General features: G+C 35.2%; 2 protein-coding genes across 2 annotated transcripts; one reads left to right on the top strand and one right to left on the bottom strand.

The window, feature by feature from the left end:
- Window positions 1–8,617: 8,617 nt before the first annotated feature.
- Window positions 8,618–14,543, bottom strand: LOC150102296 (disintegrin and metalloproteinase domain-containing protein 10 homolog). Its single transcript, XM_090399472.1, has 4 exons — window positions 14,122–14,543; window positions 11,169–11,851; window positions 9,889–10,462; window positions 8,618–8,868 (listed from the first exon to the last, which is right to left on the bottom strand). The coding sequence occupies exons 1-4, from the start codon at window positions 14,508–14,510 to the stop codon at window positions 8,772–8,774; spliced, it is 1,743 nt and encodes a 580-aa protein (XP_090255598.1). The 5' UTR covers window positions 14,511–14,543; the 3' UTR covers window positions 8,618–8,771.
- A 9,983-nt stretch (window positions 14,544–24,526) lies between these two features.
- On the top strand, window positions 24,527–36,803 carry LOC150102295 (acylphosphatase-2-like). The gene is made up of 4 exons (XM_090399323.1): window positions 24,527–24,715; window positions 30,137–30,153; window positions 31,260–31,369; window positions 36,357–36,803. The coding sequence occupies exons 1-4, from the start codon at window positions 24,646–24,648 to the stop codon at window positions 36,469–36,471; spliced, it is 312 nt and encodes a 103-aa protein (XP_090255449.1). The 5' UTR covers window positions 24,527–24,645; the 3' UTR covers window positions 36,472–36,803.
- The last annotated feature ends 24,145 nt before the right edge of the window (window positions 36,804–60,948 follow it).

Raw genomic sequence — 60,948 nt, 5'->3', positions numbered from 1 at the left:
TGAATCCAAATCATGACTCCTGCTTGTGCTCTTTGGTCTCTGTCGACTCCACTGTATAACAGATTAAAATTTTCAGTTCTTATAGTTCCTTTTAATTTCTTTTTTGTTTCAGTGATTACTGCTATTTTAAAATTTCTTTCATTTAATAACTGGTCTAATTCTATTTCTTTATATGCTATTCCTCTTACATTCCAGTTTGCTATGTGTATTATATTTTGTCGTTTCCATTTTCGTTTTCCCTTTTCCATTCCAGGGTCGTTTCCCATAGATTCAATCCGAATATCTTTTTCTGTCAGCTTACAAGTATGGTTATGTTCTCCATGTCAGGGGACTAGCCTGACGATGGAATAGTTCAGTGATAGGGCTGCTACCTTAAGGCTTCAGGAACTCGCCTTCATCCGAATTTAAACCTATAGGAGGAATAGTGTATATTGAAGGGGAAAGGGTAGATTATAGAAGAAATATAGTAAGGTTTATAGAGAGGACATAGTTGTAAGGCCAGAAATGAAAAGACCCCATGGCCCTCGAGTACTCTAATAGCACAAGGGTCATAAAGTAAGAAGAGTTGGCTGATAAGGCCTTATAGGAAAGATTAAAGTAAGTGGGTCTTCCTCAAAGTAGAAGAAGGAGAGGATAAATCCAGCTAGGGGTCCATGGGAGTGCCGCTTCCCTTACAATCAAGATGATTGCCCCTTATTTTAAAAAATGTTAAGCAATTTTAAAGTTATGTTAAAATTAGCCGATTAACACTTGAATAACAACCATACAATAACCATCATACAATTTTATCTCTCTGAGTTTATTTTAGATACACCCAGTTTAACCAATATGCGTTTTATAATGATACTAATAATCATAAAAAATAATCATCATATCGATAACTGTAAACTTATTATAATTGCTTTATTAAAACTGTGATGTGATTGTATGTGTGATACCAGGAGTTATGTGATCCCAGATATCAAAGTTATACACATCAAACTTATATTCCAGACTAGCCCTTTTTGCTTGTGTTTTTTTGCGAGAATATGCAAGGGATTGCAATGCCTCTGACTAGACTCTTTAATTTAAGTCTCAGCTCTAGTAGAGTTCCAAGGGAGTGAAAAGAAGACAAAATAAGTTCTCTTGCATAAGGAAGGTTCTAAGACTGCAATAGCAAATTATAGACCAATCGGTATTTCAGACTTGGTGGTAAAAGTACTGGAAAAATTTGGTCAAAATTTTTACAGAATGGGTGGATAAAAATATGATACTGTATGAGGAGAAACATGACTTCGTGAAGGGTCGGTCATGCCTTAGTAATTTATTAACTTTTTATATTTGCCTAACAGGGGTCCATGTAGTATTCTGTCGAAATGGGTTTTCCCTTTCAGTCGTTTCGGAACGTAGGTGACTTTGTAGGCATTGTCCACAAAGTATTCCTGGGTGAGATTTTTACAGGTTCACCACTGTTTCCCCAACCTCCCAGTTTTCTCCAGGCTCTGGACCGACATGTGACTGGGGTGTATTCATGACTGTTATCCGTGTGTGTTCACGGGGCCCGTTTTCCTGTTCTGGGGGACGAAAAACCCTAGTTTCTGGGTGAAAAACCCCGACCTCCGAATGAAACCTGCTAACTCACCTTTAGTCGAAAGAGACCAGATAAAGGTTCCTCACTTCACTGAAAGAAATCGAACCCAGGTCTTTCCGACCAAAGGGCTTCGTCTATACTGACTGAGCTACGGAAGCTCTTTCTGTCGAATACCTTTGCAAAATTCAGAAGAATCGTCGTGTAACTGATAAAGGAAATGGCTACATGATGATTCTGCTGGATTTTTCAAAGGCATTCGACAGAATATTACATGGAACTCTGTTACTCAAATTAGAACAAATGAGTATGGATGTGACACTAGTTAAGTGGATAAGAGGGTAGCTGCCGGGCAGATAGTTAACATTGCGATGTGGAGAATTTGCAGGATGATTTAAATAGGCTCTCAGTATGAGCAAAAGATAATGGGTATCAGTTTAATGTGGAGAAATATAAAGTTATGCATTTTCGGATAAATAGATTACAAGTTGTGTATACCACATTGATATCACTGTACTTCAAGAACCAGATAAAGCTAGAGATTTAAGGGTGATGGTAGAGATAGAGAGTTAAAGTTTAGAGGACATATTTTTAAGGTAGCCCATACGATTACTTGACTATTGAAGAACACATTAACAAGCAGAGATAAGGAAGTTGTCATTCCTCTTTATTGGGCCTTGATAGGTCCACATTTGGATTACTGTGCTCAGGTCTGGTCTCTTGGATTTCTTGGGGATAAGGAAATAGTGGAGAAGATTCATAGACGAGTAACCGAGATGGTAAGTGGCCTGTGGAATGCTTCCTATGAGGATACATTGAATGTGTGTGGGTTGCAGAAGATGGTTGATAGGAGAAAAAGAGGGGATATGCTAAAAACATTTCAGTTGCTTAAAGGATTTTATACGGTTCGATGCAGAGGAAGTGTTTCAGCACTTGGCTAGAGTGACCAGAACATGAGGTCATCCCTGGAAGTTGAATAAAGGTGTGAGGTCTAGAATTCTTCTTGGAGAGTTGTAAATGAGTGGAATGGGTTGCCAGTGCCAGTCGTGAGTGCTTTGTCTGGTAATGGGTTCAAGGAGAGGTATGATAGATTGTGTAGATAGTTTGGATCTCCTGCGATGAGTCTTCGGACTCCATGTAGGTGCCTATACACTAATAATAATAATAATAATAATAATAATAATAATAATAATGCAGATTATGCGATCAGAAAGATGAGACTGTAGAACATCTAATCAGTGCCTGCAGCAAAATAGCTCAAACTGATTATAAATACCGCCATGATCAAGTGGCCAAAATGGTTCATTGGCATGTATGCAAAAAATATGACTTTCCTACTTCTGATAACTGGTGGCACCATAAAATAGAGACTGTATTGGAAAACGAAACAGCAAAAATTCTCTCGGACTTTAGAATACAAACTGATCGGCATTTGGAACACAATAGACCTGACATCACAATTATCGAACATCGACAAGTTTGGATTATTGATATCGCAGTATCCAGTGATAATAACATCAACAACAAAGAACTGGAAAAAAATCACTAAATATCGAGATCTGGCAATCGAAGTTGTCCGACTGTGGCTTATAATACACACCAAAGTCATCCCAATAGTTATCGGTGCACTTGGTGCAACTTCAAAGAAGCTATCCAACTATTTACAGCAATTAAACATCAATGAAGTGAACCCATATGACCTACAAAAAACAGCATTGCTTGGAACAGTCCATATTTTACGACGCTACCTGACTGACTATTCTTAGATTCTTGGGTAGAATCTGAATTTTTCTCTATCACCAGTTCAAATTTTTATTTATATGATATCTTGTTTTGACTGTGTATCAATTATGTGAATGAAATTATTATAATAATAATCTATATATAATGATATGTGGACATGTTTTCATATACACGATACTACACATACCGGTCACTGAATTAGAAATCTTTATGATGTACGTAAACGTCACTTACGGAGAGTATATGCAAATTACTTGGAGACGCGTTCTACGCAACTATTTAAGAATTCTGCTGGTCAGTAATCGTAAATTGGATGTAAAACCTGGATTCTAGGCAGAGAAGATGTAAGAAGATTGGAGGCTTTTGAAATGTGGTGCTGGCGCCGCATGAACAAAATAAAATGGGCAGAAAAAAATCAAACGAACAGGTCCTGAGAGAGAGATAAACGAAACAAGAACTCTAATTAAATCGATCAAAATTAGAAGGGATAGGTGGTTTGGACATATACTTCGGCATGATGGACTTGTGAAAAGACTAACCGAAAGCAAAATAGAGGAGAAAAGAAGAAGAGGCACACCAAGGAAAAGCTTTCTTGACCAAGTCAAAGACAGCACAAGTCTGAGGAGTTACCAGGAGGTTAAGAAGAAAGCCAATGACAGAGCAGGATGGAGAAAATTGCTGCTGAGTTACCAGTCCCAGGACTGATGCAACTGATGATGAGTAATCGTTAATGGTGTTGATTACAATGGGAAAAGGAAGGGATTGTCAGGAGTTCGATAAAGGGCGTATTGTGGGTGGTGCCCGTATGTATGAAGTCACAATTTTGAAAATACCAGAACTGACCGGCTTCTTAAAAGGTGAGATCCCGTACATTGCTTGTCTAAGAAGCGTAACTGTGGTCCTGAGACAGTCTGACAGGAACGAGATTGCCGTTGAGAAGGCTTGTACTGACAAGCAGAACCTCCTCTGTGTAGTAATTGACCGAACACTTAATGAAGGCTGTTCCCGATCCATATCTCATCGAACTATAGGCAGGGAATTGAAGGGGATCGGTATTGGCAGTCGCATGCCTATACGTAAAATAAAAGTTTCTAATACAATGGCCGGTATATGTAGATGATATTTTTATATAACAGCCATTATTCTATTTCCAGTTTAAGCTGTTTATTATTATTATCATTATTACACGACATGATGTCTTCCGGGCTCATCGTGGGAGGCCCTTTATTATCTCGCAAAACAGGAACTTTTTGTGGGTTTTTTTTTTCCCGGCTCAATTTCCCAGTCAATCGATCATTGATGAGTTGATTATTTCAGATCATATAATGTTATATTATTCTTTATTCCATATAGAATACAGAATATCATATTACATGCAATCTTTTATATTTAATATAAGTCTTTATTTATATAAAAGATTAATGATGATTTTTTTTTTTAGAAAATATCTTGCTGCTCGCGAACTTCTGAAAAAAAAATATATATCCTATGTGACTCTTGGACCTAGAAAACTCGGTCACTCCGATGTATTATGTCTATTCACTAAGTCCGTTTGTTTGTTTGTTTTGCATCATGAAAAACCATTCCAATTCTGTACAAGACCGGCTAACTCGCTTTCATTTGAAAAAATCGTTGTAAAGATACTTCGCGTCGTATGCCAGATTCCAATTGAGATCTGGATGCCGAATGATCCTTGGAGACTACTCCTTGGCAGTAATATGTTTTTTTATTAAATGAAAAAATAAAAGTTATACTGTTAATTATGACCTATTGTGTTATTTCTTCTTGGTACATGAATAACATGCAGCCAGTAATGTAGTTTTTCTCTCTCACAAGACCCCCCCCCCCATTAGCTGCTTTCAAAGGGTCCCCTAATCTCTCTCTCTCTCTCGTATCGAGCGGGGGGAGGGGGATTCGCAGAATAGTAGATATGCCCACTGTATACAGCCTCACACTGCTGTCTCCTCACAGATCAATAATCTGAAGCAAAACAAGTTAGTGCTAAGTCTATCAGAGAGCAGCTGCAATAAAAATAAAGCCAGATCCTGCATAGAAGTTATTATGAGACGATAAGTCTGCAGAAGTAAGATGCTACAGATTCAATCCTAGTCAACTACTTTTTTTTTTCTAGAGCTCTTTTCAATCAATTCCAGAGTTCGTCGATCTTTGATGCAGGCAAAAAGAAACTCAGATTTTTAATCTCACAATTCAGGAAAATCGATCAGAGAGCATCACACGACTATATACAAATCAATACTAGTTATGATGAAGAACATCGCTTGTTTTCTAGCTTTAGAAAGCCACTCATCTTCGACAATGATGAGAGGTGGAGACTGCCTGCGAATTTTTCAAGGAAAAAAATAAAAACGTGTCGCTTATTTCCTTTGGAAGATGAAAAAGGGTTAGATTTCCATTCATCTTGTCATAACCGTGTCCTATATTATAGTATGCTTTGCTGTTCTGGATTCAAAGTTATATTGATCGAGTTATTTGTTTTACTATCCGTTCATCATTATTCTAGTTTTTCATCTTTAATACCATAATTCATAAAACCATCATGCTATAATATCATAAGACCTTTTAGATTCAGTTTCTCGTAGCAACAACAAAGTGCTTTATTAAAACAAGCTTCATTAATTTTTTTTTTTAATGTCACATTTCTATCTCGACAAATGATGCAGATTTCCAAAGCAAATTTCTCCCTTTCCAAAGTTTTTTTCCCCTCTCTTCTAAAATAAATTTGGGCTCTGGAACAGCTATCTATTTCTCTGCCTTGTCCCCAGTCATGGTATTTATTTCGAAAACTGAAATAATCATTCCAAGATAGCGTGTAATGAATTCTCAGTAATTTTTTCAGGCATAGTAAAGAACACTGAAATCTATTACACCTAGTGAGGGTGAGTTATAAAATATATTTGTTTAAGAACTAATCTCCATATTTTATTTTGCATTTGACAAAATTAAATATACTTAGCTGATATTTTAAATATCAGCTAAGTATATTACCGACTTTTCCATATTATACGGACGCTGATAGAGATGTGTAGTTAAGAGTTTATGTCTATACAGAGCGTTCATTTTGTCTTTATCCTTTCTGAAGGTATACTTCTGATTTTTCCAATATTACACCGATTTTAATCGCATTTTTTGTGTATGCATAATAGTCATTTTATACTTAACATACGTATTACTGAAAGCACAACAAGACAACCTTGTTAGGTTGCACTATTCGTATTCCCTAAATGTTAATTCAAGCCTCACGAATTTTTTTTATAGGCTACTGTTATCCAAAAGCTAGTATAAACCTATTGTACGTTTACTAGAGTGAGTCGGATGTAGTCAGATAATCCGAGAGAGAGTCCTCTTCTAGAAAACATTATCAAGTTTCTTGATGCATTTTTAATCAGCAAAATTTACGTCTCTCTCTCTCTCTTTAAAAAAAAATAAAAAATAAAAAATAAATAAATAAATTCTGAATAATTAAATTTAAAAAAAAAAAATGTCAGCTAAGAAACTAATAAACTGTCCTAAATTGCATCTTTCTTAAGTTCTTAATTTGTTTGGTTCTTAATTTTGCATCTGAGATTTTGTTTAGAAAATGAGGAAGTGTATATACAGGTCACTGAAGTAAAAAATTCGCAGAAATCAGCAGTTTCCGCATTGGCATGCAACTTCTAATACAATTCCCTGCGCATAGTTTGGTGAAATATAGGTCGGGAATAGACCTCATTAAATGCTTCGCTCAAATACTGCTGCACACAGAAGTTCTGTTTGTCCATACAAGCCTTCCCAGGCGACGGCGATCTCGTCTTAGACCACTGATTAAACACCCGGGATAGCTCATCTTTTGCCGAAACCATTCAGCTCTGTTGTTTTCAAAATCGTGGCTCCAGCCACATGGGCACCCACAATAAGTCCTTTATCGAACTCCCAAAGATCCTTTGTTTTTCCCATTGGATCAACACTACTGATTAAGAGCAGCATTTTGAAATAGTTGCCTAGAACACGTGGTGACGCACACGTGACCACGAATTCAGCATATACGCTACGTAATTAACGTTTACGTATATCTGCATAAATATTTCTAATTCAGTGGCCGGTATGTATAGCAGGGGCAAATGCTGGTCTTGAAATTCACGCTTGCTCTTGTTATCATTCAGGGAGTGAGAGGTGTGATTGAAGTCTGATTAGCGGAATAATGAATTACTGACCATTTAAAACTATATTTAGAAATTTATGTACATTTAATCATACAAATACAACATTTAGTTTACAAATGATATTCTATCTTTTTCAATTTAGCTACTTGAATACAAATTCTACCCTACGGTTCTTCTTTATGAACTGGTCAATAACATCGTCATAAAAAGTTGGTTGTAACTTAATTTTCCCAAGCAACACGCACACTTGTAAAGGTTGGCTGAAGCTCACTCGCTAGAGCTACGTTGACTGCGTATGGCCTGTGTTTAAACCACAGAGTGAGACATCTTCAAATGGCTATGCGCGCGCATGAAATCACAGTGCTGCAGGCGAGGAAGTTCCCACAACCGAGCAAGTCAAGGTAGCTTTGACTAGACGAGCAAGCATCCGCCTTCGATACACAACGCAAAGCTCAATTATTGCCAGCCAAGCTTAAGAAGTCTTCTGTCTACAAAAATAAAAGCCTAAATGGAATGCTTATAAATGCATGCATTTATTAACAAATAAATATTACTTCTTTCTCAAGTAATGAGCTTGCGCAGAAAGCATAGCAAGCATGGAGAATTCGCCCCTGAATACGTAGATACGCCAGTTGATGATTAAAAGATCGAAATTGGTCGACACTTTACTTTTTACCTCATCCTAACCCGCTCCATTTTGGTCAGATTGTGCCAAAACTGGTTTTAGCAGAGGTGTCTGAGAACAAAGTAACCTTTCAGGAATATTGAATGGAACATAAGAAACTTCCGCTATTTTGCTGTTTTCAAATGCTCTAATTTCTTTTATTAATTCGATCTGACATTTCAAATTTACGTTTCTGAATTTAATACCATTGTCGAAAAAAAAGGGCGACTGAATAATCATATTCCATTTGAAATTACAGCAAGTCTAATTTGAGTCTTAATCATTCTTGCAATGAATGAGTTTCAATAGGAATCGAAATATAATTATTTTTCTTCGATGTGTGTGTGTGATTGCCGGTGGTTTTTAAGACAGTGTTGAGCAGTAAAATGAAGAGAAACAGGTCTTTATATATAATAAATTTAGTTGATTCAAATGATATACAAATCCACAAAGGTCTAAAATTTTGTACAGTATTGCATAACAAAAAAATTCAGAGTCCAACAATATATTTCAAAATAGCTAAATAATAAATAATTCTTATAAATATGGAGATATATTATATTTTGATAATTATTATTATCGAGAAAATTATAGCTTATAACTTATATTATACATTTTTGACTTCGATTATTTTGCATCATTTAAACTCTTGGAATGTTAAAAGGAAAATAATCATCAGAAGATGCGGGCAATATCTTGCAATTCCAGTACTCGATGCTACGCATTTTCCTTTCCTAATAAAGAAATAAATAAAAAATATGTTACTAAGAAAACTAAGTTTTAAATGTTAATCTCAATGGATTAAAAAAAAAAAGTTGAAGAAAACGTTTGAAGAGATCAAGTCACAAATCACCCTCAAAGATTACAAATCACTATTATTTGGATTTTTAAAATATAGTTTATTCCTCATACTGCTGATGTATGCATTTGAAGAATATATCTTATGTACTATTCATTCAACATGATATTCCTTCTTCTAATCATCGAAGGAAGCAAAATGTATCATTTGGGATCGCCCTTAAATACTTCTTTCACTACGCGTTATTCTCGCTTCCTATGCAGGGTACCCATGTTACTTAGATGCGACATCTTGTTTATACTACTCCCAGCCGACTTGTCGCCTGGTCTGCCGCTGGAGGGGGGATATATTTTTGACTGTAGAGGCGTATGTTCACTGGGCCGGTTCGCCTGTTTGCGGGATGAAAAACGCCAGATAAACTAGCGGGAAAAAACCTTACTGCCCGCGCCCAAAACCGGCTAACTTGGCTATGCCTGAGGAAGATCCTCAAATTTCTCACGCCTCCGACGGGAATCGAGCCTGGGACACTCCTTCCCCAGACATATGGTTGCGAAGCGCAAAGCCATTAGGCTAACCGCGCGGGGATCACTCTTAAATACTACACTGTTAAAAAACATACTGTATTGCCTACGTCGCTAAGTTACGAAACTGGCCAAAGTTTGTTTCCTTTAAATGGTGTATAATTTTAATTATACACCATTAGAGACAAAACATGGAATTTTTCAAGGCACTTCAGGGCTGCGATAAGCGCAGAGTGATTTAAATAGAATCAACATATGCGTACAATGTAATATTATGGGGAGCTAACGTTATATTTTACGCATATGTTGAGTACACTACATCATTTGAAAGTTATCAGTCAGGCTGAACACTAAAGAAATCCGGAGAATACAATATCTCTAATATATATATATATATATCATTAATCTTGATTAAAAAATTGATTCTAACTTACCCATTACAGATTTTGGTAGCATTCACGCCACAACTAGTTCCAAAAGCACGAACAAAGAGGTATTTTTTATTAGCAAAATAGCCAAGCTTGTTTGCTGATTTGCACTGACCTGCAGATGTCACACAGCATACCACGCACTCAAACTTGGATCTAGAGCAAACACAATCATCTAGCCCGTTATCACTACAGACAGTACTATTGCAGTAACCATTAGAACATGTTGCCGAATTTTCATTACAAGGAGTGCCATCTTCTATTGGTTCTGGATCAGGACACTGTGACGATATCCCATCACAGAATGCCGTGCTACACATGCCATTGGTGTCGGCACAGAAGTAATTGCGTGCTTTTGGGATGATCGTACAATCATTATCACAACAACGATCATTAGGATGGCAATGGTAACCTTTCTCGCGGCGGAAAGTGCATTCTCTGTCGCTACCAAGTCCTCCGGGTGGTGTACAGCATTGATGTTGATAATTACACATGGTAATATTGCCACAGTCGCACTCTTCTCCTTCATCTACAATTCCATTGCCGCATTTTGAAGTTTTCAAGGGTTGCAGACAATCACCTAGAACAATAAAATTCTAAAATGTAATTAAAATTCAGAAATTAAAGTAACGACAGGATAAAATATACAGTTGTGAAGTGTAGACGGTAGATCGCGTAATGATGTATTATGTAGAGTTGCTTCCAGCAACAAAGATGGAAACGATACGAGTCAACCACAGACACATGTGCGTTTCGCAATAGTAATGTAAAAAAGCGCATTTTGTGAGCTGTAGAGAATTTATTTATTCTTATTTGTGACATATCTTATATCGCCTATCGTTTGTCGATTTCTATTACTAGAAAAAGGCACAAATGGAAACCGAAATTGAGACAACTCAATAAATTTTGAAGTTAACAGAAGTCATCCTCAGCTTAAAGAAATGAAAAACGGAATAGATAGCATTAATTTCGGATCATTTTTATCCATTTACAAATAAAATACTGATATAATATTCAACAAACTTGTAAACCTTTCTAATGATGAAATCAAGTTGTTCATTATTTCTAATAATAAAAAAACTCCTTTTTTTTATTTCTAAGAAACCTAAGACTTCTTACATTACATCCTTTGATATCTAGAAAATTACATTTTTGATTTTATACGTATGAAATCAAAAATAACACTTCACAGACACTTTCTCCTCTGCCTTCTAAAATGTAATACCATTTAATGACAACGCAAGATTAATGAATCTGATAAAAGTGGAAAAAAATATTCTACTTACCTCTTTTTTTCAGAATTAAACTAATATTTTGTCTACTGCATGGTGAAAAGGATTTATGATTGGATTTTGAGCCATCAACAGCCAATGGATACATAATATAATTGCCGATGTCTCCACCAGGGGCACAAACGGGATCTAAAATCGGATCGTCGTCGCTTCCAAAAGTGTGACCAATTTCATGAGAAGTTGTGCCATAGGTTACAGCAATAGGAAGCCTCTTTCCTCTGGATTTCACTGTGATAAGAATGATATTCATGGCCAAGCCTGCAGGACTGGGTGGCGAACATATACCGCCATACTCAGAAGAAATTGTCGTTACAGATACACCAAATGTATTTGGCAAATTTCGTGCCATAAAGACAATTGAAAGACAGTACGATTGGCTTCTGTTCTGTACTGCTAATAAAATGTCTTCGAATTCAACAACGTCACTTCCTAAGTGATAATCCTTTGCACGTTCATCTGTAACTATAGTAATTTTTGCTGGTACAATTCTAATATTATCTGGTGTTCCATCTTCGTCGAAATCACTTTCTCGAAAAACAGAATCTGCGTAATTTAGAAAGAGTAGCATTTCGGCTATAGTTGCATCAACATTGTTGTGCATTTCTTGGTAAAACGTGTGATCTGAATATGCTTCTACGAAACATGCCCTTGGTTCTTTAACAGGAAGAACATTCGTGCTAGATAAAAAAAAAAATAAATAAATGAAACCAGTAACATAAATTATAAAAGGTACAGTAAATACATATGATTTAATGTCAAAGTAGTGGCTCTCAGTCTCAATAAGTGCGTGTGTGTGTGTGTGTGTGTGTGTGTGTGTGTGTGTGTGTGTAGGATCTCAGTAGGACGTGTTTAATTTGAATAAACATATATAGTAATATAATTTTCTATCTGCATTTGAAAACAAAAAATTTAAAGTGACACATTGTATTATATCTTCTACACTGTGCAGAATCCAAATACATGATAAATTAGCAGCTTAACTGCGCCTATTTTTTTTTAAAAGTAAGCAAATAATGTTATGTTAAAAAAAATTTAAATCGAATAAATATATTTTCCCCTAAATTTATAATTATTGCACTTTGTTTTGTCAGCTTTTTGTTATTTTACTTATAAAATTATTATGGAAAAAAAAAACTTTTGAGGAAGGGGGGGGACATATCATTTTCGTGTTTATCAAAAGGTGGGGAAAGAGAGTTAAGGACTGAAAAGTACTCTCAAAACTAATTTTTTAAATAGAAATACAATAACATTAATTTTATTGTGTATGTATTTATTGATATACACTCAGTGGCGATATGACGTCACATCTTACATCTTGCTAAGTATTCAAAATCGATGAAATTTGCTTTGGCAATGACGCCACAAGATAATAAAAGGGTTTTTCAAGAACATCAGTCTTTCCTTTCAACTGAGTAATCAGGAATATGTTGCTCGGGCTATGCCGTCCCCAGCAGTGTTAAATGGGGTTCATATTAGACTGATGAAACATGGAGAAGGCACTCATGTATGAAAATTCTAAACATAATGACTCCAGAGGTCTATTGTACTTTTTTAATAGTAGCCTTTCAATCAGTATGTTTCAAACGCTTCTATCAGACAAGGATTTTTCCACTCTTCGAGTTTGTTTCTTTATCCACCAGGTACAACAGTGTATGAACATGGATCAAAAGCTACTTGCAATACTTGGAGTATTTTGACAATATCTAACATGCACAAAATGGCAAGAACCTTAATAGTACTTCATAAGCCACCAAACAAAGATCAAATAGCAGCTAGAACAGTGACGCAAACAGATTGAGGTGTAGTGATACAACAGGGAACTTTTTTTTTCTGCTGTATAATATTTTTCGAAAATCTACTGGTTGCCGATCCTTCTTGGTGGAAGCACCAAGAAGAATCTTTTATTCTCTCTCTCTCTCTCTCTCTCTTTTTATCTGTCGCTTCCTCGAATATAAAGAAATGATTTGCAGCCATTGAAACAATCATGTTTGTTAAGATCACTTGCAAACTATTGGTGCAGTTGTTGGAGAAGGCCTCACCAACTCTCTGTTTGCACAACAGTGGGGGTTTGCTCTGGTGCTCACAGTCATACCACGTTCGAAACCTGCGCAACTTTTTCTCATTCTTCGATTAACGACACCTCCTAAACTTAGCTCGATGGCTCTTCTAGTAAACCTTTATACATCGCGATAACTATGTATCAAAGTAATAGCCATTTTATTACATCTATTATATAATGGTAAAGTAAGAAAGAGTGTATACTTTCTAATTTCTTCTTTTCTCTCTCTCTCTTTCTCCAAATCTTCCCACTCGAGCTATGCTTATGAATAAAAATTTAACTTTAAAAAAAAAGACTCGCTTTTTTCCCCATAAATACGATTACTGTTTTAATCGCATTAAGTTTTAATCGCGTAATCTGGTTAGAATTATAAGAAGGCTATCATTAAAAATGGTAACAAGTGTCTCATAGACAAATTTTAGGGCCCGAAAAAGAGGTTTTTACTGTGTCAGCTGTGCTAAACGAAAATGCATTTTTATATTGACACTGTTGCCGATAGCCTGGGTGTGCTAAAATTCTAGATCTGCATTGTACTTTAGCGTACTGATTTAAAATAACAATAATAATTAAATAAAAATTAATTTTAAAAGTTGCTTCTCTTTCACTATACGTAATGAAACAACATTTCCTTTCTACACACGACTCCTTTTGCTGTAAAGAAATCTTATATATAACATATCATAATATTTCACACGAGATGATTTCGATAGAGCTTGGAATTATTCATGCTCTCATTCAAAATGAAAGCTAATCTTATCTAGTAGATGTGGAGAAATGAATGCTCTCATGAGCCAAAAAATATTGCGACTAATTCTATTAAATAACAGTGCATTATCTTCTTCTCAATATTTTGAACAAGAAGCATTACAGGGAAAGAAAATTACTTACCTTGCAAATATATTCTTTATACTCCTTAAGGGATGAGGCCATTTATTTTCCTCAGAAAGAATACGAGAATGTGTACTGTACATCTTAATGTCTGGATTTTCTAGATTAACAGGAAATTCATGAGTAACATCTGAAGGATCTGGTTCACCAAGATAAATTGTCTGTCCTTTGAATGGGCTGGCGTTCTTTACATTGTCTGGTGATTCTTGATTACCATAGATTTTAGGTCGTTCTGGATTTTCTGGCATAACAGGAAAGTCCTTGGTGCGATGTAACGGCTCTTGATCATCAATATAAACAGTCGGAAATGTGCTTCCGCTGGTGTCGTTTACAGTGTCTGATGATTCTTGATTACCATAGATTTTAGGTCGTTCTGGATTTTCTGGCATAACAGGAAAGTCCTTGGTGCGATGTAACGGCTCTTGATCATCAATATAAACTGTCGGAAATGTGCTTCCGCTGGTGTCGTTTACAGTGTCTGATAATTCTTGATTACCATAGATTTTAGGTCGTTCTGGATTTTCTGGCATAACAGGAAAGTCCTTGGTGCGATGTAACGGCTCATGATCATCAATATAAACTGTCGGAAATGTGCTTCCGCTGGTGTCATTTACACTGTCTGATGATTCTTGATTACCATAGATTTTAGGTCGTTCTGGATTTTCTGGCATAACAGGAAAATCCTGGGGAGGACATGGATCAGGATCAAGATAAATTGTCTGCCCTTTGCGTGCGCTAGTGTCGTTGATTTTAGGTTCTTCTGAATTTTCTAGCATAACAGTAAAGTTCTTGGTAGGACATGGTGGTGACTCATCAAGATAAATTATCAGCTCTTGGTGTGCGATATCCTCGTTTACATTGGTTGGTGATTCTTGATGAGTATATATCTTAGGTCGTTCTGGATTTTCTGGCATAACAGGGAAATCCTGAGTGCGATATGGCAACTCTGAGTTGCCTTTATTATTTTGACCACCAAGTTCTACAAGCGTTACATTCGAAGAATGCGCTCCTGGTAAATCTGGATCATCAATCATAATAATACATGCCCGATGTTCATCGATCATTGCATTTAATTTAGTTATATTATCGAAACTATCTAAATGTTGATACGAATTAGTTGACTGGTTATGGTGAGGTTCTTCAGAGCCATATTCTTTGCCACTGTTTTTTGTTGAATTAAATTCTTCTGTGTAATTATGAAAGTATCCACATATATAAAATTCATGTTTTTTTCTGCAGATAGGATATACGACATCATGACCTTTATATATAATGATAACTGGTTTATGATGTTGAAATTTTATTTCGTTTGCAAATCTATGAGCAGGTTCTATATAAAAGGATTCATGTTGTCCATGAATCATTCCGGTAAACAAATTATTTACAAAATAACCCATTACTAAAGATTTTGGCTCACCTTCCACATTTCCTTTATAGATCTTAGTTGTTAATGGATATTGTTTTGTATTATTTATTCCCGCTACTGTTACAGTCTCTGGTAAGAAACTACTATATTCTTTTAATACGATGGCGAAAGATTTCTCAAATGCACTAAAATGCAATTCTCTTGTCTTCTTATGAATTTTTGTTTCATGTTTTTCACCTTTTGTTTCATGTTCATCACTATCTTTTGGTTTTTGAAATTTAATAATTTCTAACTTGGAAATTAAGCTACTAGTTTGGTCACAATCATACGCCATACTTGCAAGAAGCCGAGAAGTTAAAAGAACGAAAACTAATGCATTCAGTTCTTGTAAACTAGTTAAAGCTTTTGAACACATAGTGTAATTATATGGATAAAATCTTAAAAACGTTACCACATTGACACCTTTCTTCGTATATCCAGGTATCGAAAATACAACTCGTAGCAACGATTTATGACTTGCAGTTATGAATAAACAAACAGTATTACACGTAAAGAAGAAGTGAGAGACCCCTATGCAAAAGTATAATAATAATAACAATAATATGAAATAAAATAAATACAAAATAGTAAATAACAAACACATAGATAGTTAAAGGTAGAACACGTGAATAGTAAAATAAACATTATTATTATTATTATTATTTTGAGGAAGTCACAAACTTCAAAACCGATACAAATTAAAAGCTCAGAAGACATAGAAAGGCTGCCCCAGTGAAAAAAAAAAAGTTTCCTAATTAGTTCAAAAAGAAGACCACAATAAAAATGAATGTGAATCACCAAGACAGATGCAATAACACCAGAACATATCGATAATTTCACTTTGATCAGACCTTTCAGATCATTCATTTGACCTCCCAAACATTAGCCCACGTCCAACAGAGCAATCAAATCAATGAAAAAAAAAATACATATATATAACTGGTGTCATCCTCAGATAAGCTCATTAAAAAGCTTCGAGGATGCAAGCAGAGACATTGCATCTCAACCAAGATCAACAAAAAAATATATATATATTTATTACATTGAAGTGTTGTAGTTACAGCGGTTAAAAACATTAAAAAGCAAAAATTGTAAAATATATATAACTTACTGTTATACTAAAAATGCTGTTAAAAAATGTAACCTTATCCAATGGCTAACTATAAATTACCATCCATAGTAACTATTATCAATGCATTTTAGAATTCAAAAACGGAAAAATTTGTATGAAATTCACTGTAATATATATATATATATATATATATATATATATATATAAAGATGTAAATCTGTGTATATATGTAAATGCTCTGTAAGATGCTAAATAAAATGTTATTACAGAAAAAAAAATTATTATTATTATAAAAACCTCCATGTAGTCAATGACTCATCGTGGGAGGTCACTGTTATAAACATAGTTTATCATACCGCGCCTTAAATATATTCACTGTCTCTGCGCTCACCACACTCACTGGTAATGCATTCCAATCACTCACCGCTCTCCATGCAAAAAAACCGGCTGTCACGCCCTTGCTCACACTCTCCATATACGCTTTCAGGGATGACCTGTTCTCCTGCTATCTTCACCCATTCTGTGCAAAACCTCCCCGACATTAATCTGGTAATAACCTCTTAACAGCTTCTTTGTCTCGATCATATCCCCCCCCTCCTTCTATCCACCAATTTCTGTAAATTGCATTTTGTCATCTGTCTTCATACTCTACATTCGAGAGACCAGAAACCACTTTAGTCAATCGCCTCTGAACTTTTTCCAACGCATTTTCATCTTTTGGAAAACCAGGTGACCAGATCTGTGCACAGTAATTCATATGTGGCCTGATCAAAGCCTTATACAAAGGAACCACAACATCCTTACTTCTACAAGTCAATGTCCTCCGCATCATTCCCATTATCCGCTGTTGTCTTCACAATTTTAGTAATAACATGTTCCCGAAATTTTAGGTCCTTGTCTACAATCACTCCGATATCTCTCATCTCTTCTACCTTTTCCAAGATATTTCCACCGATTGTGCACTTTGCATCCCATCTCTGCTTCCAAAATTTCAAAACCTTACACTTTGAAACATTGAATTGAAAATCCTCACTCATTTACCCATTCAACCAATGTATCCAAGTTCTCTTGCAAAGTTACAGCATCCCCTCTACTCCTGATAGCGCTCCCCAACTTTGCATCATCTGCAAACAACTGCATAATCACCATTCAGACCTCTCCAAATATCATTTACATACAAATTAAACAGCAATGGACCCAAACAAACCCTTGAGTTACAGCACTAGTAACTTTCCTCTTCTGGGATATCGCTCCTCCATAGACAACTCGCTGATACCTATCAGACAGCAATCTTCAATCCAGCGAACCAATCTACTGTTCAGCCCCTCCGTTTCAATTTAATTACCAGTTTGTCATGTGGCAATTTATCAAACGCCTTTGCAAAATCTAAATATACCACTGTATATGCAACACTCTTATTCAACGCATTTGTCAGTTTATTATAAAAAGTAAGCAGATTGCTAAAGCAATTGAAGATAGACAGATAAACATTAAAATTATAAAAATTATTTATGAAGGAGATTTATTTATGAAGGATTTCGTTTTAAAATAATTAAAATCAGAAAATATTAAAGTATATAAAAAAAAAACTTACTTTTCTTAAAGAGAATAGGCGACGTTACTTAGCCATAACTTTTAGAAATTGGTCAGAAACCGGGTTTTGCCTTCGTCATTTCTAACCAACATGCACAGATTAAGAATAATTAAGAACAGATTAATAATGAGAAAGATCGCTATCTCCTGTTCCTAATCCTATCTGATATTACAGTAGCGAACAAATTATCCCGAACACACATTTTAAAGAAAAATTTTAACTTCGCAAGAAAATAAGTAAAAAAATTAAACTCCCACTTTAATTAATAATTTAGAGTGCTCCTTTGTCCCTAATAAGTTCATTAATTCGCTTAGGCATGGACTCCACCAAAATAGAACACGTTTTTCTTATGTCTGCTCTCGAAACCATACTTTTATAATGGGTTTTATTAAGTTATCCTTGGTATCACAATGAAATTTCCAAAACTCTTTTTCACTATGGCTTACACATTTTCTATTGGGTTATATCAGGAGAGTTAACCGGCCACTGAAGCAATTAGGTGTTGTGATTTTTGAGGAACTCGTTCACTTTTTTTGAAGTGTGGCATGGAGCAAGATCCTGTTGGAAGATGCGTTCTTTGTCTTTCTAGATTTGTGGGACCACGCTTTTCTCCAATATTTTATATATTGTTACTTTTCATCATACCGTCAAGGCTCAAGTGATCCTGGACTGTCATGTGTAAAATAATCCCAGACATTTCTTTATCTGAGTGTTTAGGATCTTGTTGAAGGTTGGTGGGAGAAGTCTTCTCAGCCGTTGATTTGCGAACATAGGGTACTCGTTCTCCTTGGACAGAGAAATGGCTCTCATCTGAGAATATAACATTTTTTCCACTTCTCAACATTCCAATATTTGTACGCTTTTGCTTTGCCCACTGGAGCCTTTTTTTTCTGCATAGCCTTCGCCAACAGTTGTTTCTTTTTTTGGTGAATGGGCAACCCTCCCTGCTTCCATCAATCTTAGACCGACTGTTATTTCATAAACATTAATCCTACTAGCTGCCAAGTCTCTATTTAAGTCTGCACAGACAATCATGGATTTATTTTGCTTTTCCTAACTAGCAAACGAAAAGAAAAGGTACGTGTCTCCCCTAAACCTCTTTAAAATCGCATTAACAGTAATTAAACTAATACCACGCTCATTGGCAATTTGTCATTGAGTGATGGATGTGTGCTGAGAAAGATTACATATTTTTGAACACTTTCTTAAAGATGTATCCATTTTGTAGCTACACAAAATGAATAAAACACTACGAATATCAACTTGTTTACACTATTAAAAACGCACAACAATATTAATAAACATCTTAGAGACAGTTAAAACATGCAGCACTCAACCAAAATAGTGTACTAAAAACCAAAACCTAAAATAGTAAACAAGAACCAAAATTATTGTGAACTGAAACAAAAATCAAACCAAAACAAAAAACTTAAACTTCAGCTTGTTCGCTACTGTATCAAATGAGTTATATGGTCAATTTTTCAAACTGTAGGATTAAAATCTAGAATGTCTTCTTCTTGGAGGGACTCGAATGGCATTTCAAGATAAAGTGGACGGTAAGCTACCATATATACGAAATCAACATGGTAGTAATATATAAAAATCGATTAAAAACATGAATTATCGTATTTGGATGTGGAGAAGAACAGCTCTTACTATAATCGCATGATATCTAGTATTGCCAAGTAAATTAAAAAAAAAATCGAAATGTTCTTTAACTGTGCACATATTCTTATTTACCACGTAACTGAACCATTTCCATATTATCTTAATTACATTAATTATTTATATATTTAGTTTAATCCATATAACTATATTCTCGCGATAAACATCTTAGATGTGATTTTATCTATAGACTAATATTTTTGATCTTTCAACTTTGGTTTTATATATTTATTTGTATTTTTTATTTAGGTGTATATTTGGGGATAAAACGAAATAGTTCGTTTTATCCCCAAATTTTTCTTGTTTATCCATGAATCTTTAAATATTATCTACGTTATCCATGAAATAATCGGTATTGCTTCCTTCGTTGTAATCTACTATTGTTATCCACAGGAAGGACTTCGTTACAACTAAATACTTAGTTTGACCTCATGTTCCGTTTAAAAGTTGAATGCCTTTAAGTAAACAAAATATGTGCCATGAAACAGAGGTTAGTAATCCTTTAGTAGAGGTAGATAACCAATAAAGACCTACAGCCTTGGAGGATGTTCCAGCAACGTCTATTTATATGTACATCCACAGACTGACTATTTGGCATCCTCTAAGGGAAATAAGACAGTGGAATCCAGTAGATTTAAAATAGGCTTTACAGTATAGTAAACAAATAGTATTCCTATTCGAAGCAAAGGCTATTTGAGATCATTTCACTCAAGCTTATTAACAAAACTGTAAGTTTATCAAAGGCCTCAAACTTTGAAATTTAAGGAATATGGCAGGTTCCATTAATATGAAATGTTCACTATATAAAGAAGTATGGAAATTTTTTCAAATAACCGACGTTTGAAATGTATTCCAGGGTATAGATTCAAGCAGAAAGATCTTTATTGTTAAGAGATTCGTAGTTAGTGTCGATAAAATTACTTATATCTCCGAACAAAAGTAACTTAAAATATCTATTGTCATGGCAAATAAAACAAAACTATATACAGTTAGTTAAAGAAAAAGAAATCTGTGTTTTCATCAAGTACTAACAAAACTTTGCGTTATAAAGAATTATTTATGCATTAAGCAATATTCTTGAGATATTGCTTTGGCAATATCGCAAGAATGATATTAGTTTGGCAGTGAGTTTTGAAACTACAATAGATCCATATTAGCATGACCTGGTACATTCCTTTCTGTGCATCCATGTGTGCCATCCTATAAACGAATCGAGATTTGGTGAATTTTAACTTTGTTATTAAATTAAGTACAACTCTGAATGGATCAAAAAATAACAGTTCAGTTATAATGGATTGAACTGCCCACTCAGTCTCCAAAAGTTAGATAGGGCTATAACGACCTCGCCTACTCCATATAAGGAACTGAAAGGCATTAGCACATTTTGCGGATTTATTTATTTTTATTGGGCGTGATCACAGAAAGATTTATTTATATGATAAAATAGTTGTTTCTTGTCGATTTAGAAAATTATGGCATCATACCTCTGTTTCCATGTTGATAATAGATTCTGAGTAATCATTGCATTTTTCAGCTGTAATATGAATGATATCGTCAACAAATGGGGTTTATTTGAAATGAATTACCTTATCACTTCGACAGACGACGGGAATGCATTTCAGCGCAATGTGTCCTAAAAGACATTAAATGATATTGTGTATTAGCGCGCTAAGAGTGTCTAACGGTCTGGTTCAAAACCACATAACCATACCATTATTTTTACTAACACATATACTACATATACACATACAAACTTTTCAAACAACCAACAGGCACTGACGTCTGACCAGAATGAACAAGTTCCTATGCCAGAGGTTTCTATCTGTCCCGAGCTTCCAATGTTTCTTTATGTTACTGAATGCCAATTATATCAAGGTCTTGTTTGTTATAGTCTATCTATCTTATTCGACCCCCACTCTTTTCCTAATGCTTTTTGGATCGCTTAACATTTTTACACAGGATTGCTTAGAGATGACTGGCCACTCATCTGATGTATCTCATTATTATTCACGAAGTCAAACAAATCATGTTGCCCTTCAAATACTCCATAAATATAGTGCACGGCTCATCTCCATAACGTAAAGCAGAGAAAAGATTTTTGTAATTTTGTACTGATATTCCGCTGTTTTTTTTTTAACTTTCCATAAGATTTGGAACACTCCTAAAGCCATTCCCAATCTTCTACCACTTCATTCCTCATCTTACTAATATTAGTTACACAACTATCAAGATAACTGAAGTGAAATATTTGCTCTATATCACATCCTTTAAGAAAGACAGAGGACTCAAGTTTATTACTAGGTTTCATTATTTTGGTTTCTCAATATTGATAATCAAACCCAATTGACTTCCAGTATCAACACTTTCAGCAATAGAGGAATGCATTTCTCCACATTATGTGTGCATAAAGCCAAATTATCAGCATAATCCAGATTAAGATTCTTAGAGCAGTTTGATCTCAGTCGTTTCCTCTTCAAGGAAACGACTGAGATCTCTCTTACTCGTGTTGTTCTTTTAGACCATTAACTATATGCTTGATCAACTTTAACGCAAACCTTGCTGTTAACATATAAAACAATCATTATGCTGATATGTTTGTCAGGTTTTCCATGAGCTCTTAAATATTGATTATCAACTGAATCAAAAGCTTTTCGAAGTCAGCAAACATGTGATTACAGGTTCCTAAAATTCTGAATATTTCTGGAGGATCTAACTCGGCGAAAATCTTTGGTCTACGTAGAATTTCCTTTTGTGAATCCGTTTTGCTTATCTCTAGGTTGCTTCTCAACTAGGTCCTTTGTCATACAGAGCATAACAATGCAGATGACCTTAACCGTAAAACAGTAAGCTGATTCCCTTACACTAATATACTAACAATAACTAATTTTTTTAAATATCAAATGTAAACTACATGTATCGGCCACTGAATTAGAAACCTTCGTGCAGATGTACGTAAACGTCACTTACCCAGCGTATATGCAAAATACTTGATCATGTGTACCGACAACTGTTTAAAAATGATTTGGTCAGTAATCGTCAATTGTGTTGATCACAATGGTAAAAACAGGATCTTTCAGAGTTCGATAAAGGACATTATGGGTGTCGGTGTGGTTGGAGCCATGATTTTGAAAACAGCAGTGCTGACTTGTTTCTAAAAAGGTGAGACATCCAGGGTGATAATCAGTGGAAAAATTACCCACATTACTTGTCTGAGGGGCATAACTGTGGTAAAAAGGATATCGTTGTCGTTTGAGAAGGCTTGTACTGAAAAACAGAGCTTCCTGTGTGCAGCAATTGACCGAAGCATTGATGAAGTCTGTTCCTGACCCATATCTCACCGAACTATGCGCAGGGAATTGAAGAGGATCGGTATGTGTTATTACACAATACCGGCAAGAGATCCTATAAATTTAAGTACAATAGTGCACTGCCACAACACTAACTTTAACTTGAATCATCTTGGTAAGTGAATTTTTACAATTGTCGCATATCATAACTTATTAGTTCCAACTTCTGTGTTCCTATTTTTTCTGAAAAATGATTATAAAGAATCTCTGCAGTTTTATATATTGGTATGATTCAGTATAATCTTATCTCGTAGCATCTTACGTATTAGTCCCATTGGCTTTTACCGTGAAGCATTTTTTAATAAATTTAATTTTGATAATGATAGGACAGTTTTACATATTTCCATGTCAATGAGTCTACCTGATGTATCCCTTTTGCAGGAGGAAAACCTGAGCGTCCGGAAGGAAAAGTTTTTTCCTTCGGACCCTCAGCAACCTTTATAAAGGTTGCTGGAGCGTTAAACTACATTTGACTCGATTTTTCTGTATGGAGAAGTTGCATTGAAAAATTACGATTTCATATACAGAATTGCATCCACTTTATTATGATTGAAAAATTTCCTTTCCATAATTTCATTTCCTTCATTCCTTCAGGGAATTCTTCATCTACAATTTTCATAACGAAAGATTCAGCAAAAATACCTCATCAGATCCAAATTAATATCACCATTACTGTTTAAAACATTAATCTATACCAAATGAAAGTTAAGTTAATATCACCATCGTATTTTTAGCTTATGAAATCTACTTCATACAACATCAACTCACATGGTTTAGAAAAAATATCGATTTTTTTTTATTAAAATACTATATGATTGAGATATAAAGTAATACATTGAAAACGAATCTATTACTATAGTCAAGAGGCAAATGTTTCGGAGATTTAGACACATTTGCTGTAATAAAACAGAGGATTATGCTCTGTAACAAAATCTTGAACTTTTTTTAATTTCTTTAAATTAGCTGGTGCCAATTTAATGTTTCCACAACTTAATTTTAGAACTTTTACAAAACCAACTTCCTTCACCTCTACTTATAGTTGAATACATGGTATCGAATTAAAATGCAAAAACATTGAATTTCCAGGAAGCTATAATATTTTAACAACACTTGTCATTCCTTAATATAGAAACACATTACTTTGATTTCAGAAACTGCTCACCATCTGTTCGCCTCCTCAAGTTATCTAACAAACCAGCTGATTCTGGAAATTGTAAGGAAGAAGCACTACTAATTTTTTTCTGACCTCCACTTGCCTCAGATGTTCCCATTCCTTGCATCGCAAACGCTGAGGAAGCATTACAGCAAAGAGCCACAGAGAAATATTTTTAGCGTGTTAGTGAGTGTGTGTGTGTGTGTGTGTGGTTGGCGACGTAAGGAAGGTTGTGCCGTCACTAGAAAGCCAGTGTGATTGTGAAAAGAAAGGGGAAATACGGTGTTAATGATGTCTCCTAGCCATTCTGGTCCTTTATTAATACAGGTGGATTTTGAAGTATTTGGAAATATTCACGGTAAGTCATCCGACATTTAATTCAGTCTTAGAAATGTTTAAAGTTGGAATGCGATAATTTTAAGATAGATTTAGAATTTTCAAATTATTTACAGTCAGTCCTTTCGTCCCAGTTTGCAGCTCTAGTCGAAACTTAACATGTAAATGAGATTTTCTTTAAAAATTAACCTATAGAAAATAGAACTGAATAGTAAGTTAGAAATTCTTATATTATCAATATTATTATTATTATTTTCTCGATCTCCATGACGTCATAAGACTCATCGTTGGACGTAAACGCTAGTCAATACAGCATACATTTTAAAAAATAATAATAAAATACCTTAGCATGTTAGGCCTAACATTCACGCTAAAATTAGTTGTATCTAAAAATTCTTATAAAAACGATGGTAAAAAAACAACGTGCAATATACAGTTATATTCACAAAAAAAAAATAATAAAAAAATAAATAAAACCTCCGTTTGCCTGACGACTTTGTTTACTGTAATTAGCAAATCCCAAAATAGAGTACATTTAAGTCTTCTGGGTGACTTCTAAGATCAATTTTAGTTCTAATATCATGTAAATATAATATTCAGAAAATAAAATCAAATGTCTAATTTCAAATATACAGTATATTGAACGATGACCATATTTCCCAATTTTTATAATTTTCTAAAATTATATTTGCAGAAGAAATAGATTTAAAAAAATTCTGTTTCATTCAAATTAAGTAATTGTATTTTCCAAATATTTATAATTATTTGAATAATTAACATTTTGCATATCCGAATATTAGATTAACATCAAAAAAAAAAAATGCTTTAAAAACTAATTTTTATTTCTACAAAATAAAATAGTTTTAAGTTTATAAATGGCAATTCACAGCTTCATATTCTTAGAAGTTTACACCACTCAAGTGTAAAAGTTAGCACTGATCGTATTATACCAATAATCACTCAAAACACGGTCGCGCCTCTGTGACTTGAAATACATTATTCTAGAGGATGATCAATTATCATGTCCACGACTTATTTCAGCTTCCAGAGTTATCTGTTTGATGCTTTGCCAGTTCTAAACTAGTGTTTGACATGCTCTATTTACTGAACATCAAGTACTCTTATTAAGTTAATGGATTTAAGACCGATATATTTAGTGCATTTTCATTTGTTCACACACATAATATAACCCCTTTCTTGAATTTAGATTTTAAATATGACTTATTTCTAATTATGGCATCTAATATTTTTCTCTCTTAGCATACTTAAAATATGCGTTTGAATTAGATCAAGTCAATTGTGGAATGACAAGCTATCCGGTGATAAATATAGTTGTGGGTGGTTATTATATAACTGTTATCTAGCTTGTCTTTGGACTTGCATACTTCCACTGATGTGGTTCAAGAACATCTGGACTACGTCATGCCATTTAAAAATACCTTGGAGAAGTTGTAAAAATATTGGCACGTTACCAACACTTAAAAAGCATTTCGGAAAAAAATTACGTGAAAGAGTTGTTTCAGTGTTTAGTTCACGAAGCAAAATGAATCAATAATAAACCATTTAAGGTCTGTTGCTATTTAAAAGTCTATTACTTTCAATTCGTCATTCATTTTTTTCTACATTATTACTCTTACTATTTTCTTCGGTTGATTTTGCAGATATAGATTCTTATTAATAAGCATGTTAAATTAAAAAGTAAGTATTCTCTAGCATAAGTCTATGTCTTCTAGTAAATATACTAAAGAAATACCATATAGATTTAATGCACAATAGCCATGTTGAAATTCACATTTTGATCTTCTTGTTTTTTAAGTTCATTCAACGACATTTATCAACTTTTAAATAATAAATAAGTAAGTAATAAAGGATCATTTCGAGACTTTTCAAGTTTCACTTTATTTGGTTATAAAACTATTGTGGAATTTTAATATCTATACTATTAATAAATAACCATTGCATTAGCAGAAAGATCTGTAACACTTATGTTGTTTTTGTCATCAGTAATTTGAAAAGGATAGCATCCACCTTACCGGCCATTATGGATCAAATACGCATCCTCATACGCTTCGTATCCATCATATATTACAATGTAATATCAATGGTATCAATGGTATTACACTTCGCATCCATGATAGCCTTGACGTCTATAGATGCCTTGGCTGGTAGCGTGGGTATAATTGCATAATATGCATAATAACTTCTCCTTTGGGAAATTATACAAAATTTCTCTCTCTCTCTCTCTCTCTCTCTCTCTCTCTCTCTCTCTAGTTACAAATAGGCGGTTTACGTAGGATGGAATGCAGAATATTGCTTCCACTAATAGCGAAAGTAAGCCAAGAAATGAAATTTTTTGGCTAGCTCTGAATAAGAATTCCTTATCCTAACGACCAGCAAGTGGGTGTTGCTCAAATTCAACTTATTAATATTTCCTATCTAGGAGGCGATTTTAAACTACAATACCAATATTTACATAGATGTAGTTTCTATTTATTTATTTATGCACGCAATGCATGTTCCTGCAAGTGTTATGGGACGTACATTTTTATTTTTTTTTTATAGCATTCATTTTGAAATTACTATAAAAAAAAGTAAATATTCATTCTCTCATACCTGAGTATTTTTTTTTATTTTATTTATCTGAATAATTTTCTTTTCAAAACGCGAATGTTGTCTGCATGGCATCGCTGACTGAGAATTATCCAAGGATCATGAAGAGGATGGACGCTAGTGTAGTCTGAAAGAAATTCTCATGAAGTGTAAGTCTCATTCAATGATGCCATGGTTTATGAAATCATTAAAATAAAAAAAAATGATTTAAAAAAAGTAAATGAATTTAAATAAATTATATTTAATTTACTTCAGTTGCCGTTATTATTGTCAGTTCGTGACTTCGCCTTGTAAGGAGAGGCTTGCCAGTTCTTGTTTATTAAGTGGCAAGCTGTGCGTGTGCAGGGAGAGAGGATTGATTATTTCTTGCTATATGCAATTTAAATCCAACAAAGCTGTATTAACATCTAGCAACTGGCTAGCCACATATTATACTATACGTAATTATCGTGGAACATAGACACTATAGAGGCTCCATAGCTCAGCCAGTATAGACGAAGGTCAGAAATACCTGGGTTCGATTCCCATTAATGACGTCCTCGCCATCCATTTCAACATGAAGACTGTTCGTAAATCCTAGGATCAACTATTATGACTAACAGGTTACTCATTGAGAGAATTAATTTTAAACAGTGCTAAAACCACATATCCAATAATTAGCATATTTTAATAAAACTGCATGTCATTGTTTATATTATTCTTTCTTTTTTTTCAGTTATATATCATGCAGTTCATTCAACGATCGAAGTCCATCTGAGTTCGACATTCTTTGTACATGATTTCATATCAGATTTTTGAAAAGGAATAAATTTCGATAAATATGGTGTTTGCATGTGTAGGAGAGAATAATTATCAAAATTCGTTATGAAAGTATAAAAGCATAAGATTAGTTATTCTATGCGTGTTTTTTTTTTGTCTCTCTACGCCTGTCCATCTATTATGATCTATCTGTTGTAACGAAATTAATACTAAGGCAGCCTCACATTAATTTTTTTCGCTTCGTGGATGACCCCATTATATTAGTAATCTACACACTGTATTATGGCTGTTAATTGCATTTCTCAAAACTATTTAAATGGAAGCAAACCACTGTTTCTTGGCTGAAATAAAACCTTGCTGCTTCGTCTAAGATTGGCCAACTTAGATTCAGAAAATAAGAATGTGCTTTCTTCCGACTACGTCACTATAGTGTATACATATTCAACGGATTTTAATAAAATCTACAGCCAGGGTGCTAAATGACATTGCAACATACAGTTTTAAGTGTGTGTGTGTGTGTGTGTGTGTGTGTGTGTGTGCATTCGTACTTTTAACTGCATATTCCTTTTGAATATGGCACTTGAAGGGAAGAAGTTAGAAAATGTGTAATTTTGTGACCAAGAACATACAATAGCTATAATTATCCATATTAGCAAAAAAACGTTGTTACACACAAATCCAATTATTTATTTTTCTTCTAATTTCAAAAGTATGTTCGCATTGCCATATATAAGCATTGGTGTCTCCCATCATCTGTGAATTTAAATGATACGAGTATATGAAATACAAAGACAAGAAACTCCTAGTCAACTTCCATTGCTTTTTATGCCATTTCTTTCAGGAAGACCATAACAGTTTTGGTTGCTCATTAAAAAACACGAATAAACATTTTTTAATGGTTATTAAAGATTTATTTACAACACTCCGTAAATTAAACTCCCTCAATCTCATCTCATAACCTAGATGCTATAGTCATGGTTCATTTATGTTATTCGTATTTGAATTTCCCGAGATTTCTTGTCTCCAAAATTTCTGATACCAGATGCTGATCAGCCTGATCTGTGCACATTAGCCCTACAAGTAGTGGAACCATTCTGGGTTCCACTGGGACCTCTTCTAAATAAACCGGAAAGATACTTTTTAAAAGCCACTTCAAAACCTTTAATAAGCAGGATAGACGTCCGGCACTGGTCGGTGAAATTCTTCTCTCAACTATCCATAAACAGCCATACCATGCATGCGATTCAAATTCAACTCTCTGAAGGTTGAAAAGCAGCAACTCGATTCTCTTGGCCACCCAGATCTTATCAAAGTCTCATACAATGAAAAAATATCTCTACTTCTTTGTAGCGTACTTTTAACTGCATAAATTCAACAAGCTGTAACAATCCTTTCTAGTTTTTGCTGCTTATGCAATATATCTCCGGAATTTCTACTTTAGTAGTACTCTGAATTCATTATCAGGGATTGGAATCTTATAACACGGCTGTTTATGAAAAGTCTTAAGACGATCGATGAATTTCGTCAACTAGTGTGAGATAAGTATCATGCTTATTAGAGTTTGAAGATACTTGCTTCTTCAACTATCTGCAGCATAGCTCTACCAGAATATACAGGTTTTCAGAGTTCTAAAATGCAACATATTTAATTTATTTAATTTGAACGTATCTACTGTATTTCAATTTCTTCTTCTTCTCACATTAACAGTCTATACAAACTGAGATCTAAAGCCACCATATTACTTGCTTCTAACGATTACTTTCATTTTTGCATCATCTGTAAACCACTTAAATATTTCTTCCAAGCAGTAGGCCTTCATTTATTATCCTCGTTCTCTTAGACACAGCTATTCCGTGCAAAACCATTAATATCTCTCATCGTCAGCAGCCATTTTTGGAAAGCTATAATTCTTTGAGTGAATGAATGGATGGACGTTTATATTTATCTAATGTTACTTAAGTTTTCATTACAATCATACTATATTTAGTTGGCAGTAACAAAAGAAATATATAACTATATGTTTAAAACATACTCATATAGTATACTCTACCAATATATATTTTTTTCTTTTCAGGTGTTCATTTCACGAAGGTAGGTAATATTTTATTTCTCTACTTACGTTGAAGTATGCTGTTTGTATATGCGTTTCTTGTAATATATTGAGATTTAAATCTCATTAATATTTTCTCTTTAAAACAAAATAATTACTCTAGTAAATAATCTGATTTCTTTATGTTAAAATAGGCTTTTTTCTTATTTTAAATGTTCCTGCTAACACTAAACAAATACTCGTTGGTGATATATCTTCTAGTATCCTTGTTCTCTAGTGGTGGCAACCAGTATTTATTTACATTAAGAATCAAAATAGTTATTAATTAGGCTAGCCTCAAATATAGTATTTCTTTAAATTAAAACACTTTAACTTATTTCTTAAGACGATTTAAGTTTGTTCATACAGCAGCAAATCAATGCATAGAAAGCGCATAATTTAAAAAGAAAAAAGTGTGTTCCCCAGGTGGCGTCTGGAACTTCCGTTGCGCCCTCTTCGCTACGTCAACATCCTTTATCTAGTAACATGACTATGCTATAATTGCCAAAAGTATTTTAATTGTGAACTTCAGTTTAATTTAATAAATCTAGTTTTAATATGAGAATGTTTAGTTCCTGTCTTGTAGTTTTCTTTTTTAAGTCCCACTAATAGAGGACGCAGCTGTTCAAGGAATTACTTTGTAAGCGAAAGCAATGTTCTTCCGGCATATTTGTCGAGGGGAAAAAAGAAAAAAAAAAAAGCGTTGCCTTAGTCCTTCTAGAAGAACATTCCACATTCTTTTATCGATTTAACAAAAGCTGGCAACGCTAAGCGACACTTACACGTAGTAAATTTTAGTTCATATTTAAAGATTTTATTAATAAGTCATACTATCAATAAAATAGTGACATACTTCGATAACAACAAACATTGAAATAATTTGCAGCATTAATTATTATTATTGTTGTTGTTGTTGTTGTTACGGGCTACTCCCTGGAGTTCTTAGACTAATCTTTTAATAACAGTGAATAAATAAATAAACAAGTTATCGTCTTGTAATTCAAGATTTCAGTTTCATTGAAGAAAACTAAGATTTTCATATATTTTGAGAGTTAGTTGATAAGTGATAGTTTCTGTAATTGATTGCAGAAGTTATCTTTTCTTTCAGTATGCCCGTGACATGTGCAGTCACTTGGGATTACGGGGATGGATACGTCTTTCACGATGGGGAACGATTCTTGGACAGTTACAAGGGGAAAAGGAACGAGTTGACGAAATGTGAGTATCCACACGTGTCTTTAAACTTATTTTGGCAGCATGATAAATAGTCATATCCTCCCCGCACACCACTGGAGAACATGGTACCATCAATTCACAGATGTATTTAGCTTCCTTAAACGCTATACAGTCGTGCAGAGATAAGATAACCAGACTTCAGTAAACAAATTCTCTTCGCATCGACAAATACATTTAAAGGAAGCAAAGACTTGGAAATCCACTCTAGATCTGTCTCCAAAGTTTCTATATATATATATATTTCGTCAGTTTTGAAACGTATCTTTTTCGGTGATCACTTGGGTTTTATTTGTTGACTTTGGCAACTGAATCGTCAAAACGTAACCGGAAATTCTAATATGAGAATATCTTATACAAACAGGTCTTAAGATAGCATGGTTACATACGCTACTGAATGAGAAATATTTCATCTATGTAAATATTTGTTCATTTTTACGTGTAGCAGTATCCTTGTTTTTCTAATCCCAGAATGATTTCAGTTGATAATTATTCTTCAATGATTCAAATAGATATTGGAGATTTATTAAGAATTAATTGTTGCTTTGTGGTGATTTGTGGAAGCATTTTCGTAAAATCTTTGATCAAGTCTTAAATACTTAAAAGAACGACAGGACTACTCACAAAACTTCACGAAATTCAACAGCATTAATATATATATATATAGTTGTACATATATATAAAGTTGTACAACATCAGGATTAAATTATAATGACAGTATCTGACTGTCACTGGTATATTTGCACAGGGATGATGCAGAAAGTAATTAAAGATGTTATTTCCTCCTGCAAGAAATAATGAAACAAAGTAAATAAGTCTATCTAGTGATGATTGGAGACTTGCATTCTAAATTGGCAACAGTAACATTAATTCTCGTCAGTATTCATGACGAGTAGACATTTAATTGACTTGGGAGAAGGGAAATTTGCAGTTTATAATCATTTTAACTTTACAAACAAATTTTATTCCACACAAAGATTATCATAAATATACTTGGATGGCAAGAGGACAGATCAGTAATAGACTATTTAAGAGTAAATAATAAATTAGCAAAATTTGTTCTCGACACAAGGATTTTAGAAGCTTTGAATTGAAAACTAACCTCTTCCTATTAGTATTACCACTTCGATTTTTTTTCCATGATGGTTGAGAATAATGAAAGCATAAACTAAAGAAAGGGATTGCTTCGATGTCAGTCTCCTAAAAGATCCAAATACAAAGTATCTTTTTCGTGAAAAAAGTATCAGAAGATACACAGATCATTTTATCGGCCGAAAAAGTAGAAGCAAAATTGTTAAATATATCATTATATTAAAACAGTTTTTATCAGCATTTGAAAGCTGGGGGGGGGGGGAATAAGAGACAGCATCGTAAAAGAGGTCTTACACAGCCGGACGAGGATATCTCTGAGATGATACAAGATAAGAAAAAGGCTTTCGGGAAGTATTTGATAGATCGATTGAAGATAATATCAAATATAACAGAAATAAAGCCAAGCTGAGAGATAGAAAAGTGAGAAAAGACAAAGAAAGGTGGAACGATTTCTTTACTTATTTAGAGATATTTAACAAGAGAGTCAAGACTTAGAAAGATAATGTAAGAATCAATGTGACTGATGAAATACATGGCTATAGTATGTTTAGGATTTATGGTCACATACTACGGTATTGACATGGAATTGTTCAAATATCCCGATGTAAGAAAATCAAGACTTACGTATTTCCTGAATCATATGGAATGGAGAACATTCTGGCAGAAGGCCATAGTTACTCCAGTTTCTATATATATAAAAGCAACCGTATAGTCTGTTAAAATTATTGTGGATTAAGTCTTCTCAATAGCGGTTACAAAATATAATCGAAAATTGTAATATAAAATAAAAAGTAATAAGGAAGGTTAAGAACAAAATGGATTTCAAGAGCAGATCCTGCGCACACAGTTACTTTTCTTTCAAATTACTAAATGCAAAGAAAAAAAAATTCACTGATGATGAAACCCCAAACCAAATAATAGAAACAATCTGAAACTTCATGGGTATAACTTCATAGCAGTCAAATTGGAAATTGAAATATCAAATTGGAAATCAATAAATCATAGCTTTCAAGTCTACTCTTCATCACTGCTATTCCACTGACTCATGGAAATATTCCATTAGGAAGTGATAACCATCTTGATACACTGTTGTATGATGACCAAGTACTCTTGGCCAATAATGAAGATGAATTGCAGTATTCTGTGCACCATTTAAATCTTGTTGCTGAAAAATTCAATATGGAGTATTAACTGTAAAAACCAAAATTGTGGTATTTTAAGGATCGGGACTTCAGTTTCAAAGTAAATTAAATATTTTGGTTATGGTCCGAGTTAAAAGGTGGCATTAATGACAATTAAGTTTTTAATCGTTCTAACAATTTAGAACAATTACGTTTTTAATCCAGCGAGATCATATAAACATACCAGAATATACCAGCATACAGACATTAGCAAGATCAATAATAGTCATTTATGGGAGTGAATCCTAGGACATCAGAAACGAGGATGAAAACAACGGCTTATACATCGTTTGAAGTGATTTATGAGAACTGCGGGATATGAACGTTACTGGATCCCAAAGTTCTTTATGGTGCAGAGAATTGGGTTATCAAACATAAGGAAGAACAAAGTTGACAGGCTTTGAAATTAAGTGTTTGGGGAAAATAAATAAAACAGCATGCAATGAAATGAAAACCAATCAGGAGATCTGAAACGAATTATAGTTCCATATTTCAATAATAACAAGACTCGAAGAAAAACAGTTGTTTCATTGGTATGAACATGTGTACAGAATGCCTACCAAAATTTTCCTAAAATTCCCCAAGAGTAGAATGAAAAATACTGCCGATGAGACCTAGAATAGATAGAAAACATCAAGAGTATAAGTGGACAGAACTCTTCCAGAAATTTAAATAACTTGGGTCTAGTTAGATTGGAATAGAAAGCTATTGTTCATGATAGACTGAAGTCGCCTTAGATGGATGGGGAGAATGATGATGATGATGATAATCCAGTATATCCAGCAATATAGACAAAAGTGGTTACAGCATGCAAACATATACCTCCATAGGTTCTTCGATACATCTCTAGAGGAACTGACAGGAAGACCAAACAAAATGTGGTTTGAAACCATAACAGGCCACTAGGCTTACTACTGTTAGGATGATGATGATAAAATAGTGGGACCATTGCCGCAAATTGCTAATTCTGACAATTGCAACCGAACTAATTCTTGGAATGTGTATATAGCAGTGGTGAGAGCTATTAATTTATACATAATGCTTTGTGGGTGAGTGTTGATTTCAAAGCGGGCACGCCAGCATCTTATCAGGTTATATGGTTTGCCCATAGAGGATTATAAACTGACAGACAGTGGACACATTGATCTTTCTTCTGACACAGTCTGCAACCCGTGTCACACTCTGAGACAACTTTCAATTACAAGTGGAGAATATACAATGCCATATGGTAGAACCTGTGATGAGCTTTTTGGGTGTTTAAAAAAAAAGTTGTCCTATAATGGCTGGTAATTAAACTAAAAGAATTTTAGTGCACAAAAATAAAAAGAAACAGAAATATTTCATTGCTTACTATTTTCTTCAAAATCCTCAAAAACATTTTTTTTGTTTGTTTTTAATTCTCCGTAATCCTTACTAAAAAGGGCGTCAAAACTTTTGAAAATCTTGGCATCCGTTTATCTCATCGTGTTGTATTAAAATGTTGTTCACATTTAAAATGTGTAGACAATATAGGCTACAAATTTCCATAATAAATGAATCTTGCTGTCTTCTTATTAACATGTAGTTCCTTAATAACTAAACTCAAATCACAATGATAGTGGAAGACCAGGAAATGTTTCTATTCATTCAGAAACACTAGGTGAAGATATTATAAATTCTCCATAAACACGAACAAATTGATATTTTACTGATTTTTGGAACCATTCTGTATCCTTTAATTATTATTATTATTATTATTATTATTATTATTATTATTATTATTATTATTATTATTATTATTATTATTATTATTATTATTATTATTATTATTATTATTATTATTCAGAGGAACGTGGAACCCGGATCACAGTCTCCGAATTTAAATATGCTTAAAAATCGAAAAGTATTTGTCACTTATTATTATAACGAATACTTTTAAGTGCGGATAAAGTCCCAAAATAGAGTTGAGTCCCAATTCCCCCAAAATATTGAAGATTTGAAAATTCACTGCTAAAGATAATAAATAAATAAATAAATAAATATATTACTACTATAGCATTCGAACGAACATGCAAGAACATGCGCCAATATTCATTACCATGCCACTCGCTCCTTAATAAAATCAGTCTTGTTACTTTATTGCCGATGTTTTGCTACTCAGCTTGTTTAAATTAACTAAAGCTAGGGTTGGATTTGTATTGTTTTTAATTGCTTAAATGGTGCATCATCTAAATTACTACGAGGAAGGAAAATAAAATGTATAACATCGACAAATCTTGTCCGTGCTCATAGCTCTGTTAAATAATCTCGTAGTTCTGTAAAAAATAAAAATAATAATAAACATTAATTAATTGACGGAACGCTCTTCGAGGTAAGAGGACAATTTTTGAACTGGACGCTGTAAAACTATGCTTGGGGCTTAATACGGATACAGAATAATGTTCATCGATAAGAGGATGGAACGCTAATGACTGCTTGCATAGTTTGTAGTGATCAAGAGGAACCTCATCCATATGGGATGAGGTTCCTCTTGATCAACAAATTCGTGGATGACGTTCCTCCTGTGCAACAAAGTCCTGGACAATGTTATTAATATATTCTTTCTAATCCTCACATTTTTTTTGGTTTTTAAGTTATTTTAATTCCGATACTCAGAAATCAACTTACAAATATGATTAATAATTTATTATATCATCAATGTTTCTTTTTTTCCTCCACAGGGCATTATGGTTAAGGTTACAAGGAAGTCCTGGAGCTAAAATTGATCATTGTGATTTCCGAAACTGGCAAATAATTGACGGTTTTGACTACCGTAACTTCAGTGTCAGATTTTAAATATTTCGACCATTGGGAGAAATACATTTAAAGGAGAAAAATGAAAAAAAAAAAAAGTGATGAGCAAAGAAACCAAATCTGAACTGTTTAGATCAGCAGTCACAATACTTATTCACACATGTAATGAGAGGATGAGCATTTTACTATAAGCCATGGTTTGATTATTTGTCCTGCTCTAAATGTATCAATACTATTCTTTTAAATGACTTGTTCATGTAGTGTGTATTTTTTTTTCAACTTCACTTGATTATGTAATCTCATCATGTTCTTTGGTGGAGTATAACGTTATCGCATCACGAGTACAATAAAGACAATTGTGTTTTATTTTTTTATTCCGACTCTGTTAAATTGCAACTTTATTTTTGAATATCTTTTCATCATTTTGATAATACATATTGACGATGTCAAAATATACTACATGCACTTTTGAGCTGAATGTTTTTGACGCATGTTTTGACATACATCCACGCATGTATGTCAAAACATATTACGTGCATTTCATGCTAAACTAAAATGTACGGACTTTCTCTAGAAGAATGTGTACTTAAACAAAGACAGAGATGGGTTGGCAATGGTACAGGAAACAGATAATATTTATAGAACAACGGAGGTTACTGTGTTGTAGATTTGTGTCAGGGAATGTTCTTGGATTTCTTTTTTTTTTCTCTCCCCAATTTCATTTTAACAATAGAAACAGGGCTAGAATTTCTCTTCACCGACACAGAATGACACCAAAATGAGAACTGTTGTTTCGACTTCGTAAATGTTTTGTGATTGAATATGTTCTGGTCATTCATAAGCTTCCCCGTTTAAGGGAATGCCGTTTTAAGATGGCCACGATATATCTAAAATGGTGTAATGTCACAAAGAACTAAATCTCACTTTCTCCGAACATGTTTGAGTATTTTTTTAATTAAACTGAAACTAAAACGAAAACTTTTAGGCTTAAATTTGTATGAGAATTTTAAAAAACAAGAAATTTGTAAAAATTCTTAATAAAATTGTTCTGGAAATATTTCTTAATATGTTTTATTAATAAAAATCTTTATTTTCTCTTTGGGAGAATATAAAATGGCCGAAAAGATTTATGTTATAAAACAAATGGTTAAAATATGACACCTTTGTTGTGTAGGACCGATATAGGAATGCGTAAAAATCTGTAGCAAAGGGAGTGATATTAAAATAAAAATAAAAACTGATATTACTTTAATATGATCCCCAGCTAAATGCATTGAGAAGTAAATGCGCTGTTCTCATATTCATAAGGCATTGTCTTTACACCAAAGAAAGTCGGTCAGAATGAAAAGCACATCACCTATTGGCTATTAATACATGTTCGATCTGTTGGTTTGATTTACTCCATGAGGTCAAAAGACTCATCACCGGAGGTCCACCCTCTAATGCAAAGAGATCCTCTAACAGTGCCTTAAATCCTGCACTCACCACACTTTCAGACAACGCATTCCACTCAATAACCATTGAAACTTTTAGGTTTCAATCATATGACTTCTCTTTCTTCTGTTCACAAGGATCTGCAAATTGCATTCCCTCAATCTGTCCTCATATCCCACACCATATACCTGTAACCAACTTAATAAACCTTTGCCGGACTCTCTCTAACATACGGTATGCCATCTCCTTGAACTCCAAGCGACCAAATCTGTGCAGAGTAGTCTATATGCGCCCTGATCAAAGCCTTATACGAAGGAACCATCACCACTTTGCTTCTGCATAACAAAGTCGTTCTTCAATGCCATAATCTGTTGTGATGTTCTTACAATTTTAGCAATCTAACCCTCGGAATTTAAACCTCTGTAAACCATCACTCCCAAATCTATCATCTCTTCTACTTTCCTTCAAGATTGTATCTCCAGTAAATGTATACCCCGCATCCCAACCTTGCCTAACAAATTTCAAATTTGTGAAATCTCGTTGTGTTCTGAATTCGTTTTAATTTCAAGGCAAATTAATAACGTTTGTAGCAAAGTTTTCCCTCAAAAGAAGCAGAAAGACACACACACACATGCACACACAGAATACATTACATTATTATTTCAGTTTTTTTATTTCTCGATTTACCTTAGGCATTATTTTACACAACTTTTCAGATGTAAACATTTAACCAGAAGGTCATCCACATTCATGATTTCTTAATTGTTTTAGTACATCACATATTACAATATAATTATCTATCCAATTTTAAGACTGAGAAGAAAAGGCACACAAATAGCCAGGGCATGTGCACGTGATGAGTCTTCTTCTGTAAGTTTGATACAAAGAGAGAAATAGACGTTAGTAACATGTCTATCTAGAGCATCTGAAACATACTTAATATGATTAAGGTCAGAACACCTGTCTGGTTAGTCCATGCGTACGATAGTCTCTACTTGAAGATATTGAGCTTCTCTCGTCCACGGGCTTCTTTCAATGAGGACAAGCATTATCGTTTATGGGAGAAATGAATGTCCTATCGCACTCGCATACGGATGAGCATAACGATCCAGGACCTCATCTCTATAAATTGCACTATTAATGGTTTCGCTAAGCACACAGAAGTCTGTGGGTCCATCGATCGAGATGCCTCCCGAAACCATCACACCCTCCACCATATGTGTCCCATTCACGGATAGTAGAGGGAGGATAGCGTGTTGCTAGTCCAATTCAGATTACAGTACGTCTGGTATAGCTTTGTAGAGCAAATTGGGACTCGTCTGCAAACAATCCAAATTCCCATTAGTCTTGGGAACCCTTGACGTGGAGTCTACTCATTTCAAACGTTCTCTCCTGTGGCGTGAGTACAGGGGAACACTGACTACCGGTTGCCTAGCAAACAGTCGACTTAGTGAAGCATTCTGCGCACAATGGAAGCAAATACCAAAGTTGCTGTAGCAGAAGGGGGGTTAACTCGTAATTGATTCGGAATATCACTCCTGTTTCGGCGAGCAGATAATCGAAGATCTGTCGCCCACTGCAGTCGTAGCAGTGCGTGATAGACTTAATCAGCTCAAATGTCAATTATTTTATTTAAATATCTCTATTCAAGAATATAAAATTCGAAGGAATTTCAAACGAGAGGAATGTGATGTCGGTTGTAATACCTGCTTTGCCTTCGTTAGGGATTCGTGACACAAAAGTTGTCAGGTTAATTCACAGTAATTGTGTGTGTGTGTGTGTGTGTGTGTGTGTGTGTGTGTGTGTGTGTGTGTGTGTGTGTGTGTGTGTGTGTGTGTGTGTGTGTGTGTGTGTGTGTGTGTGTGTGTGTGTGTGTGTGTGTGTTTAAAAGAAGGTTTAACGCCAAACGAAATAATTAATTCGAATTTCATAAACGTTTATGGGTACTCTTCTCCTTCGTTTTCGACAATTAAGAAATAGGCTGCCGAGTTTAAACGTGGCCGTACCAGCCTTGAAGATGATCCACGTGAAGGACGTCCAAAAAGTGTAACAACACCAGAAATCATTGATCAAGTGCACGATATGGTATTGGATGACCGGCGAGTTAAAATGCGTGATACTGCTGAGACTATAGGCATTTCAAAAGAACATGTAGGATATAATGAACATGTAGGACATGTAGAATAAATCTAGGATATATTTTGCATGAAGAATTGCGAATGAAAAAGCTTTGAGCAAGATGGGGTGCCACGCTTGCTCACAGCAGATCAAAACGCACTCGCATGAAAATCTCTGAACAGAGCGTTTTAACAAGAATAAAACTGATTTTGTGCGTCGATTTATTAATATCGATAAAACTTGGATTCACCATTACACACCAGAATTCAAACAGCAGTCAAAGCAGTGGACAGAAGCCAGTTGTTCAGCGCCAAAGAAGACAAAGTCGGTTCCATCAGCAGAAAAGGTCATGGCATCAATGTTTTGGGAGGCTAAAGGCATTTTGTTTATTAATTATCTTGAAAGGGGTAAAACAATAACCGGGGAATATTATTCCGATCTTTTAACTAGACTAGACGAAAATCCGGTTTGCAGGGAAAAAAATCATCTTTCATCAGGACATCGCCTGCCCACAAAAGTTTCTTGGCAATGGGAAAATTAAGGGATCTACACTATGAATTGTTGGAACATCCACCCTATTCCCCAGATTTGGATCCCTCTTTCTTCTATCTCTTCCCAAAACTAAAACTCTTCCTAGCTGGTCAGCGTTTTTCTTCGAATCAAGAGGTGATTGCAGCTGTAGAGGGGTATTTTGCAGATCTTACTGAGAACCACTACAGGGTCCGGATAATGGCGCTGGAGCATCGCTGGAATAAATATATTAGTCTTAGGGAGATTATGCTGAAAAATAAAAATAAATTCGTTTTTTCATTGTTAGGCCGAGAACTTTTCAGACCATCCTCGTAATATTCCCAAAAAGCAGTGCAAGGTCTACTTGTTTGATTACTCTAGCGAACTGGTGTATTTCGAAGGAGGAAGAACCAACATACTCGTAAGAAGAAGAAGGGAAAAAAAACTATCCCGACTCTTTGCGTGGAATTAGGTAATGCACACCCTTGAACAGGTCTAACAAGACTTCATACACATAACCGGATTCAAACTTAGATCTCTCCGATTGAAAATGATTTTCATCGAAATGTAACGTAGACGTTGCAAATAATAGAAAGACCCATAATTCCCCTTTCTGAATGTGTTCTAAATAACTTGTTTATATTCAGTCTTTTCTATATTATATTTATAATAGATAATACTGCTTAAAATTTTTATGAAAAATTAAAAATTTTTAATTACATCATTATAATGAAATTAATATACCTATTTTTATTTTACATAGCTTTTGTTTATAAATGATCAAATGTTATAAAGTCTGTGTTAGAATTTCCCCTTGCGGTGGCGGGGATAAGAATAGCTCCACTGCAGCCCATGCATGTCGTACGGGTCGACTAAAATGGGTACCCAGGGAAGGTAATGGATTCCAATGCTGTAGCCAATGAAGTTCTAACTGAGGTTCGGCTATTGCTGTTACCCTCCTGCCATGATCAGAGCTTATGTAGCTCAATAATAATACCCCATTCATAGATTTTCTCAATCAGATGACGGGATAAAGAGTCAAGGACTCGGTACATCTACCCCCCCCCCAAAAAAAAAAGTGGTGTTATTGCTATCTTGCAGTCATTATTAATAATTTGTATGAACTTAATATTATGAAACGTATTTTAAATCTAATAATGTTATTATTAAAACGGTGGAAGAAAATAGTAAGCTAATAATAATAATACTATAAGTTATTCTACTATAAAACCGAATAATATTAATATTTTTATAACTAATTATTATTATTAAATTAAACCTACTTTGTTAATAATGTGTTAGTTAAATAAATCCCTTTATTTATAGCTTAGTTTCTTATTACCGATAAATTGACTTAATATTATATCTTACAGTTTAATATTAAACTTACATTTCTTAATAACGATGGTGTATAATGTAACTTTCTAGCTGTTATTCCTGGAGAACATTTCTTGTTTATTCAATTATAATTTTTAATAAGAATGTCCCGTATCGAAGTCGAGACAACAGATGTTTTGAAAAGAAATACCTGGCTCGAGTACCATCTATCATTCATCCAGGATGTGCGCAGTATTTACATGCGTTGGTAGCATTAAATAATCTAAATATGTTTGAGAAGTAATCAATTGATAAACAGTACACAACTGTTCATCGCTTTAGTTGTCAAGTTATGATCTTAAACGAATATATTTAATAACTAAATTTTGTATGCTATCGCAAGTTTTAGAACTCCATCGTATACGTTCATAAAAAATTAATGAGCCTTTTATACTGAATATCATTTGTTATAATAGATGTTAATATTAACATCTATCAATATATTGCTTACAATTTGTCACAAGTAATTTATGCATTTCCATTAAATGCAGGTATTATTATATCATCAGTATTAGCAAGTATATAGCAAGTATTATATATCATTGAGTTATCGCTCTATGTGATTCTGCAACGCAAAATGGTACAAAAAAAAAAAAAGAAGTAAGAAAATAGTAGTCGACATTTGTCAAGCAACTGAATGGGAATTTGCCTCGCTATGTTCAAATATTTCCTGTGCTCCTGCGTTATCTCTCTACATTAGAATTTTCTATTCTTAAAATTAAAATTATCTTAAAAATAATATTTATTCTTATATTGAAAAAATAGATTTTATAAAAAAATATTCAAAAGAAATAATTTTGAAAGTAATTTAAAATTTAATTAAGACACCTTTATATATTTTATACTAGATAAAAATATAGAAGAGTGTTCATCATAAAAATTGAATTTTGCTGGGGGAGAATCAATCGACCGTGAGATGCCCATATAGGGTAACGGATGGCAATGTTGAACCAATGAAGTTTAACTGAGGTTCGGCTGTTGCTGTTATCCTGGGTAAATGAGTTCGCTCTCTTAGGTTTTGCCCTAAGGGAGCACTTTGAGTCTCCGGGGAAAGTGTTCTCCGGCATGGCCCGCTGAGGGGTACTTGCCGGTGAATTATTTTCCTCGGAATATGAGCGGTTCTGCTCAGTGGTCGGGGAGCCCGTCACGGAGTGGAACCAACGCTGAGATTAGGACGGTCTTTCGCCCACTATGGAGTGGCCTAGAGATCGTCCGTATTTTTGAGATTTCACCTTTACTTACATAGTCGGTGATTGATTCATTAATGCCCTTGGGGGTGATGGATAGCAACGCAAAGCTGTACCAATGAAGTTTAACTGAGGTTCGGCTGTTGCTGCTACCCCTTTGGGCGAGGAGTTTTTGAGTTCGCTCTCTTGGGGTTTTTGCCTTAAGGGAGCACTTCGAGTCTCCGGGGAGGGTGTTCTCCGGCACGGCCCGCTGAGGGGCTTTGTCGGTGAATTATTTTCCTCGGAATTTGAGCGGTTCTGCTCAGTGGTCGGGGAGCCCGTCACTGAGTGGAACCAACGCTGAGATTAGGACGGTCTTTCGCCCACTATGGAGTGGCCTAGAGATCGTCCGTATTTTTGAGATTTCACCTTTACTTACATAGTCGGTGATTGATTTTCAATCCACTACCCTTGGATGGTAATGGATAGCATTGCTGTAGCCAATGAAGTTCTAACTGAGGCTCGGCTATTGCTGTTACCCTCCTGCCATGATCAGAGCTTTAATTAATAGCTCAATAACACCTTATCCCTACACAGTCCTCTACAGATAACGGGGAATATGAAAAGCATTCTTGCTTCGCCCCTTTAAGCCAGTCCTTATAAGGATAAAATTGAATTTTAGGAATGGCCTATCATTCTAAATAAGATTGCCTCAGGGTCCCTTTGAAACCCTGGGAGGGTAATGGATGACAATGCTGTAGGCCAGCGCTTCCCAAACTGTGGACCGCGGCCCCCTTTTGGACCGTTCGTTTTGTTGAGGGGAGCCGTGAAATAAAGAAAACAAATTTAAAATGTTTTAAGACACAGTAGATAGATTTTTTTAATCTTAAAAGAAACATTTAAATTTTATTATTTCTTTTTTGTTGTTTTTTTATATTTCAATGGAAAAAATCGCATACGTTAACAAATTTTGCTTCTTAGGTATTTCGGCGATTAATGAATATTAATAAATATATGCTTATTCATATAACTTTCATTTCAAAGGTATTGATAAGCAACACAAAAAAGATTATAAACCAAAATCTTGAATATAAATACAATAAATATTATAATAATATGTGTCTGTATTGCGATTTGTTTTTTCGATGGGGCCGTGAAATGGTTTAATTTTTCCAAAGGGGGCCTTGGCATCCATAAGTTTGGGAAGCACTGCTGTAGGCAATAGCCAATGAAGTTCTAAACGAGGCTGGGCTATTGCTGTTACCCTCCTGCCATGATCAGAGCTTTAATAGCTCAATAACACCTTATCCCTACACTGTCCTCTACAGATAACGGGGAAGATGAAAAACATTCTTGCTTCGCCCCTTTAAGCCAGTCCTTATAAGGACTACTAAAATTGAATTTCATGAAGTAAATTAATCGATCGTAAGTCTCAATGTGGCATTATTATTTTTATACATACATACATACATACTCAAGGCCCACCTTTCCTAATTGGGTTGTGGGGGCAACAGCTGCAAGAGGAACTTCCAATGGTCACGAGCCTCTGCCACCAAGCTCACGTGTTCTGGTGGGATTCCCAAACGTGCCCATCCAAGGTTTTGGATATAATCTATCCAGCGAGTCCTTGGCCTTCCACGTGGCCTTCCACGTGGCCTCCCACCCTCTGGCTTGGCAAAGAGGGCCTGCTGAGGGAGCCTCTCTTGTGGCATTCTGACCAGGTGCCCGAACCAACGTAACTGTGATCTCTCAACACGGAGAAGCAGCGGCTGAGTATTAAGGTTTCCGGAATTTTTTTATGACCCTTTTAAATTCAGATTTTATAGTTTTGTCATTTGAGTCTAATTTCATTTCATTCCAATGTGTGTAGCGGGGGGGGGGGGGGTTGGCCTGAACAAACCCGAGCTGCGAAGGCCAACATCGAGGTGATCCTAAGCCCTCTTTAAGGCAAGATCTCCCAGGCCAGGTCTCCCCAATTTGTTCATTTGTTTTTATCCGTTTAGGTTCTACAGGTGTTAAACTTCGTGGACTAGTTTTTAGTGTTTTTAATATTCTTTTTATCTGTTTATTCTTGTTAGATTTTTAGTGTATTTTTCCTTTTTGGGACTTTAGCTTTAATGAGTGAAAAGTCAAACGACCGTTTTAGAAGTGTCTGTTGGGTCAACTGAGAACAGTAATACATAATACATAATACATAATGTAGAACAGTAATACAGCTCCTAGGAGCTATGGGTAAATATCAAGAATAGTGATCGGAGCTTGCGCCACCTTAGACATGAGTTGCCTCAGCTTGCACTACCTTAAGGGTCAGTTGTTGCAGTATCCAGGTATTTGCTTACGCTTGGAATCGCCGAACTTTATATAGTTTCTATATTCAGCATGAAACTCTTTGAGTTTCTTATTCGGCTAAGAAACAATATGGGATATAATATCCCTTAACTTAAATAAGTTCATGTCGCCGAATTGAAGCCTTTGGCTCTTCATATAATTAGTAAACCACTGAGCTTTTTTAAATAATATTTGAGATTTTTAAGTTTGCTTATGAAGTTAGTTTTTATTTTAAAAAATCATCATAAAAAATAAATAATTAATAAAAGTTATTTTTATTAGTCAGTAAAATGTACTCAGTAATATTCAAAATTATTTCTTAATTATGAAACTTAAATAATAAAATATTTATTAATAAATTCTACTTCCTTTAAGTCAATTTACTATTAGCATAATAAATAAATTTCAGAATTCTTCCTGTTTATGCAGATTAAACCAGTAGTTAAATTCTAAACGAATAAGCTCGGGGGCCCTTAAAGTAAGGATCATAAATGTAAGGCTATTGCTAGATTATCGCAACATTTTTTTAAATTTTATTTATTTATATATTCTGGTGGACATCCATCAGGCCTTCTCTTCCACACCACCAGAAAGATTAAATACAAACACAGATACAGATACAAATACAAAATTACAAATTAATATACTTTTCTAATATTTGAATGAATATGCTGTAAAATTTTAAATAATATTGTACTTTTTAAAGATAAAGTTAGACAAACATATGCGTTTACTCATATCAGTAAATTAAATTTGAAATATAACTAGTGAAATGTACAGGAAAGGGCACAAAAATATCTGGGCTTATCCTTAGTTAACAGTTGCAGGTCTACAATAGTTTCCACAAGGCTTCCTTCGATTTGTCTGTTTCTGCATCAAGTCTCTTTTTACAATAAGCAAGGGCACTGTTTCTTTCGTGGGATATCCAGCGTTTAACATATGGAAGAGGATCCCACTGGGAAACTGGTGGACCACAACTATTTGTTGTTAGCAAAGATGAGACATTTTCAACCATGAGCGCATTTCTTGTTGGTGTCACAATATTGTTCATAATGCCGAACCCCCACTCGCACTCCGCATTGCTCACGGGTATTGCTTCAACACACTTCAGAAGTTTCTTCATGACGTCTGACACATGCTTAATTCCACTGTGCTTAAAATCTCTATAAGATTCAATGACCTCACAATAACACAGAGAAAACAAATCACGCAGATCTTTCAATTCTTGTTCACCATAATCCACGGCAATATCATCTTGCCAATGCTCAGGTAAAACTACTTTCATTATTTCTGAGTCAAATATATGACTTGTCAAATTTGTGATTATACTCTCATTTTGTTGGCATTGTTTAGACCCTTTCTCTTTAATACGTATGAATCCATTTATCAACTCTGATGCTAAGTGAATACACTGATGTGAAGAATTTGCCCTTAGGATCTGTACCTCTGCACATATTATACACCCTAAACCTCCATCCTTACAAAATAACCAATTGTGTTTACTTTTGAATGCGTTCCACTGGTCGGGCGTCCAGCAAGTGGGCAAAATTTTCTTCGTTAAACGTATTAATATTATCGCATTGCAACTGATGGGAATTCTGTGTTTCTGTGGATTCGTTACAGACTTCTTTCTCTTCAGAAACTACACACAAACTGTCATTACAAACTCGTTTTGTATTATCACTGTCATCTGAGCTATTTTCCATTTAAAGAAGGTACCAATGGACTTATCCATAGTTGAAATAGTAGGCCTATCTAAACATACAAATATTACACGATTTTCTTTGTGCTTCTCCCAATCACGAGCTCTGATAATCAACTGCTAATCTGCTGTTCTACTGTTGGTTACTGACTGTTGCTGGCAGTGTTGCCAACCAGAAAAGACAAAATATCTACGAGTCTGTCAAACTTCCGCTACACTACGCTGTAATAATGTTTGCTTGTCAATCGCTGCAAGATAACGCATTACAGAAGCTCCAAACCTCTACGTCCCTTTCATCACGTGTTCGTAATCAGGTGACTGTAAACAGTAGTTGAATAATAACACAATGTAGGCAATGAGATTAGCTGAGTTCAGCTGGAAGAATGATTGACTCGACTCATTTGTATTTGCAGCATTCTGCTTCATTGGAGTCCGGATATTGTTTAATCATCGGGTTTGGGTGATTACTTGTCTTGGTGAAGAACTTTTCTGCTAGATTACGGAGAAGGGAAGAGATGTAATGAACGTTGACTTCTCTGTGGATCTGGGAGTTTCTAATAAACCATGGGGCGTCCAGAATCATCCTCAAGCATTTGTTCTGAATACTTTGGCGTTTTTGAAAATTTGATTCGGCGGTATGGCTCCATGCAGGGGAAGCATAAGGGATGACCGGTCGTATTACCAACCTGTAGATAAGTAGCTTGTTTAGTATATCCAGTTTGCTCCTGTGGTTGATCACGGGATAGAGTTAAGCAATTACTTTGGATGTCTTGCAGCCTATGAGTTTGATATGATTGCTGAATTGGAGTTTTTATCTAGTTGCACTCCCGAGATATTTGATTTCTGTCTGCCATGGGATCTTAACTCCTAAGAAATGAATGTCCTCTTCTCTGAGGACCTTCTTTCTGGAAAATAGTATGGCACTTTGCAACAAATACACCGACTGGTGTATTTGTTGCAAAGTGCTATGACCTTTCCGGAATCCGAATTGTTCATTTGAGATAATTCCAAGCTTATCTCTTTCAGATTCAAGTATTGAGAGGATAAGTTTTTCGGTAACCTTTCCAAGGCTGGATAAAAGACTGATGGGCCTGTAGCTTTTGGGGAGTTGAGGGTTCTTTTCTAGCTTTTTTAAAGGTATGATATCCGCAATTTTCCAAACTATGGGAAAGTGTTGGATACAAATGACATTGGTTATGTTGTTGACTACATGAACTATAGCTTTTCTTGGGAGCAATTTTATCATTCTGTTGGTGATGCCATCTGGTCCTGGAGCATTTTTGTTGTTCAGATGAGTTATGACATTTATTATTTCTGTTGGAGTAGTGGGGGTGATAGGTTATCCTTATGCTGTCGTAATACTTTCTTGACCCGGTGGTGAATCTTGTAGATGCTTTCTCTATATTTGTGTGAGCCAATTCCTTTCTTCGTCTGTATGGGGAGTATGAGTTTTCTTTTGGTGCCGAGGATTCTCAAGCATTTCCATACGGAGTGATCCTCAGGGTTGATATTAGCTAATTTGGCTTCCCATTCATGATTTCGGTGTGTTTGAAGAGATTCACGGACTTGTCTATTTAACTTGTTCAATATTGTGTGGGACTCTTGTGTTGTGGAATCTCTTTCTAGCTTTATTTTTAGTTTTGATTAGGTCCATGATTTCCTCAGGGATTCGACCTGGGCGGATGGAAGAAAATGGTTTGCGTGACTGATGCTGTTGCTTTTTTGATCTGGTTTTTCAGGTTATTCCCTGCTCGGGAAGAACTTTGGCCAGCTTATCCCATGTTATGAATGAGTGAGGGGGGGAGGAAGAGTTGTTCTTGCGTCCCTACTTTGAGCAATATGGGGTTGTGATCATACGATAATTCATTAACTCGTTTCTAACTGGTATTGATATCCAATGTTTTTGAGAATGACGATGTCTAGTACATCCGATCTTCCTATAGGGCTGTAATGGGTGGGCTCAACCGGACCAGCACCTATGGCTGTATTTAAAGCAGTGTAGTTGTGAAGAGTACGGCCACTTGTATTAACTGTGGAGCTAAACTAAGCAGTATGTTTAGCATTTCGATCCCCTGCTATGATAATGGGGTCTGTAGAGCTGAGGATGGAGTCCAAATTTGATATTAATAGGGAGTTGCTTGGTGAGTTGTGAGCCGCGTCAATTTTGAAACTGCCGGCGTTGTCGTGTGCACCTCCATGCCGGTCACCTCCAAGTTCTTAGTTTGCAGGTTGGTTATTACATTATGATTCAGGTGGCTTTTAATATAGATGGCGGTGCCTCCTCCTCCTATGGCGTCGAGGTTGTCAGTTCTGTACATAACATAGCCTCTAAGTCTTGGTTCGTTTGTTGGTCTGAGAGGTGTTTCATTAACTAGAACTATGTCCTAGTTAATGAAACTAGGATTAGGAACCTAGGATCTTGGATGTTTTGAGTGTTATTGCAGGGGGGAGGGGGAACGGTGGAAAGGTAGTTCTGGTTGATCCCCGATTTTTTGGATGGATAATGCACCCTTTGTAAATTGGCATGGTGAGGTCCTTCCCAGTTAGTGCAACAGGCCGGCATGGTTCTTGGCTTAGAGCAGGTGATAGTCTGGTGTCCTTCGCCGCATTTTAAACATCTTTAGGCCGCTTTACATAATTTCTGGGCATGCCCAAACTTCTGGCATCTGTGGCACTGCCCTGCTGATGCCTTCTTTCTAAGAAGCTCAGTAGTAATTCTAAGGCCGCAAACAGCCTTCAGCTCGTAGGTCCTCTTCTGTGTGTGTTGTCACTTTCTACTAGTACAAGTGGCATTGGTCTTTTATCTGACCGTAGCATCCTGCTCACTTTGACTGGAGTCAGGCCTTGATTAATGAGATCAGCATTGATTTCTTCAGGGATGATGCCTTCAGCGATCCCACGGAGCACCACTTTCTGATTCTTTTCGCTGGGCAAAGCGAAAGTATGGCAGGAGAAGCTTTGTGTTATCCAACAATTTTGTCATCTGCCTGTAATCATTGACTGTGGCAGGTTAGATTTTGACTCCCTCGTCTATATTTTTAGCCCAGGAATATGCGATGTAATGTTCCCTAAGGTCTAATGAGACAGAGGTCCATTTCTTCCTTGTCCCGCAATATGAGGCGGGGGGGGGACTTTTCCTTCTTCCTTCGGACGTCTTGCGTTGGTGAGTCCTCCTCCTCCATTTGATCATTCGTTGTTCTACGTCTTTTATTTGAATGCTCTCTTTGTGCGTTATTTTGACGGAAAGGTTTTGGTAGCGGAACAGTTGTGAAATCTCCTTCAGTATCTCCTTCCTCGCCATCGGGGTCATTTGTTTGTGCATGCAGGTTTAGGAAGCCCGGCCAATCAGATTCGAACTTTTTCATTAGGAACTTCAGCAGGTCTAGTGCCTGCTCCCTATTCAGGTTCAGGATTTGCTCCTTGATATTCTCCATACCGATCCAACGTCTCCTGCAGGTTGGAGCTGGTAGACTTATTAAAAATTGCAGGCCTGGGAGCCTTACCAATAAGATCCACAGGTCCAAGGACCTGTCCTGTAGACTGGGGAAGTCTACTAGCAGAAATCAAGATGTGTCGTAGTGTTGTGTGTGGGGGGGGGGGGGGAGAGATGTCGTGATCTTACTTGGCTCAGCACGAATTACCTACCTCCTTAGAAACCAAATCCATCATTGGTTCTCGTGTCGGGTGGGACCTACAGACCTCGTACACTTTTCGTGTAGAGGGAGAGACAGTATGAATTCGAGCTTGGTTGGAGCCAGTGCAAATGCAAGAATCACGAAACACCTCCGATAGTTGAATTAAACCTAAACGAATGTTCGTTTAGGTTTTATTCTATTATTGGAGTGCACTTATCTAGAGGAAAGAAGCGAACACGTCCGTCCTCTAAAAGTAATCGTCAATCATTTTCTCCTGAAATAAATTCATTTCCTTATAAGGACTGGTTTAAAGGGGTGAAGCAAGAATGCTTTTCATATTCCCCGTTATCTGTAGAGGACAGTGTAGAGATAAAGTGTTTTTGAGCTATTTAAGCTCTGATCATGGCAGGAGGGTAACAGCAATAGCCGAGCCTCAGTTAGAACTTCATTAGCTACAGCTTTGCCATTCATTACCCTCCAAGAGTATTGAATTCAATATTCTTCATTCCAAATCCTTATATAGTCCTTATAAGGACTGGCTTAAAGAGGCGAAGCAAGAATACTTTTCATATTCCCCGTTATCTGTAGCTGACAGTGTAGGGATAAGGTTATTGAGCTATTATTAAAGCTCGGATCATGGCAGGAGGATAACAGCAATAGCCGAGCCTCAGTTAGAGCTTCATTAGCTACAGCATTGCTATCCATTACCCTCCAAGGGTATTTTGGATTGAATAAATCAATCACCGCCTTCATTCCAAATAAATTCATTTTCAATTATTATTTGCTATTATATTATTATTAGTATGGTGTATTACTTCAGTTTAAAGATGTAACCTATACTATTGGAAATTAATCGAAAATATTTTCATTATCGTATGAAAATATTTACTTTTAGTATGAAAGTTTACTTTTAATTTAAAAATAATGAAAATATAAAGTATAATCTCAGTTTCAATCAACAGAAAAAAGCAGATAAAAGAAAAACTTTTCTTCGTGTATTGTTTTCAAACAGCATAAATATAACTCAGTAAAACTTTACATTCCAATTACTAAATTAAACACTGGCTTGATTATGAAATATGTTTGCTAAACATCTTGTTAAAATTTTAAATCTGAAAACGTTTTGCTTTCATAGTAATAAAATCTTGGTTCTCTTCTCATTTAATGTTTCGTTTCCATCCAGTTCATGCTGCTAACAAATAAAGTTTCTCTTAAAATTGATACTTCTTCGCTAGATGGCAGTACGAGTACATATCCTTTAGAGCAGTAGCAGATGTACCATTGATTGCGTTGTCTTTGTTTCAATTGTTGCACAATTATATTTATAATGTTCCATCTTCTCTTTTTCATAACAGAAAATGAGTAAGTAAATTACACAGTAGCAATCTAAAATGTATATTGCGTAATATACATTATGTGCTTATGAAACATTAAAATTATGAAACTAGATATTTCAGACTGAGATATAAATACTACATCTATGTAAATTCCACATTTCGGTGATTGATTCATTCAATCCAACATTCTTGGAGGGTAATGGATTGCAATGCTATAGCCAATGAAGTTCTAACTGAGGCTTGGCTATTGCTGTTACCCTCCTGCCATGATCAGAGCTTTAATTGCTCAATAACACCTTATCCTACACTGTCCTCTACAGATAACGGGGAATATGAAAAGCATTCTTGCTTCGCCCCTTTAAGCCAGTCCTTATAAGGACTCTTTTAACTTGGGGACTGATTCATTTAACCCAAAATACCCGTGGAGGGTAATGGATGGCAATGCTGTAGTCAATGAAGTTCTAGCTGAGGCTCGGCTATTGTTGTTACCCTCCTGCCATGATCAGAGCTTTAATTGGCCCAATAACACCTTATCCCCACACTGTCCTCTACAGATAACGGGGAAGATGAAAAGCATTCTTGCTTCGCCCCTTTAAGCCAGTCCTTATAAGGACTATAAGGACTCTTTTAACTTCAATAATATCTGAGTTAACACTCTTGAGATATTTTTAACTTCAATATTTTCTGGTTGTATCTGTTTAGATTATTCTATATTCTATATCTCATTAGCCAGCTGACAGGCTGAGATTGTTTGTTGTTTTTAAAGAAAGCAGTCGATCTGCTGTTAGGATTTTAAGAATATATGCAATCACACATCTGTTAAATTTGAAAATGTTGCGAATTTAGTTCTAGAAAACTGATTAGATTAAATCAAGAGGCTAACTTACAGGGTCTTTCGACATTTAACATATCTCTGTAATAAATAAATATGCAAGGATTTTATGCGCTCGATGTCTCAAAACTTTTTTTTCTAGAGGGCAATGATTACTAACGTTGCCTTCATTCATGACAAAGCGATTAAATAAGAATATAAAGATAATGCAAGATTTGCAACTAGGCATTGTGTTCCGAAAAAGAAATAAATAAAAATTCAGAAGAAAAAGTGAGGAAATTTTAGACACCAATCCTTGTTTACTTAACAACAAGAGATAATTTACAAATATAATTTAAAAATGTGACTAAATGGCACAATGGATTATTTGGAAAATATATATGACAGTTTAATAATAATAATAATAATAATAATAATAATAATAATAATAATAATAATAATAATAATAATAATAATAATAATAATAATAATAATAATAATACGCCTGAAGGAACACGGCCTTGTCGTGGCGGTGGGGGCTTGCTTGCTTCAGTGATTTCGAGAGCTATTCTGGCGGTAGCATAGCTGCCAGCAGAGCCAACCTTGTCAAACAGGTCTCTACTGAGGAGTCAGACTAAGCATTGTTCCATCCCCTACTTAATGGTGAAACGTAAGAAGAGATCCATACCGGATCAGTCGACGCCCGGGACATCAAGTACTATATCAGATATTTGGAATCCTGGGCATCAGGCGACAAGTGGGCTACAGGACCCAGCTTTCCTTGCTGGGCAATCTGGGCAGGAAGCTGAAAAGCGACTGGAAGAAACCAAACGTAAAAAATGGACTGTAGAGAAAAACAGAGGAGTTAAGAAATGTTTTTACAGATCAACACCAGAAAAACGAGGTTTTAGAAAGCGTATGCATTTAATTTGGAAACAAAAATTCCCAGAATCTGCAATAACAGAACAAAGACTTGTGGGCCGAAAGAATTTCATTTTCCGTAACAAAATATTTACTGAACTTGAGCTGCAAGAGTTACGTAATAAAAAATAACTTATTTTTTATTACGTAATAATTACGTAATAAAATTACGTAATTACGTGAACAAGACTGGGCAATGGCTACAACACGGATACATTAAAAAAGAAACAGAAGAATTTATTCTAGCAGCGGAAGAACGGGCATTAAATTAATGCAATGAAAGCAAAATTTTGAACATCAATAATAACAGCAAATGCAGATTATGCGATCAGAAAGGTGAGACTGTAGAACATCTAATCAGTGCCTGCAGCAAAATAGCTCAAACTGACTATAAATACCGCCATGATCAAGTGGCCCAAATAATTCATTAGCATGTATGTAAAAAATATAGTTCTCCTATTTCTAATAGGAGAACCATATTTTATACGAGACAGTACTGTATTGGAAAACGAAACGGCAAAAATTCAACAGGACTTTAGAAAACAAACTGATCTGCATTTAGAACACAATAGACCTGACATCACAATTATCGAACATCGACAGGTTTGGATTATCGATATTGTAGTACCCAGTGATAACAACATCAACAACGAAGAATTGGAAAAAATTACTAATTTTCGAGATCTGACAATCGAAGTTGGCAGTCTGTGGCTTAAACACACCAAAGTCATCCCAATAGTTATCGGTGCACTTGTCGCAATTTGAAAGAAGCCATCCAACTATTTACAGCAATTAAACATGAACGAAGTGACCCCATATGACCTACAAAAAACAGCATTACTTGGTACAGTCCATATTTCACGACGCTACCTGACGGACTATTCTTAGATTCTTGGGTAGAATCTGAATTGCTCTGTATCACCAGTCAGATTGTTGTTTAAATGGTATCTGTTTTGACTGTGTAGCAATTATGTGAATAAAATAATTTTTTTCTGTTGATCTCAGTTGAGATGTAATGTCTCAGCTTGCATCCTTGAAGATTTTTAATGAGCTTATCTGAGGTTGACACCGGTTAGATACATGCATTTTTTTTATTTATTATTATTGATTTGATTACCTTTTAATATTCAAATTTTTCATCTAGTACTCAAGATATTGCCTAACTCTGGCTTGGCGAATTTTATCCACACTTGAATCGTAACACAATTTGTCGAGACATTCCACTTTCTGTTTTAGTGGAACCATTTCCAAAGGTGCCATAAAGTTGGACGTACAGAAATGTCATTATAGGCAGCAATAGCATTAAAAAAAAAAAAAAACTCACTGAAATTAGAGGGACAAGCCCGAACCATGAAAAACAGCTTCGGACCATGATATTTCATCCACAAAATTTCACAATTGGCACAACACATTCGGGCAAAGTAGCGTGCTCGTGACATTCTCCTAACCCAGACTTATCCGTCGAACTGACACATAATGAAGCGTGATTTACTCCGGACAATTCATTTTGACTGCTCCATGGTCCATTGACGAAGAGCTTTACACCACTCCACCGGATGCTTGACGTTGCCCTTGCTGATCTATGCGATATTACGCTGGCTTGTATGTGGATGCGCGGTCATAGAAATCCATGTTCTTTAGTCTCAACGAACAGGTGTAATGCTAGGTTGCTCGGAGAGGTATTTTGAAACTCGGTAGCAAGTGTTTTCATTCAAATGAGCACATTCGATGCACTTTAAAACTCAGTGGTTCTGATCTGGGACAGTCATGTGACCAATACAACGTCGCGATTGTGCCGGGGTTGCTCGTAGGTGTTTTCACTTGACACTGCTCCTCAGCACAGCCCAATTTACTGGATACACCATGGGAATTGATACACCATGATACTTTTGGATTTTACTAAGGCTTTTGACAGAATACAGAATGACAGACTGCTGCATAAATTGGATAAAATGGGGTTAGGTTATACAGTATTAGCATGGATAAGAGGATGTCTGACTGACAGATATCAAAAAGTGGTATACGGGGGATCTGATATTAATGATATTGGGAAAGATTTGACAGGCGACATACAGCTATTTGCTGATGATGCAAAGATAGGCAGGGTAATCAGGAATGCCGCTGATATGCAGTCTTTGCAGAATGATTTGAATAGGCTAGAATTGTGGGCATGGGAAAATGGGTGTGAGTTCAGTGTCAGTAAATGTACAGTCATTCTTCGGCGTGATTAGATGTTCAATGTTGTATTATATTGTTGGGATTATGCTAGAAGAAACTGATGAGACCAGGGGTCTTGGAGTGTTAGTATATAGGAAGTTGAGGTTCAAGGGCGATGTGGCAAAGATTGCAAATGCAAATCAAAAGATAATTGTAATGAACTGAAATGAACGTTCGCATGTAAAAAGATGTCATTTTGCCTCTTTATAAGGCCTTGATAAGACCTCACTTGGAGTATTGTGCTCAGGTCTGGTCTCCTAGTTTCGTTGTGATTCTGATATATTGGACAGAGTGCTATCAGATAAAAATGATATCAGAATTGTGGAATACTGATTATGAAGACAGATTGAGAATTTTTAGACTGCAGACATTAACAAACAAGAGAAAGAGGGGGTGATATGATTGAGACTTACAAACTTCTGAAAGGGTCATACAGGATTTCAATTGATGGAATTTTTCATTTTGTGGAGGATGGGGAAAGGATGAGAAGGCATCCTTGGAAGCTGAGAATGAATGCTGCTAAGAAGGGGGTGAGGGCCAGATTTTTCTCTCAGAGGATGGTGCGTGATTGGAATGGATTGCCATTGGATGTTGCGAGTGCAAGCAGTGTGAATGAATTCAATAATAAGTATGACACCTTGTAGGTGTAGTATTTGGCTTCCCTCGACGAGTCCCTGACTCCCTGGAGGTCTCTCTGAATAATAATGATAATAATAACATTCTTCCTTGTCGAAAATGAGACTTCGTACACTCGGTCTGTGTGTGTGTGCGCCTTTTACATTTTTTAAACTGCCGCTTTCATTTTATTTTTTGTTATTCTCGTCCTTCCCCCTGTCAGGGAAACATTCTGGAAATAATATTTGTGCCCGAATTCTTGAAACATGCTGCACACGGCAGCGTTCATCTTAACTGCAAGCCACAGAGAACTAATGTTCAATTTAAAAAGTATTTTTGTTTAATAAATCGCATTTTTTATTAACAGCAAACACCTGAAAATATTTAGTTCTATATCATAGAAATAATTTTATCAAGTATCACCAGTCAGGAGTATGTAATTTATGCATAATTATGAAATGTTGAGTTTAATTTGCATTGCGAAGATGCAATTTGCAGATCTAACAAATCTTCCTTACTAATCTAGAATACATTATAGCCTTTATATCCATTAATTTCATCCAGAATTGTTATGGTCAACATGCATTTCTATCATCTATATTATTTTTACACAGAGATAATTGTCCTAACGTGAAGAATAAATTTAGCTTTCCAAAATTCTCGAAATATTACAGAACAGGACCACCCACAGTTTCTAAACCTTGTGGTGTGGAACCTTTCTGGAAAGAATAATTTTTTTTTATATTATATAAAACTGTTAAAATAAGAGGTGGATTTAATTAAAATGATATTTAAATGAATATCATTTTTACAAATATTATTTCATGAATATTTTTTAATATCATTTTAAATGAATGATTTTTTTTAATTTTTTGAAACTATTATTTAATTTCAAAGAAGTTTCATTTATAAATAATAATTATATATTGAAAATATTAATAGTTATATTGCATCGATTATTTCCCGTCTACTAAAAAGTAAATTGCTAAACATGTCATTAATACATTTCTTAAAAAAGTGTTATTATTTCTAATAATAAATTATCACGTATATTTTATTAATAAAATATCGAAAAATGAATTAATTTGATAACTAAATTAAATGAAAATAAAATAATTAAAAGAAAAATAAATGTTAAACATAACTTCATAAAGGCAAACATAATGATTCATTTAAGCCAAGAATGGGGAACCTGCAGCCGTTTGAAGGTCAATCACTCCACGTATTTCTCATAAATCCGCTCGCTTCATATACAGTGTATAATAAATTGTGCTAAAATATAAAAAAGTCACATGCATACAGTGTGAATAACGTTATCACAACATTAAAGAACTACTACAACTCAGAAAGGTATTATTTATTAGCAAAAAAAAGGGGAAAAAAGTAAATTTAATAAAAAGTTATTTACAAAAATGAATATAAGTATTAATGTAAATTAAACAAAACGTATTAAACGTATTAAAAGAATTAAACAAAAATTTATACTCGTTCAGCTTTATAAAACGACAAAACAATAAAGCAACACACATGCAAAATAAAACCGTTCTTTTTTTTTTTTTTTTCCCGAATCAAGCTGACATTGCGCCAAGCGCTCCTAGTGGCTAATGTGAAAATTAATATAATATAATGGTTAATTTTAAAAAAAAAACGTAGTTAACACACATACACAAACAAACATACACAAACACACAGCGTGATAACCCAGTCTTAAAATTAATGGTTAATGGCATAGTCTATACCTCAATACTAGCAAAAAAAAGTATATATATATATATATATATATATATATATTTACAAATAAATAATATGCGAAAAGAATAATTTTTGACATACCTTTGGAGAATCCTTGTGTGTACTTTAAAATTTTTGTTGAAACGACATCGGAAAATATAAAATCGGTAAAAACAGAACTCTTAACACAATAATGAGCTATAAAACGAGTTTCAGGAGGGAATAGAGTAGAGATAAGAAATAGGGAAATTTAAAATTAAATAAAAACTGAGGAATACATACAGTGATGCTCATACGAAGAATGAACTACCGAAAATTAAAAATAAAGGATAAAAATTAAAAACAAAATGCCTTTAGGGTGTGTGAGCCGTTTCGACCAATGAGTCTTCTTCAGAGCTCAAGGGAATAAAAGACTTTTTTCCCTTGAGGCTTTTATACAAGAACGATTCCAAATACAAAGAATCGAGAAGCCTTCCCTTGTTTCGCGTTCAACATTCAAAGGCTTGTCGTGTTTGCTATAAGCATTTTCTTTCTTTTTACTTCAGTTTATATTATGCAGTCTTAAAAGTTGTTTATATTATGAAGTCTTGAAATTTGTCTTAAGATATTGAAACATAATACAGTTTTGTTCCATAAATAATAAAAACAATACATCGAATAAAAAATAATATCTTTCTACGTGAGGAGTCACAATTTGCAAGATGGAAAACATGCAAAAAAAAAAAAGAAAAAGAAAAAAAAAACGCTCGTCCTCCCTCAGCCTCGTGCATTATGACACCAGAATTAGACCAACTGGGATGATCTCCGGAATTTTTATGCTGTTTTTCCATGGTCAGATTATTGCTTTCGCTTTCATGATCCAAACACCTGCACTGAATTAGTAAGCGAAATAATCCTCACCGGAATGAGAGCCTTCATTCCCCACTCTACTGCAAATCCCCGACCTGTATCCGAGCCCTGGTTCTCAATAAAAAAAAAATGTACCTCTATGATAAAAATGCAGCTTACGTCCAATGGCTTAAATTAAAAACTCCAGCTTGCACAACAGCTAGAAACGATTCCAAATCAGACTTCCTAAGAATGAAATACAATCAACTTGCCTCCTACTCAACTAGTAGTCCAGTTTCTGGTCCCTTGCTAATACTATTGGGCATAACTTCTGTCCTTCCCTGTTGCCACCTCTTTTGTATCCTAATGCCACTATGGTAACCCAACTCAAGGAAAACGCGGACCTCTGGGCATCAGGTATTTCCTTTCCTCCAACTCCTGCCTGGCGAACAAAGCAAATCACCTTTCGCACTTTCACAGACTTGCCTCCACTGATCTTTAGTCAAAATGACATCAGAAATACCTTTATCAATCTTGATACTAATAAGGCTCCTGGTCCAGATGGTATTCCTCCAGCTGTGCTCAAGACTTGTGCTCCACAATTGGCACATATCCTGCGTCGTCTATATGAACTTTCGTATTCTGCTGGCATCTCCCCAACAGTATGGAGAGCAAGCCCACATCCAGAAAAAAAAGTCAGCCACCTTCCTACCGTCCCATTGCTCTCACCTCAATCCTTATAAAAGTGATGGAGAAGGTTCTCAACTACCAGCTTCTTCATTACCTGGAGACTCCTCAGTTAATTAGCGATCACTAATATGGATTCGACCATTCTCGTTCTACAGCCGATCTCTTTACTAATCTCCCCCTATCTGTGGACTTCCGCCATGGAAATATTTGGAGAAACTAGTGTTAGCTCTCTCGCTATTTCTAAGGCGTTTGATTGTGTCTGGCACTTAGGCTTCCTGAACTAATTTCCGTCTAATAGGGTGGAGTACCCAAGGCTTCCCTAAGCATTCTTGATGATATTCAGAAAAGGGTAATCTGCTTAACAGACGACCCTTCCTTCACAAACTCCCTTCAGTCACTTTATCATGGGCGCTTTGTTTCAGCTCTGTGGCTCTTCTGTTAGTACTTTGATGGACATTGCTCCTCTACACTGTCTGCAACCATCCTCCATTTTCTTCTAATCATTGATTAACGAGCGCACCCACTGTCCAGCATCCATACACTGTCCAGCTTCAAACACAAGAAACTAACTTCTCAGGAGCTTCCTTCATTTCATTCACCTCTATTCTTTGGAACAGTCTCCCCTATAGTTTTCCCCACTGAGTATAAACTCCCACTCTTTAAGAAACATATCAACAGGCTACATTTTCTCCTTAATCATTTGCCCACAGATGGCTGACGCATATGGTGTAATAGGATAACAGGCAATGCAAAATTGTTCAAAAAAAAAAAACGCATTCCCAAGAATAATAAACTTATTCTGTAGTATTCTTTTCATAATTAAAAAAAATCATAATTTGATCCATAATTCGTTTAATTTTATAAGCATTCACTATATTTCACAATTTACGAATAACGAATAACTTTTCTGGCTAGATGGGTGAAGCATAATTGCTTTTCGTATTCCCCTTTGTCTGAAATGTGAAAAACTTTGAATGGAGTGTTTATGAGCCACATGCTCGCCCAGTGAGGGCAGTGGAATTAGCTGTGTTCAGCTGTACTTAAGATATGTTTTGGCTTTTTATATTTGTAGCTTTCCGCTTCATTATATTCCGAAGCT

This window comes from Typopeltis vanoorti, chromosome 10, assembly GCF_054136105.1.
Source record: "Typopeltis vanoorti isolate ZY-2024b chromosome 10, IOZ_Tvanoo_1.0, whole genome shotgun sequence".
Taxonomy (NCBI): Eukaryota; Metazoa; Arthropoda; class Arachnida; order Uropygi; family Thelyphonidae; genus Typopeltis; species Typopeltis vanoorti.
This window is presented reverse-complemented; position numbering and strand designations above follow the sequence as displayed.

Excerpts from the sequence above, each read along its gene's own strand:
- LOC150102296 (XM_090399472.1), bottom strand. The coding sequence starts at position 14,510 with ATGCCAGAAAATCCAGAACGACCTAAAATCTATGGTAATCAAGAATCA. Across the intron at positions 10,463-11,168 it reads TTTAATTCTGAAAAAAAGAG|GTGATTGTCTGCAACCCTTG; the intron begins GTAAGTAGAATA and ends TTATTGTTCTAG. Across the intron at positions 8,869-9,888 it reads GCTACCAAAATCTGTAATGG|GAAAGGAAAATGCGTAGCAT; the intron begins GTAAGTTAGAAT and ends TTTCTTTATTAG.
- LOC150102295 (XM_090399323.1), top strand. The coding sequence starts at position 24,646 with ATGATGTCTCCTAGCCATTCTGGTCCTTTATTAATACAGGTGGATTTT. Across the intron at positions 31,370-36,356 it reads AAGGAACGAGTTGACGAAAT|GGCATTATGGTTAAGGTTAC; the intron begins GTGAGTATCCAC and ends TTTCCTCCACAG.